A 72,089-nucleotide genomic window follows, 5' to 3' on the forward strand; every position below is an offset into this window, starting at 1 on the left:
TCACTGTTCCTGAAAACTGAGTGGTGATGGGGAAAAAAAAAGAAACATTGTGTGTGTTATCAGTGAGGATTTGCAGACCTGGGGGGATAAGGGATAAGGGATGCTGGAGGGAGAATCTGCTTTGAAGCCTTGTCCCTGCAGTCAATTATGCTTAAATGATGTTCAAGTGTAAACAAAATTTAGTGTCAGAATAATATAATTCAAGAATATAAGATTTAGACTTAGACTTATCACCTGTTTTTCAGTTAACTGAAGTAGTACTCCTTTAGTTTAGTGAAATATTTTATTTATGTATTTAATTTATTTATTTTTGAATTGAAAGGGATACTCCTATGTCTCCTTCATCTGTGTGACATATTAAGCATACTATAGACAAGAAAAAAACAAGCATATACCATAAAATAGACAAAAAAATAGTTAAGCTCAAATGTGGCTAATTATATTGTATTGACATTTGACTAATGTACAGTTAAAAAAGCAAGGATAGAGAAAACAATATTAAATATGTCCAGCTGCTATTCTTTGTCATGAATGAAATCACGCCAAAACTGATGTTGCAGGTGTACATGGGAAGAAGGTGGGTGAGGGACCGGCAGGGAGTTCTTTCATTTTAGCTGAACACATTATATTATTTGTAATTGTCAGACACTTACAACATTTGTAAAAGGTCAGAGTGAGCAGAAGGAAGGAGTCAGAAATCAGCAGGTCTGTTTATGGAAACCTTCTACCAGTGTGCTGTATTCGAAGTGTCTGTATAAATTGCAACTGTTAAAGTCAAAACTTCTTGTAACAACTCCGCTTAACATGCAGATTATAGTTGTGAGCAAATTTTAAAATCAAAATATCAATGTTGCATTTTATCCCAGCAAATGAGGTCTACCCTAGCAATTGCAACAATGTCTAAAACCTTTAGGCTGTTTTTGGCTAAATTAAAGTCTGTAAAAGAAGACAGTTTGCCTTTTCTGCTTGATGACAAGCATGTTGGATGTAAAATTCACTTTCATCATGAGACTCAAAGTTTTAGAGCAAGTAGGTTCATTATGCAAACAGTTTTATCGTCGTCTATGGAGTGTGCAAAAAAAAAAAATGTGAACAAGGGCAAACTGATCACATTGTTTCCCTTCCAAAAAGAGACAAATGGCCACAAAAGTAAAGTGAGCATGGACAATATGGATGATTGCCATTGCACAGGAAGTTAGGATGGAGCCCCAATAGTGAAAATAGATAGTTTGTTTGGAAAAATTGGTGTTTATGCACACAAAAGTAATGGGGATGGATATTTTACTGTGCTAAACGTGCTGCAAAATAACTGTAAACCTGCTTGAAGGTAAAGTCGAAACTCCTAATTTGTATCTGTGATATCCAACTGTGCATTGCGCAAGAGCCCAATGACACCAGGTAATCCAGGTAATTACATTCAGTTTACGCTGTATAATTGCAGTTACAGTCACAACAGCTATATCTATATTGTGAAAGCCAGCAGGTTGTGACAACAGATGCTGCTACTGCAGCAGCATCAAGCTACGTATATTCCTCCCAGTTTCCATTACCACAGCAAGATGGCCAAGCACCAACCTGGGGGATCAGGATGGGTTGAAGCTTTTGCAACTATTGCTGCAACAAATGACCTGAAGTATTAGCTTTTGCTCATCAGGGTTCAGGACCTGTGCCCTGTCAGCAAGCTTTTATTTACAAAGAAGATGTTACAAAGGTATGGAATAAAATATGTCCATGTTAAACAAATAAAGTAACCTTTTTACTAAACTATTTCAATATTTACCCAAACAAACCAATTTACTAAAGCTACTAAAACAACTTCATTTACATGTTTTAGATCCAAAAAGTGTTAACTGTTAGTACAAATAATTAATTTTACAAGGATGTTTTACAGGGGAATTATGTTGTTCTGAATGTAGCATGAGTTCATGGCAGTAGTTCTACTGAACATCAATGACAACAACAATAGATTGTCATTTTCATTTCCCACTTCTCTACACTGGTTTCCAGTGTTTCCACAATCCTTATGAATACTGCCCTGGTGAAAAAAATTCATATATTTAGGTGTATTTTAAATAATCTGTATTTTTCTGAAATATATTTTTATTATGTTATCAAGTGGATATAATTATTAAGATTATATTAAAATGTCAAATGAAAAAGTTTTTAAAACATTCTTCTAATCTTTTTAAAAAAGTATTTTGGCATACTTTCTGAAGGGGTAATTTTTCTAAAATATACTTTACATTTTAATTAAATATATTAGTAAAATTATATTTTGGATAATCGTTTTAAAAATACACCTTGCATGTATTTGTAAAATTGTATATTTTAAATGTACATTTTAAAAATATATTACAAATATATACAAACAATACTTTTCTGAAGTTGTATTTTTGGCAATATTTTCAAAACAGTTCTTGTATATTAAATGAACCTTAGTAAATCTCAAAAATATATTTCAGTAATATTTGTAAATATTTTGTAAAGACTTTCTAATTATTTTTAATTAAACACTTTCAGTGTTTACATGCATGCTTACCATATGCTAATGAAATATGGCTTATTAAGTGCCTTAATAATCTTTTGCTGTTTTGCTAAAATGACAACAAAATAAACAATCCTTATAGGGGAACTTAAGGATTGTACTGTAATATTGTTTTAAACAAAGTAATAAATAATATGTTCATACCTCATAACATCAAACACTGACATTTTATTGACAGGTTCTTCAGCAAAAACATTGTTGGTCCTTAACACTATCTTTTGAAGGTATCGCCAGTTTTACATCTCTCTGAATATGATCTGTTTTTATCAGTTCTTTAACTAAAACACAGAAGCTGTCTTTACTCAATCTACTTTAAGATGTAAATTCTATTAGTGAATGGCATTAGCTTCAGTTCACACACCAGACCAGATAATGCACACTTTCTTTCTTTTTTTGAAAACCACCATAAAAATAACTAGTAGAAGAGGAACAGCATCACCGTGAAGCTGGGAAGGAGAAAAAATGCTCTTTAAATTCATAATTTTTACTCACACAATATTGCCTTAAAAATAAAGAGCAAATTGATTATAGTTATGAGTTTTGGTAAATTCAAGGTGACCTCCTAGTCCGAGATAGATGATAAGACAACAGGACAAGAACTGGATGGAATTGGAATGTGGGTCACGAAAGGGGAGGAAGGCTGCTGGTGCTGGTGGTAAGTTTGCTTAAAATTCTAAAGATCTTAGTTTAATTATAAACAGTGCAATACATATATATACAAGAACGTTTGTTTCAGAAGTAGTCATTTTATCAATTTTATTGTGACTATTATAATTATTATTATAACAATTCTTCAACTTGATGTTATAACTGCATGGAGGCTCTCTGTGTGTTGCGACTTAATATAGTTTTCTTCATAAACTTAACCTGGCTTTAATTACCGTAAGCTCAGTATGCCAAAGAACTTTTGATATTGTGAGGCTTTTGTTATAACTTATTCATCATTGTTTTTATCTTCAACATATTATTGCAGTCTAAGCAAAAAAAGATGAAAGAGGAAGCCAGTGATCAGGTATTAGAAAACCTAAAGACTTTGTCTCAGAAGAGGCTCTGGCTCCACCAGATCACCAACCAATTCTGAGAATGAATCTCTACGTCTTCATGCTTTATTTTTTTTTTCTTTAAAGGTTTTGTTGGCTCCAGTGGCCCCCATTTGAAAGTAGTCCGACAGGAAAGAGGGCAATGAGAGGGGGGGAAGACATACAGCAAGCGTTGCCAGGTCGGGAATCAAACCCGCGACCACTGCCACCAGGACCAAGGCCTCCATATATGGGTATCCACCCCTGCTCCACCACTGCACAAGGCCTTGCTACATTTTAACAGCAAAAACTGGTGTTTCTGACACCACAAAGTGCTTATAAACATGTCTTGATTTGAAAATAACTGAACAAAATTTAAGAAGCAGAAGAAACAAATCTGAGATGATTGGCGCTTTATGACATGGCACATTATCTTGCTGAAGGTCGCCAATAGAAGATGGGTACACTGTGGTCATAAAGGGATTGACATGGTCAGCAACAATACTCAGGTAGGCTGTGGCGTTGACACGATGCTGAATTGGTACTAATGAGCCCAAAGTGTGCCAAGAAAATATCCCCCACAGCATTGCTTCACTACCACAAGCCTGAACTGTTGATACAAGGCAGATGGATCCATGCTTTCATGCTGGTGATGCCAAATTTTGACCCTACTGAATGTCACAGCAGAAATCGAGACTCATCAGACCAGGAAATGTTTTTCCAATCTTCTCTTGTCCAATTTTGGTGAACCTGTGCAAATTGTAGCCTCTGTTTCCTGTTCTTAGCTGATAGGAGCAAAGAACCTGGTGTGGTCTTCTGCTGCTGTAGTCCATCCGTCTCAAGGTTCAATGTTTTGTGCATGCAGAGAAACTCTTCTGCATACCTCAGTTGCAACGAGTTGTTATTTGAGTTACTGTTGATGCTTTATCAGCTGAAACCAGTCTGGCCATTCTTCTCTGACCTCTGATATACTTGTGCCCACAGAACTGCTGCTCACTGGATATTTTCTCTTTTTCGGACCATTCTCCGTAAACCCTTGAGATGCTCGTTTGTGAAAATCCCAGTAGATCGGCAGTTTCTGAAATACTCAGACCAGCCCATCTGGCACCGACAACCATGCCACGTTCAAAGTCTCTTAAATCACCTTTCTTCCCCATTCTGATGCTCGGTTTCAACTGCAGTATATCGTCTTGGCCATGTCTACATGCCTAAATGCATTGAGTTGCAGTCATGTGATTGGCTGATTCAACATTTGCATTAATGAGCAGTTGGACAGGTGTACCTAATAAAGTGGTCAGTGAGTGCATTTAAAATATTAAAAAGTATGGATTTATGCACTGTATTTAGTCAAATTTAATTAGTAGGTTGTGTCAAAGTCTGGTAGTAAGCAAAAGTTGCTGGATGCTTGGCATTTTAGTTAATAAAATATGTAAATGAAAATAAAAAAAACTTTAATGTATACATTGTACATTTTTTATTAGTTCATATTTTGAACTAATAGTAATATGACAAAAAAAAATCAATGCATATCCAATAACTGCTGACCCCTGCCGTTCAAATTGTAACATTCTTGAAATGCACACAAAATAATTCTAAGAGCTTTAAATTGGTCCAAGGCTGCAGCCAAACAGCCCCTCATTTAGAAGCATAGCCAAACATAAATGTGTTTTAGGTTTCCTTACTTTTGCATCATTTTGTGTGTTTTCAACCTCCAAGATCCTCTTCTATCTGATCAGAGTCCAGTGAAATTGTGCTGTGTTTGTTGTTTTTGCCAGATAGTACAACTCACTAATTCCCTATGTGCTGCAGATACTGCTGCCCAAAAAACTGATGTCAAAGAAATAAACTAATTTCCAGGCAATGATGTTGGCAATAATGTGTTTGACTTGTTACCTCCAAAGTTGGAATTAGTCACCAGCATAGTTACAGACCATAGAATGGTCCGCAACCATTCAATTTATCTCAGTGACACCTAGAATTTGCTTCCACAACATGTAAGGGAATATAATGAGCAGTTCTCTGTTCTCTGTCTGCTGGCCACTGCTTACAGACACATGCAAAGCCATCTGAGGACACACATGAACACACACATGCACGCACACACAGCCCCCTGTGGCAATCCTGCTCTGCTGATAAGCCATTCTTTTGTGGCACTCCTCAGTCAGACGAACTGATGGTTTCCTGACAGGAATGAGAATCCAGGCAATTCCAGAAACTCTCAAGCAGTAGTAGAAGCCAAAGCGTTAAACACATTCGAGAACACAATCCACACTATACTTTTGACCTTATGCTGAATAAATTAAAAGCTGTCGAAGTCTAACTCACCTTAAAAGCAAAGTGCTTGACTGAGTTGTTCTTTTATTGCTTTGTTGAACAGTATCTTGTGAACTTTCATGAACTGGAATGTTGAACTAGCTATGTGGAAGATTAAAGTTTGTCAGCACTGAAGAAGGTCAAAATGACTTCCTTGACATTGAAGACTCCTTCTGACTTAGGGTAAGGAACATAAAATGATTCAAAATGTTTGGCCTAGGGCACCTTTAATTTCTTGTGTCTCTACTGTTCTCTTATTATTTTGGGAAAACAGATGTTCTTGTTCTCCAGATGTTTCATCTCACTGGTGAATAAAAGCTTTTCACCATCAGTGATTCTTACTGAGGAAAGCACTTTGCTGTCTTTTCATTTTAATTAATGTCAATCACAGTTCACGTAGTCTAGTGCATATCAGGGTATTTTATATTTAAAAAGGATCAAGTACATTTTTAAGCATTCGTAAAATATCAATTTTCTATCTTGAAAAATAAACATTTTGGATCACAAATATTTATCTTAGTCTCATTTTTAGAGACTAAGATTAATATTAGTCTCTAAATAGCACATTGCATAGACATTGTACTATGCAATGTGGATAATCACTGCTGTCATTCTGCTCTGTCTGCATTCGTCTCAAAAACAAGAACTGTTGTGTTAGAAACATGTTCATGCAGTGCTGTCTCAGTGGAAAACCTAAACCTGGTATTTCATTTTAAACCTGGTATTTGTAAAACTGTAAAACCTAATTAGTTCTCCTTTTTTAAAATGTATATGCAGACTCATTGCTTTGGCACATTTTTGAAACTAGAAACAACTTATAAAAAAAATAAAATTATTTGAAACACTTCCTGGCTCCTGCTTTTTATTTGTTTTTCTGTTCAATAAAATAAACAAACAATTGCATGCAAGGCTACACTCTGGCAGAACAGGGTGTTCATGAAAATGAACATACAACTCACTCATGTTGCAGTTTCATGCAAATGTAAATGTCAAATCTAGTTACTAAGAGCGGCACAACTATGAAAGTCTTAATCAACTGGCTGCATAGAGAAAGATTTGCAGTTGAATGTTATAACTGTATGGAGGTATAGGTATCTTAAAACTATTTTTTGTGACAAAAAGAGTGGTTTAATTAGTTACTACCAATGATGGCCCAATGCATTATGGGATAACTTTGCTGGCCTATCTCGACTGTCACATACACATTCACATTACTTAATTAACCAAGTTTATTTAAAAAATGTTTTTCCCTCAAAATGCCCATGACTTATTTAAATCAAGTGCTGAGTATATACATCCGGGTGGTATATAAGAGAAGTTATCCACTTAATTTATTTGATTGAAGTCAACATTGTAATTCACTATACACCCACAAATTCATTGGATTAAACCCATTAAATCTATTGAGTGTTTACAAAACCTTGATCAAAGTCAAGTCATGTTTACTCATCTTTCTCAATATATATATTTTTTTATATTTTACAGTCATCTCCATTCTGGACAACTCAAATCATCTCTCACACATTTCATAATTTTGAAACATGGCTTCAAAAGACTTTAATCACTTTAAGTTATGATTCATACAAGAACCAGTCAAACTATCCATGGGCAGTGATAACTTATGGTTACATACATGAAGAAGACGGGAAATGCACATAATCAAATTCAAGTGCTTCCTGGAATTCAAGAGGCGTACTGGAGGATTTTCTTTTCTGATTAGGTTGTAATAGGTGGATACTGAAAAGTGAACAAACTTAAATTTATAGGGTTAAAAAACAAGTTAGAAACACTGTCACACAAAATATGATATATTTTTGTCAAAAAGGTAAATGCTATCTAATAGTTCAGTAGATGTGCTGACATTTTTTTCAGAAGCAAATGATTGTTTCATGCTGAAGTAACAGCAAGAAAATGGCTCTGATCAAGAGAAGCAATAAAGGTAACAGATGTGGAACAAAACATTATGGATCCAAGCCTCCATTGTTCATGGAAGACCATGTTGAGGAAGCAAAAGAACAAACAAACAAAACACAATGGTCAATTGCTGGCAGTTTTGTACCAACAGATTTATTCACAAACGTTACATTTGGAATCCCAATGACTGTATACATTTAGCAGCAAAGAATAGCAAGCTCCCTGTAGTTCCTGCACTACTGGCTTTCTCTTCATTTCATCAAATGGCTAAAACCATTTAGCATGTTCTCCTTGAGAACTTTAGATAGAATAGAACATGATAGAATAGATGTGGTTGTTTTCATGCTGTATTGTATACATTTCATTAAACTTTTTGTCTTTTTATTTGAAATAGGCTGCACCATATTCCAGACCAGGACAAAAGTTGCTTACTTAAAAAAAATCCCTTAAGTTAGTGAGGTCCTGGGGAGACTGGAATGGTTGTTACAGTGTGGTGCATTCAGAATAACTGCCTTGGTAACAAAGAGTGACAAACTTTGAAAAAGCATATTCACATATTCTTTGCTGCAAACATACAACATTTTTTGTCATAATTAATACAGATCTAATAAGGATTTTTCCATAATAACTTAACATTTTGTATTTTGACAAAAATACTTTTCACATCAAATTATTTTAGATGACAAAAGCATTTTGAAATATTGAACATCGTTGTTGATGCCAATATTAGTAACATACAGAAGAACTACGGTAACCTGGCAGATAGAATTCACAAAGTTAAATTTGGAAAGCATAATCTTAATTGCAGAGACAGATTAAAAATTGTAGGTTGTATCAGCTGAGCTTGTTGAGCCTTTACAGAGTGGCTGAGAAAAATGCAAAGACAGACTATGCCCACAGTGGTGCCTCTCCTGTTCTGTAAACAAAAGGATCTGGGAAGGTGAAGCCAAGAGCAGGACAAAAAGCGCTGATAACATACCCTAGAGATCTCTCAGGCTCCATGACTCTACTCAGAGCTGAGGGAGAGCTGGAACAAAAGCAGCACTGTACCTGGGCAGGGTGTAGGCAACAATGCTCACCCTCTGGATGAGACCACATTTAGGTTGGATCGGAGATGAGCAAGCTATCTAAAGCTTTTCTCACACATGCATTGCCTCTGGGCTATCTGATGTCTGGCTCCCCAAAGCATCACAGGTAAGGTTCTAGTTGTCTCTCGCAACTTTTAAATGGCAGTTTGAAGCAATAAATGATGATTAATCCTATCAGTAACTTTAGGTTGAGCTGTTAAAGGAAAAAAGAGAAATGTGTTATTCTTTTACTCAAAAGGGTGACAAAGTGAAGTAAGTGGGTACAGAAACTTAAAAAAAGCAAATCATTTAAGCCTGATCTATCAACATGTGGTTGCACAATATGATGGCATGAAAATGAAGATTTGCACAAGAGATGTTTGCTGAAGCTTTTCAGATTTAAAGGGTTTACCTAAGCCTCTTTGAAAAGTGTACCCAGGTTAACCAGGTAAAGTAGCATTTAGGTGCAATTTCAGGCAGGACCTCCCATTTCTTTCATGTAGGTCCTTAAACTAAGCTCACCTAAAATTTAAATTCAAGTTTTGCTACATATCTTTTTTTTTATACATAAAAAAAGAGATCTTGAATCCAAAGGTTATGTTTGCATTTTTAGTGGACTTAACAAAGTGACAGTCAAAAGACTGCGTTATGAAACACAAAAAACAGTGTATCTGAGGTGCCAGATTTCTACAATTAGCAAGTGCTTTCATTCTTTATAAACTAACTAGTTAACAGCCATTCAAAAGGCACAATGGCTTAATAGCTATGTTTATTGGTGCAGAAAGTGGTGGCTTCTGACATGAGCAATATGGAAAACTGCCCAGGGCGTTCTCTTGTTAGGGGCGGCATGAAACCTCAGCAGATTGTGAGAAGCAAAGCTGGAGAAATAATTTTAATTGATAATGATATTGATTACATTTATTTAAACTCTTAAGTATTTAATATCTAGGTATTTTTATGGGAATGTGGATCTACTTGAGAAGCAATTTTGATCATGTTTCACATTTTATTGCATCATGTAGCGCAGAGCGCTGGTCTTGGTCTTGACTTGGTCTCGAGTTAGGTGGTCCTGACTACAACACTGAGTTTTATATAGCATCATGTGCTCACAGCTGTGTATGAGATCTAGCTGTTCGCCGCCTGCTCTAGGTAATGCAACCAGTCTTCTTGACTGTCAGTTTGGTTCTCAATGGCTTGCTCAAAAGCTCTTCTGTAATAAAGGGGGTCCCCTGGCCTGTCAAGTCTCCCATTTTTTACAGCTTTTTTACCCCTCTTTCCCACCGTGCTCCTGTATTATTATTTTCCCGCAAATATCCTCCAACTAAGGTGAGAGCCCCCCTCACTCTCACCTTAGTTGCTCTCTCTCCCAGCTCTAACTGTACAGAGTATACCCTCTCTTACAATTGTCTCCCCACGCTCTTTCATTAGTCTCTGTTCACACCCACACCCCGCTCTTTGACAATAGTAGAGGACATTTTCTGTATTCTCAAGTCCATAGTTTCTCCACACATACTGCTTAGAATTAACACCAAAAAGTTCAATCTTCATTTCATCAGACCAGATAATTGTCTGGTCTCACAGTCTGGGAATCTTTTATGTGTTTTTTGGTGAACTCTATGCGGGCTTTCATACGTATTGCACTGAAGATAGGTTTTCATTGGGCCACTTTGTCATAAAGCCCCAAATGATGGCGGGCTGCAGTAATCGTTGACTTTGTGGAACTTTCTTCCATCTTTCTACTGCATCTCTGGAGCTCAGTCACAGTAATATTTGGGATCTACTTTACCTCTCTCACCAAGGCTCTTCTCCCATGACTGCTCAGTTTGGCTTGACGGCAAGGTCTAGGAAGAGTTCTTGTTGTCCCAAATTATTTCCATTTAATGATTATGGAAGCCACTGTGCTCTTAGGAACCTTGAGTGCTGCAAAAAATATTTTGTAACCTTGGCTAGATCTGTGCCTTGACACATACAGCTCTGGAAAAAATTATGAGACCACTAAAAATGATCAGTTTCTCTGATTTTACGTTTTATAGGTATGTGTTTGAGTAAAATGAACATTGATTTTTTTTTTATTGTTCTACTGACAACATGGATCCGAAATTCCAAGCAAAACTTTAGTATTCATTTGCAGAAAAGGAGGAGTGGTCAAAAGAACAAAAAAGATGCAGTGCTTCTAGACTTCAAATAACGCAAAGAAAACAAGTCCATATTCATGCAGAAACAACAATACTAATGTTTTAATTCAGGAAGAGATCAATATTTGGTGGAACAACCATGATGTTTTCAATGGGGTTCAGTGCAGTGGTTTCCCTTTTAATTTTTTATACACATATACTCACACAATTGGGGATGTTAGGTTTCCCTAAAAATCAAAATGGCAACAACCGAACAATGTAGAGCAATTCAATAGCATAGATCATACTAATACTAATAATTCTGCATGTAGCTAGTGTGAAATATGCCAGAAATTATTCTTTAAGTTAAACTCCATGAGATTAATTTAAAGAGAACTGATAACTAGATGCTGCCATTTTTTACATATTAAAATATCCTGATGATACATCACTGATTTGTTAGTTTAGCCAAAATTGAGGCAAGTGAAAATTTTACTTTTGCATCTGAGTTTTAGAAGTCAAATCAACTAAATTTGACCTGTCAGCAGGGTATGTGCTTTAGCCAACAGAGGAGGAGAGCAGAGAGGATATTACACCCTGCAGACATTTGGGTTTTTGGGGAAATCATTATCTAGTTTGCGATGCATTCAAAGATGGGCTGCTGTGTCACGTTTGCTGTTAGAAAAATTACTTTGTTAAAAAGAACAACCAAGACACATCTCATAAGAGTTAATCTCTTTTAGATCTGCATTTACATGCCAGCAAGGAAAAAATTAACAAGTTACACAATTGATAAGTCAGAGCATTCTCTGACAAAGGAAATAATCTTGCTTAAATCTGCTTTACATCTGTTAATCTGTAAGGTGTATGTTTTTGAAACCCTGCACAAACTACATAAAAACAATGGGGAAGGGCTGTAGAACAGGGAATGTGCATAAATATTCTGAACTCTATAAACATTAATGTGCAAGTTACACTAGTTGTAAAATCTAGACTGTCTGGAAACATAAGGTCAAATGAACATAATGGAATAAGGAAATGATAAATCAAATCAATAAAATCAGCAAAAGCAATTGATTAACTGATAACATAAAATGATTTCAATAAACTTTTTTCCAGCACTTATCTCAAAAAAGCTTCATGAATAATTAAATTGATAAGGAAAAAGATCTGGCCTGCAAATGAGTAAATAATGTAAATGACTTCTCTTCTACATCAAGTCAAAGATGATTCCCTGAAATTTCACAACAAAAACTAAAATTTCTTTGAAAATATTTTTAAATTTCGTTTGTATATTATAAACACCTTACAGTATTTGATACTGCTCTCCATTGACAATTGAATGACAGTATTTTATTTGCCTGTTGTGTTGAAAGCATAAAATAACTACTAGGCAACAGCATACTGCTCAAAATATTTTTTTGGTTGAAAAATGTAAATTGTAGGAAAAGTAAGTTCGAGTTGCAAAAACTAAATCTGACTGATTAAACACAAAAAACCCCACTGCACTGTGTCTTTGTGAATGTGCAAAACAAAGAAAAGGGCTGGTGTTACAAAACAAATCAAGTATGGCTCTAAAGCACTTGATGTGCTGTGCTGTCTGCTAACCTTCATCCTCTGCAACCACCATAGCATTCCTCTGAGTGAAAACGATAACACACTTGGCTTTAAAGCACTCAGAATAGCACAACACCTAAGAGTTTTGACCTTCAGCATTTCATCGTCTGTATTTGAATGCTCAGGGTCACCACCGAAATTGGCACAAACACATATGAAACCAAAACAAGCTTGACTGGAAAATCATTGAAAAGGCTCTTATGCATATCACACATGGAAATTGACTCTGCTCACAACCCCCTTTATACAGAGATTTTTTCTACATCTCTGCTATTATGAACTAAAACTATAAAAAAATTAAGCTTAGAAGTGTCATATGAAAGATAGGATTCAAGTAAGTTTTTCTTGCCGTTATTGTATATGAACAAAAATTAGTTCACTTTGATTTTATAAGGACATTTTTGGTAACACTTTATTTGAAGGGGGTGAATAAGACTGACATGACACTGTCATAAACATGACATAACACCTGACATGAACATTATTAGGCCTTCATGAAGGCCTAATAATGTTAGGAAATGGAAACTGATATAAATTTGTTATAAAAGTATTACTGGTTGCACTTTAAAAATTAGGTATCTTTATTTTATTAAAGGTAAAGTTTAAACAGTAATGATTTCTTGGTTAATGTCAAGTTGTCATAACAAAGACATTTTGAATAATCTCAACTTTGTTTTAAAAGTGTCATAATTTACCGAATGACTCTTTATGACAACAGTCAGATAGTCATGAAGGCTTATTCATGTTCATGACAGGTGTTATGTCATGTTTATGAAAGTGTCATGACAGTCTTATTCACCCCCCTTCAAATAAAGTGTTACCAATTTTTTTTTTAAATATTCAAGATTTATCAAAAAAGAAAATCATGTCCAACATGACTCAAATACAGGGGAATATATCATTTTCTTGTAAAAAAAAAAATTCCTAGGAAATTCATACAGTTAGCATAAAACTATGCCTCACATTAAGGGTTATGTAAGGATTTATGTGGGTTTAAAGAAAACAATAAAACCATGCAACACAGAAGAAAATATTGAACATTTCATAAAAAAATAAAAAACAAACAAAAAAAACCCAAATTTTTGAAGAAAAATCTAAGTTAGGAAAACTATCCTAATGACATGCTAATTAAATATGTGCTGCTCCATCCAACAGATTGCTCTTTAGGATAAAGTCTTGTATTAGTGACAGAATTTTGACGACTTAAGACTTCTGACTGGGCTTTTAGACAAAGAGTACTTCACATTATACTCTGCACTGTAAGGAATAGTGCTCACAGAAAGACCTCATTGGATGATTGTAGAGACGAGGCCAAGGCTCTTGGTGAGCCACTTCCCTCAAGCTCTTGAACGATGAATGGGTTCCTCTATTAGCAGATATGCAATGAGCCATTCGCAGCCATGACAACTCAAATCTGCAAAGGTCAGGAAAGTAAAACAGAGAGGAAAGGCTCTATCGTGCACACACTCTCACACACACACGCACATTGAGATATATTAGAGGACTAACATTAGAACATTGAATCTTTTAGCATATTTGCATTTATCTAAATGTAGCAATGTAGACCCAAATTACAATGACACATAAATTATTAAAAATACTTTTTAAGTCAACAAAATGTATAGCTACGAGATCCTGTTTTCTAAAATGGATTCTGTGGCATTTTTTCTGTCTGGTTTAAAGGCAAGGGAGGACAACAAACAAGAAAGGTATTTTTCTCCTAGTTACGAGTCTGCCCCTTGTGACTGCAGAACGGTGGGTGGTGGTTGCCTGTTTGTCAAAGGCCCACCAGCCTTGTCCATTTTGACAGTCACATGGGAGCAGTAATGATCCTAAAAGCTGCAATTAAGCTGACTGTTGTGTTCCAGGGAAGTGCCTGGTGTCGGCAGTGTGCTGCACCTATTATTTCCAGTGGGAATATTCCCCATAGTACAGCATTTTTCTTTTGCTTCCATTTCAGCAACACATATAACTTTGTCTCTTTTAAAATATTTAAGCCTTTCAATATTGTTTTTTATATTTTTACACAGGTTAAAACCATTTTCAGAAATCAGTGATCTGTCCCGTGTGCTAGTAGTATTTTCCAATAAAGATTTTATTGTCTATATACAGTTAACCAGTATTTTTAATGCCTGCAATGTCAAATCTTGCCTCTATTTTTATCTATAAAAGAATAAGCACTGATCATTTGAACTCCAGTGTTTCATCAGTTAAAAAATATATTGTATATTCAACCTTGTAATGGGTTTACAGAAAATACTTAATTTCCTAACACTATTCTCAAAACTTGGACCCAACTGCTGATCCACATGGAGTTGTTTCTTGAACCTGCTACTTCAAATAAGTCGTTAATTGCTTTCAAACTCATAAAAAAAACAAAACAAAAAAAAAAACACAGTGTGATTTGAATGTAGTATGTAACGCAACATATTATAGAAAGGTAGTGGAGTACAAAGTATTGCCAAACAGTAACCGATAACAGTTTCTGTTTAAATATTTACAACGTACTTGACCATCAGTTATACCTAGAGGTGGTCAGCAAAAAATTTCAAGCAAAAGAAGGGCCCATATTCTCCTGGTCATATAAAGATTAAAACTATAAAGTTATGAAATGATGAAGAGCAAAAAAAAGCAACTCTGTCCATTATGATTCTGTGCTGTAGTACACAGAATAGTGGTCATGATTGAAGAGTAAGGAAAAATAAAACATTTAGATGCTGCACATCTCAACATGACATGAATCCCAAGAGTTTTATGATTTCTTTTTAAGGCCAAATGTGACGCAGACAAACAAACCAGAAATTGGTCAAAACCAGGAGCAACCTACCCTAATGATGATCACCAAAATGGCCAAAAACAAATTGGAGATGAGTGATGTGCGATTTTGCTAATGGCAGTCATCTAAGCACTTGTGAAAAATATTACATTTAAGTACATCTTAATATACTGTATTTTTCTGAAATACATTTTAGTATGTTATCAAGTGGAAATACTTAAGATTATATTAAGGATGTAAAATAAATACATTTTAATAAACATGCTTCCAATGCTCTTTTTAAAAATGTATATTGGTACGCTTTCTACAGGTATACTTTATCTAAAATATACTTTATATTCTAATTAAACACATTACTAAATGTATGTATAATCCTTTTAAAAATACCCTTTGCATTCATTTATAAAATTCTATCTTTTAAATGTACACTTTAAAAACATATTACAAATAATTCAATCTGGAGAGGTTCTCACAGAGAAAGAGCAGCAGTGAGAAAATTTTATCGGACTTTAAGGTATTTGGCAGAAGACATGCATGTTCAGAATTGTCGCAAGTTTGGATGAACAGCTCGAGGCAAGGCTCAGGGTAGTCTTCCCCACCAAAAAATGGTGCCTCGGGTGGGCGGGGAGGACATCGGGCAGGACCAAGAAGACAAACAGGCACTGCAGCACGAAGTGCCAGGAAGCAAAAGAGCTGGGTTCTTGGTAATCTGAGTCAAAGTCTGACACGATTAAAGCACATAACAGGTTTACTTGAAGCACGGCTGGAAAGCAGGTGGATCCATGGTTGTTTGGCCTTATAAAGAGGTTCTTGAGTGATGACTGGCTGAGGCAAAGCAATGACTTGGTGCTGGATGGCTGCGGCAGAAGTATGGCAATTGGACGATGCAGGGCTGGAGAGAATCTCCCGGCTTGAATTTATGTCTAGGCTTCATTAATCTCAAATTGTACTTTCAGATAGGTTCTTTGTATGTTTTTGTAAACGTTAATACATCTCAAAATAAATACTTTTCAATAATATTTGTAATCCAATTATATTTCAATGAAACACTTTCAGCCTTTACATTCATGCTATTATATTCTAACAAAGTTGACCTTAAAAATATTTTACTATTTTGTTAGAATGGCAAAACAAAAAAAAAAAAAAAAAATGAAACAATCCTTATAATGGAACTTAAAGTATAACATTTAACAAATTTAATAATTTGTCCATGCCTCAAAACAAACATTTACAGATTAGTGGAAAGAGGTTCTACAACAAATAGTGTTGGTGTCAATTTTGTCCTCAAAACCTTAGAAGGTGTCAGGATCCCAAATTGTTAGGTTGTTTTGTAGTTTGACTTTTTGTAGTTTCATTATTACTTTGTGTTAGTTTCGTATTTTGATTAGATTTGTCTTATTCCTGTTTTCCTTCAGTTCAGTTCTTTTTAATGTTTCTATTTATGTTTATTTATTGTTTATTCTTTGTTACGCTAGTTTTATTATGGAAGGTTTCTTTAGTCCAGTTATTCTTTAGCGTTAGAAATACTTCTTGTTCCCCTGTGTTCTTTCCCTTGCCCCCCCTGCCACTTTCTTTCTCCCTCTTCTCTGTTTGTCTTCTGCTTCCTTCAGTCACACCTACAGTCAGTTTTCTCATCAGCCCAGGTTTTTTGTTCAGTATTCAACCTCTTCATTTAAACCTCATTGAAGCCTCTCTTTCTCACTCACTACTTGCCAAATCCTTTCATCTACTCTAGTCACTTCCTTGTTCGACCCCATGTTCTCCTCGTGACCCCTCAGTTTCCATCAATAGATTTTTTGGTTTATGTTTTTGCCTTGGCTCCCTGTGATTTTTGTAACTTGTATCTTTTCATTAAACCTCCAAAATCATTGGTTATCTCCATCTCTGCTTTTGGGTCGAACATCAGCCATTTCGTATATCATAACAGAAGGCATCTTCAGTTTTACATTCTTCTAATACAGGGGTCCCCAAACTTTTTTCTGTGAGGGCCACATAACTTTTCCCTTCTCAGGTGGGGGGCCTGAGTCAGGTTGTCACAGAAAAAGTGTGACGATTGCAGGAGTGCCTAAATGTAAAATATATATTGTTTTCCAGAAAGCACAATCAAATAACATTCTCTGGGTTCTTCACATAACAAAAGTCAGGAAATAAATAATAACACTAATAATGAAATAATAACCAAATAACCCTCTCTGGGTTTTTCACAGAATAAATCCAGGAAGGATTATAGTTCGTATTTTACTAACTATGAGCCGCACTGGACTATAAGCCACAACCCCAAAGTTTTTTTTTAAACCAGTAAACATACACATCTAAGCCGCAGATATCTCTGCCGCTCCAGGTTTTCCACACCAATGCAACAGCAGCAGCGGGGGGCGGACACCCAAAATTTGAGTCATAACAGGTCAATTGAATATCACATTTATTAGGGTTGAAAAAGAAAAAGTTGCCATTATTAACAGAACTGATTACGGTAGTTTCCGAACGGTAACTAACGGTAAAAGTGCTGATCCTTCGTGTTGCTACTAGCATGTGCTAAAGCAGTGGTTCCCAACTTTTTTTATTATCGCGGACCGGTCAAGACTTGGAAATTTTGTTGGGACCCGGGGGGTGAGGGGGAACGAGAATACAACCTGTTGAATGGGACAGGTAGCCAAATCAGAAAGTGTGGTGACGTAAGAACAGAGGGGAATCCCAAACAGCTGACATATCGCGCAACTGAGAGTCCTGTAGATATCGGAGATGATATGTGGAAATGTTTATTATTAAATCTAAATGGTCATTATTATGCTTATTCAGTTAAAAATGTTAACTATGAAAAAACACAGTCACCTCCAAATCACAGTGCAGCAAATAGAGCGGCTCCTACCATCGTCTTTCATCCACCGCCTTTTCTTTTTATTACGTCTTTTATCTCTTAAAATGACTCCACAAACTATCACTATTGCTTCTACATCGTCATCCGTGTTTGGTTATTCTAAATTCCCGCTATGTTGGGGGTTTTACTGGATTATCCTCTGGAATCGGGATGTTCTTGAGTGGAATCGGTTCGTGTTGCTCCTGCCTTGGAGACACGAAACGATCGAACCTGTTGTTCTTTTATCAGCTCTGTGGTCACAGAGGTTTGGAGAATCGGCCGACAATTCTTAAATCTTTCTGTCTAAACCAGACTTGAGACTCGCAAGCTCTACTCATCTCCTCTCGACCACTGCCCAAACGCTCTCTTGACTTTCCCAACTAGCATTGAATGTTTGGAGCACGTCCGGTAAATGTTGTATTGAACGTCCGCCGAACGTCCGGTGATTACGTTTGATCAACATCCAAATGAAACTCCAAAGGACGTCCACCGGACGCAAAATAGACCACCATTAGACTTTCAGTGGACTTTCGCATTTTATTCAAAAATCAAAAGCTATATAATGGTTATGCTAGGTCCGTGGAAATGCTGACATAGCAGCAATTTTATTGGAATGCAAGGTTTTCATGAGGAACAGTTGTCTTCCATTACCATAGGATATTAATCAAATGTTTTAACAAAATGTAGAAAAGGAAAGCTGGCCCCACACTTACTGTTTTCACATGGGATGGTTGTCTTCTGTTTCCAAGACATATTAATCTAATGTAATAAATTGTAAAATCGATGACAACCACTTAAAAACACTTGGAAAAGAATTTATTAATTTTATAGTATTAACATTAAAAAACAAAATATGATAATCACATTTATTTATACATATGTACCAAAACAACATGAAACCTTCTTAGAACAAAGTAAAACAGCACAGTATACATTTTAACACAATGGGTTTTTAGAAAAGACATTCACAATAATGAAAAATCAAAGCAAAGTCAGCAAAGTAACCCGGTGCTTAAAATATAATTTTAAAATTTATTTACACCAGAAATTATTTTATGAGCATTGACACATTCACAAAATAATAATAATAAAAAAAAAACAAAACAAAGAAACAAACCAGACAACCTTGAGCCTTAAAACTTTTGGTGTTCTGAATCAGACGCTTAGTTCTTTGGTACAGCCCTTGAAAAACAGACAAAATATATATATTTTAAACTGAGATGTGTATTATTCATGGTTTTATGAAACAAAATGTTTCATTGGCTCCAGAGAAACATGCATAACAAAGTCCAGCTATAGGATAATATACAACAATTCACACAATTTTAGACTGAAAGGCACATGAGATTCGACAGACTGGCGACCTGTCCAGGGTGACCCCGCCTCTTGCCCAGAACGTTAGCTGGAGAGGCACCAGCAACCCTCCTGACCCCAGTAGGGACAAAGGTGTATAGAAAATGGATGGATGGATGGATGAGATTATACTTACTAAATATTTCAGTCATCAAGAGCTGGTGACCAGAAAGACTTCTCTTCTCTTTCCACCCAGTCTGAATAGATCTCTGCTGCTCTGGTTGGTGGTTTAAAACAATCACTCAACTTAATGTTAAGTTAAATGGCTCTGTGGCTCCGTGTTTTGCAACATAATATAGTTTTATTCCTAAATTAACCTGATTTTAATTGAGGTCAGTATGTTAAAGAGACTGATATTGTGTAACTGTTATTGTAACTCGTTTATCATTGTTTTTATCTTCAACATATTTTTGCAGTCTAAGCAAATCAAGCCAGGGATCAGGTCAGGGGCGGAGCTATAGGGGGGCCTGGGGGGGCGGCTGCCCCCCCGAACCGGACCGGATGGGGGCCCGGGTCTGGAGGTGCCAGGGAGGGAGGAATGGTTTCAAGTTGCTTAAATGTCTGATTATATACGGAAAAAGTGCGCCCTCACCTGTTGAGAACGGTGTATTTAATGTTAAGCCCCCCCCCCCCGCCCCCCCTTGACAGTTTCCAGCAGCTGATGCACGTAAGGGGCCCGGTGATTCGTTAGGGGCCCGGTAATTGGCCCGCCCCCCGGCCCGATGCTGACTTGTTCCGCTAGTGGATCAGGTATAACTAAACCTAAATTTTTCACTGTCTCAGAAAACAGCCATGGCTCCACAAGATCACCACACCAGTTTCGAGGATGAATGTCTCCACAACCTTTTCATGGTGTAGTTGTTTTTTTTCCTGGTTACATTTTCAGAGCAGACACTGGTGTGTTAACAGTACAAAGTGCTTATAAACATGTCTTGATTAGAAAATAATTTAACAGAATTTATTCCCTTGTTAATCTATCATTTCTCTTTTGTGCACTAATGGGGTATATGCCACGAGAGGTGGTGACGTATTTCCGTTTGAATTTATGCCACATAGGGCATAAATACTGTTCCGGGTCCTGCTTGCTCCTATAGTTCTTGGCCAAAGCTGCAAAAGCTGTACCATGAACAAGATGCAAACTTAAAATATCTGCGAGCTACTCCAATCTCCAATAATGTGTTGGAGGAAAATAATGCCGGAGGAAATCCACTGCTATGGGAACAAGTTGTGAACAGCACAAGGTAAGTCAATACCTGTGTGTTGATGTATGGGTTTGTGTCATACTGATTATGAAATTATTTTTAGGCAATTCCTTATCTTTTTTTATGTGACAATTATATAAAATACATTTAACATGTAGTCGGAGTGATACCGAGCACGGTAATTTAATTACAGCCGAGAGCAGCAACGCTTCAGCCCGATCCAAACCACACAAGTCAGTCAGATTAACCCTGTTGCGCAGGATTTTCGAGTGTCTGCCTAAATAAATCTTCCTTATTTTAATTGTAAGTAGTTCTTTAAATGTCCTGTGAGATGATATATTTACCCATGTATCCATAACAACCGGAACTTTCAATATCCAGCAAGTTATTTTCGCAATATATCGTCTATTAAACGAGTGCCCCCCCCCAACCCCCCTCGGAATAATTACGCTCTCTGCAGCTGCAGCTGCGAAGTTTCAGTATTAACCCGATACTTGCTGGAAAGTGCAACGTCTGCCCTTTCAGAAACCGTTGGAATTTTTCAGATAGCGCTACGTGTGGCGGAATTACGATACTGCAAATTTAGAGATGTCGGCAACGACACGGTCCAGTCTAGAAGGGTTAAGGTCCAAAACCTTCGCTTTACAGCTGTTTAAGTGTCATCAATCCACATAAAAAACCTTCTGTTCTTGCTTTACACAACGTGATTTCTCTTTTTTTTCCCCCTCAGATTCTGCTTAGAAAATGAGGTTATGAAGTTACATCCTCTCACTGCTTGTTTTTAAAATGGTAAATTTAGGTTTGTCTCCACTTTTATAAACTAATGCCTCATTTTTTGTCTTACTGTTGGTACAGATATCAGGCGAACACTGTGCTTTGTCTGCTAGTAGTTTAAATTAATTTCAGCTGCACACTTTCAAAAGAGTATTCAGATTTTAACATGCATCTTCTAAGTAGTAAATATTTCAGTTCACTCGTACTCAGTAACTTCAGTGTTGTTACACCTCTGAAACATTTTTTGCAGTTTTTTTGATACCAGAACTATTTCACTTAAACATTTAATTTCCTGAGATATTGTCAATTTATTTTCAAGCAAAACTCTCAAAGAGCTGAGGATTTATTAGTTTTAATTTCGTTGTGCAGTTAAATATGAACGCTTATCAGTTTTTTGTTTTTTAATTTTTCAGGTTTGCATCGTAACACCTCGTGATGTGTTTCTGAGCCATGATCGTTATGCCGATTATTTTTCCATTGGATCCAAGCACCTGGACCTGCTGACAGACTTTGTTTGACTTTCTTCTCTACATTTCACAAACCTTTTTTCCCCCATTTCTCAGTGTTTACGTTATATCAAGTATTTGCATGTAGATCAGAAATTCAAGTGAGATGTTAAAATGCAACACATTTAGGTAAGATCAGCAAAGAAATGTGAATATTAAGTAATATGTAGTTAGTCATATAACTTAATATGCTGAATAAGGCTGGATGATATAACTTACAAGATTTTTTTCATACCAGATTTGATTTTAATCGATTCCTCCCGTCCTCAATTTCTATAATGAAATCACAGAAAATAGTTTCAAAAAGTGCCTTTATTTCAATCATCTGTTCTGTGAGTTGTATAAGGGAGCATTACGGTCAGGGTACAAGAATTTTTAATTACAAGAATGCAGTCATCGTTACAGCAGAATAAAGATGCAATTTTATAACAATGTCTTAAAATTACAAGAAGTCGTTTTAATGAGAAATAAAGATTCAGATTGATCTGATGTAACCAGCTCTGTCCATGTGGTTCTGACATTTGTCAGTAATCAAGAGGATGTTCATTTCCACCTCAACTGATCAGGTAAGCATTAAGGTAAAAATAAAAAAATAGAGCAAAATGGAAACAGAGCAACTGATAGAAAGAATTTCTATATAAAGTAAAGCAGAAAAGTTAATAGCAGGAGAAAGGTTGTTGGTAACATTATCTCAGCCGATCCCTCCCTCCAGGAAGCCATCAACAGAACTCCTGTCCAACTCCAACTATAATAAAGATTTAAAAAAAAGAAAGAAAACGGAAAGTTAAAATAAAAAATAATGCCAAATTAATAATTCAGATCTAATGCGTTCTGGAATCCATTATTGACATTTTACAAATTTCACAAATCAATCAGAAGGTTTCACAAATGTTTTATTTATTCTGCTGTTAGTACAGAATAATGTTGTTAGGTTTGAAATGTCTAGGTGTTGTTTTTAAAGTACAACACATTAAAAAAAGCTCAAAATAGTAAAAAATTAGCTATTTTACAAATTAGATGCTACATTCGGAAGCTAACTTCAGCTTCGACTGATAGTTTGGGCACAATATAGACAGATCTATATGTTTATATAGATATATATATAAAGCATAGATATGTAGATTGCACACTGCACAGATAATCAAAACACTTAACGCTTACATAGCACCTTTCTAAGCTTGTCCCCGTTAGCTACGTCAGACATATGAGGCATTATGGTGAATACAAACAATTTATTAACTTCAAAGTTATTGTGAAGTTTGACACATCCAGCTTAAATCCTTTGTTGTTGTTGGAGCGTTTCAGGACGTCTGAATAATTATATAAGCATCATTAATAGTCCTGCAGCTACTGAGGAGCCACTGTTAACATACTGTTGCCTGTGCACCGGAACCATTCTATGTGGCAAAAAAATGCGCAAGTGCTAAAACGGAAGTCCGTGGCATATAGCCCACTGCTGCTATGGTCTGGTGACCTGCCCAGGATGAACCCCACCTCTTATCTGGGGTTGACTGTTGGAGATGGGCACTAGCCCCCCTCAAAACCCTGCAAGGATAAGCGTGTTGGATAATGGGTGTACAACTTTAAATTGGTCCCCCTTAAGTCCACTCTTAAAAGTTAATGCCATCATCAACTGATTTTATGATATTGGTGACTATATATTCTACTTTCACCATACACACATACAGGCAAAGAAGGCACCCAGAAATGTTTTTTCACCCTGCATCGTCATCACACCAGTTCTGATGATGCCACATACAGAGTGAGTCCACATCATCCTAAAATTGTAAGTTGTACTTTTTTCAAAGCTGTTTAGTGCTCTTTAAAATACAAGTATGGTACTTTGTGTTTAATTGCTCTACTGTTTTATTTATTTTTGGAGGTTTCTGTAACGTGTCGTTGCTGAGGTAACTTGAGATCATCCCATTTCCCCATGGCTGAACATTTTGGTTTAGCAGTAACAATGCATAAAATAACCTGTAAAATTGATCATATAAAGTAGCATCTAGACCCAACAGTAGAATCAAACTTCAATAAGATCAATGGGGTTGTGTTTTTGTGTGTGCAGTGAACGGGAATGTTCTGCCATTGATCCTCACTGTTCTTAGGATGAGAAATGTCAGTTTGTCTGGAATAATACTGGAATACAGTTCTGTGTCATTGAATTAAAACTATATTCTGTTCTTGGTGAAATATTTTCCACATTTTCTCAAGTTTTGTTTTTATTGTACTAATTTTTCTATATTATTGTCTATAAACTTAATATATTGATGTTTTGTATAATTCTGTGAAAGTATATTGTATATAAAAATGTGAATATACAAAGTATTTTTTTCACCTTTTAAAGTGTGTTGAGTAGTCCCTTATGTAATTCATCCTTCTGTATACTGAAGGCTGATATGTTTGCAGTACTATAGTGAATCATATAATGTAGAAAGTTGCATAGCAGTGAAGTGTACTTAGCAATTATAATAAGCCAAAACTTTAATTGGTTACTGTGAAGAAAAAAAAATCACAGTACTAATAATTGAAATATATAATGCTTATATTTTTAGAATACATTGTAAAGATATTTTAAAAGTGTACAGAATATACCTGCAGTTGTTCCACTTGACCACATAATACTACACATCTAGCACTTCATATTATGATTTTCTATAATTTAACTACAATTAAAATACTTTAGGCACAATTTTAGTTATTACAAAATAACATGGTTGAAGTTAAATAATTCTTAAAACTTAAGTTTAAGAATGTTTCCTATGTATGTGATAGAGAATATAGCTAAACAGAAATAATGTATGTCAGTCAGAGAATAGCAGAATCACAGTGTGGAGAGGTCAATGGTGGAGAGAGAGTGCAGGAAAATGAGATGTACAGTAAAATAGCAGGTGGGGAAATCTATCAAAGCCCTTTGGCAAACACCGACAAAAAGAAGGGAAAAATCATTTTAATTAGCTGAGTGAATGTGATTTGCTGAATGTGAGGGGAGCCAAGCTCTCTGCTCTGCACATTAAATGGTCTAATTTTCTGTGCAGAATAAGTCCCATCTGAGCAGCCCTGGCTGCAGTCAATCATGTTAAAAGCTGCCGGTGCTTAATTTGATTTACCAATATAAAATGCAAATGAGGTGATCAAGTGGAGTGGAAGCCAGGAGTAGGAGGCTCTTTTAAGCCATCAAGTTAAATGGGAAAAGACAGTAGACTGGCAATGTAAAGAATGTTTCAGAATATTTGTGATTAGCGCCACCAAATGTAAAAAAGGACAGCTAATTGTTTGACAAATTAATCTGTAGCAAGAAAAAAAAACTTCAATTATTTAAATATCCAACCAGAACTACAAAGTGTACATTTTTCTTTCCATATGTCACATTTTCCTCCTAAGCTGCCCACATCCAACATGTGAAAAGACTAATTAAATAAGTGGAAGATGGCACAACAGTCCCTTACAATAGCAAATGAGATAATGTCTGTAATTAGGCCCGCACAAGCCTGGCCATATGCCTCTGCACAGCACTTAGTCAGGACTAAGCTGTGGCTGCAGGAGCAAATCAAATAACTGTGTGCAGTGAATACCCTTGGGACCCAGACTTCTTATGTTAACCCATATAACCACTTACAGCATGTTGATAACTAAGACACATTTTTCTTTTCACAAAGGAAAACAGATGACCAGTAGCTAAGCAGCTTTGCTTTAAAAAATGAGTATAACTAAGGCTGGTGTATGCAGAAAGGTAAAGCTTTTTTGCCCACATCATCCTCAAGCGTCTATCCAGAGACTAAAATAATAGTCTGTTGCCTGGAAACAGATCTTAAACTGACAGTCACTGCAGTGCAGAGTCACACTGAGACTTATTACATTTGACATTTGGTGTTTCCATCCAGTGCCCTACCTTCCTTCATCTTTGCTTTGCCCATCAAAATGTCATGTTGAGTGTTGTTGAGAGGACCCAAATGCAGTGGGCGTGGAGCACTGAGTTTTTTGTGATTTTAATAAAAAAGATGAAGAAACTTACAGAAAAAAGATCCAAAAGGCACACAGCTATGAAATCTGAGGGGTGACGACAGGGAACAGATGGGAGAAGACGAGAAGATCTGACAAGGTACGTCTGAGAATGCTAAGCTTAAATACTGAGGAGGTTGAATGCTGAACAAAAGACCTGGGCTGATGAGCTATCTGGTTGCAGGTGTGAGTGAAGAGAGCAGGAGGCAGACTGAGGAGAGAGAGAGAGAAAGTGGCACAGGGAGCGAGGGAAAGTACACAGGGGAGCAGAAATCTATCGAACACTGAAGAATAACTAGCCTAAAGAAACCTAATAAAACTAGAGTAACCAAAAATAACTAGAAGAAATAAACAGTTAAAAACACTAACTAAATGAAAAACAGGAACAAGACAGTCCTAAACAAAATAAGAAAGAAATGCAAAATAATAATGAAGCAAAAAAGAAATCAAAGTACAAAACAAACAACCCGGGATCCTGAAAGAAAATTAATAACGTTATCATTTAATGTGCATAAATCCCAGGATGCTTAGCTGTTACTGGTCATCTGTTCTCCTTAAAAATTGTTTGGTCCAATGTTTCCAAATTTTTATTTAAAATAAATTGATCAGCCATGACTTCAGCAATGTATATATTAGGCATTACTTCATGTTGGCTTGTAAAATTGTTTGCTCTGATCATAATCATTCAAAAGTTGTGGACATATGACTGCAACTACTCATTTGATCAGTTATAACATTTCACTCATGACTTCAAGAAACTTCATAGCCGATATGTATCCACCAGGCAGTTAACATGAGCCAACCATAGACGTATTTATTCAAAGTTACCTTTTTGTTTAAAACTCAGTTAAGCAGAATACAAGTCCAGAAAAGGCAATTGATTGCACAGAGGATGAAGTCTTGGGAATCAGAATTTATAGGACACAATTTATAACAATATAGTTATTATTGGTGGTATATTTAGATGCACAATTTTAACTGGACTTTAAAATTTTAAGTGTTTTTACTATGTGAAAAACACTTAAAGACCCAATAGCATGAATAACATGATTTCTACAGCAAAGGGTGTTGTGACTTCTTCACAGCATACATAAGTGACTTATTTACAACTATATGTTAAGCATAACTTACATGATAATTTATATTCGCTGAATTTAACATGATTGTATGTAATTACAAAAGGTGAATTGAAACATATTTAAGTGTGAAGCATTATTTATTTGGAGATAGGAAGTCTTTTATTTTGAACAATGCTTAACAGGATATAGTTCTTTCTTTTGTCACTATCTTGAATTTTGTTGATTTCGGTTGCTAGGTTGCGAACAGCTGTTGCCTTTATCACCTGTTGTCATTTTCTGCTCAATAAAAACTGAACAGAAATGTTCAGCAAAAGATATCTCCATCCACTGGACGAAAAGTGGGATTTTTGACCCTGTATTCTGACGCGAACGCAGCTACTCAGCAGCAGATATCGACAGCAATCGACAGTCTACATTTTCACTCATGGGAGTTGAAATCTGTCGATTGTGGAATCCTTGGAGGGGGGAGTGATGTATCTTCCTGTAATGTAGTCCTGATGTCACTGAGCTCCTGGTTGGAGGAACTTGGGGTCCATCCTGACACCACCTCATAGCTGCCATACTCCCAGAATGCCACCTCCTCTGCTGCCAGTACTCTCTGCCTTCCTCCATCAGCTGTTAACACAGAACAGACAATCATTATGAGCTACAGGCATCTTTTAGTCATTATGAAACTACAGTGAAATTGTTTGGCAATTTCCAGCTTAGTATGCACACATAAGACATTAAAACAAACAAACAAAAAAACACATTAATACATTCTTACAAAAAATAAAAACTTTAATTAAAAAGAGAAAACACTTGGAAACAATTGGAAGAAAAAAAGAATTAAAAGCAGTTGGTAATAAATAGTAAAACATAGTTCAACAAACTCTGAGGCAGATAATTTGCTTTGATGGATTTGAATAAATCACAGTACTTTAATCATTCAAGGAATTGTGACATCTCTAGATTAGTAATACATCTTATCTGCTTCTTTCTTTAGCTACATCCGGATGACTGGCAGTAGGTCCTGGATGCAGCTGGAAACCATTTTTATGACTTGTCAATACATAGCATAATTACATTATGTACATAAACAATATTGAAGCATAAAATACAATCAACATTCTAAAATAGTAGATACTCACACAGAACTGTGTGTGATGCAACTGCATCACTGATGCAACTGCATCTCTGTCCTCATCACGGACATCAGAACGTTCCTGAAGAGTCTGATTGACACAAATGTGACTCCCATTCTGTGGAGTCTGTGGAAATAAATGTAAAATTAAAAAAATATTGTAGCAAATACACTGCTCAAAAAAATAAAGGGAACACTCAAATAACACATCCTAGATCTGAATGAATGAAATATTCTCATTGAATACTTTGTTCTGTACAAAGTTGAATGTGCTGACAACAAAATCACACAAAAATCATCAATGGGAATCAAATTTATTAACCAATGGAGGCCTGGATTTGGAGCCACACACAAAATTAAAGTGAAAAAACACACTACAGGCTGTGTAGTGTGTTTCATGTAATGTCCTTAAAACAAGTCAAAATGAGGTTCAGTATTGTCTGTGGCCTCCACGTGCCTGTATGACCTCCCTACAATGCCTGGGCATGCTCCTGATGAGGTCCTGATGGTCTCCTGAGGGATCTCCTCCCAGACCTGGACTAAAGCATCCACCAACTCCTGGACAGTCTGTGGTGCAACGTGACGTTGGTGGATGGAGCGAGACATGATGTCCCAGATGTGCTCAATCGGATTCAGGTCTTCATCTTGCAGGAACTGCTGACACACTCCAGCCAGATGAGGTCTAGCATTGTCCTGCATTAGGAGGAACCCAGGGCCAACCGCACCAGCGTATGGTCTCACAAGGGGTCTGACGATCTCATCTCGGTACCTAATGGCTGTCAGGCTACCTCTGGTGAGCACATGGAGGGCTGTGCGGCCCTCCAAAGAAATGCCACCCCACACTATTACTGACCCACTGCCAAACCGGTCATGCTGAAGGATGTTGCAGGCAGCAGACAGCTCTCCACGGCGTCTCCAGACTCTGTCACGTCTGTCACATGTGCTCAGTGTGAACCTGCTTTCATCTGTGAAGAGCACAAGGCGCCAGTGGCGAATTTGCCAATCCTGGTGTTCTCTGGCAAATGCCAAGTGTCCTGCACGGTGTTGGGCTATGAGCACAACCCCATCTGTGGACGTCGGGCCCTCATACCATCCTCATGGAGTCGGTTTCTAACCGTTTGTGCAGACACATGTACATTTGTGGCCTGCTGGAGGTCATTTTGCAGGGCTCTGGCAGTGCTCCTCCTGTTCCTTCTTGCACAAAGGCGGAGGTAGCGGTCCTGCTGCTGGGTTGTTGCCATTCCTACGGCCTCCTCCACGTCTCCTGGTGTGCTGGCCTGTCTCCTGATAGCGCCTCCAGCCTCTGGACACTACGCTGACAGACACAGCAAACCTTCTTGCCACAGCTCGCATTGATGTGCCATCTTGGATGAGCTGCACTACCTGAGCCACTTGTGTGGGTTGTAGAGTCCGTCTCATGCTACCACGAGTGTGAATGCACCACCAACATTCAAAACTGACCAAAACATCAGCCAGACAGCATAGGTACTGAGAAGTGGTCTGTGGTCCCCACCTGCAGAACCACTCCTTTATTGAGTGTATCTTGCTAATTGCCAATAATTTCCATCTGTTGTCTATTCCATTTGCACAACAGCAGGGAAAATTGATTGTCAATCAGTGTTGCTTCCTAAGTGGACAGTTTTATTTCACAGAAGTTTGATTTACTTGAAGTTATATTGTGTTGTTTAAGTGTTCCCTTTATTTTTTTGAGCAGTGTATATCGCTTTCTCAAAAACGCATAAGTAAATAAGTTAAAATTATTCTCAACCAACCATTATACAGTCGGGAATCAACACAGTGATCATACATAACGGCTTCATGACTTCGTCCTCAGATCTGTCCTCCGTCCGCCATTTTGTAGATCTCTACTGCTTTCCACACTCTGCCTTGCTGTACTGCGTTATAACAAAATAAATAAAATAACGGGAAGATCAGTTTTCCTTACAAATATGTGAGTGTTCACTATTCACTAAATGTGAAATCATAACTTACTGAATTTCTGTTCGTCCTGGTGGACTCCGTAAGAGCTCCTCGGCACCGTGGTCTGAGGTCTGGCTGGTACGGCTTGGCCATGTTTCAGGTCTGAAAAAAATCAAAGATGCGAGTATTTTTAAGAGTTCAGAACATCACATGTAATAGAAATTACAATACAAAATCTCACCCTACACTTGTTTCGGCATTAAGAAAATGACAGACCGCTTTCTGTAAGAAACAAAGCAACTCAGCAACTCGCCTCGCTCCACGTGCTCGCTACTCATAAAAGCTTTCTTACCGTGAGTTCAGTCTTGTTGAACCGCCGCGGTGTCATCTGTTGTTTTCCGCCAGAACATTGCTTAATATCAAAACGATACTGAAAAGGTAACTGCGTGAAATAGGACTTTTTCCACCATTTCACACAACACACTGGTATTTTCGTTCACCCTTTCGTAAACCCTTCCTCTGGAGTTTAATGGCGGCTGCCGACTATGAAAGCGCATTACTGCCACCAACTGGACTGGAGTGTTAAATGAAAGTTGACAGAAAAAAATTACATTCTAAAAGTTATTTTTTCAAAAGTTATGTGACAGTATATTTTATTTTTATTATAATTTAATGGATAAGATAAATTGTTTTAATATTCTTTCTTCAAACATACTTCTTTATGGTGAACAGAAGGTAAAAAGGGTTAGCTACAAAATGAATAAGAGTCAAAAGGCGGTGCTCAACAGTTGATTTGCATTTGCATGGCACTCAGCAACTTCATTTAAATACGAAAACCTCTGCTAAGCACACGGGGAGAGGGGAACACGGACACACAGCGTTTTTGACCATTTTTGGCAGTGTTCGACTCTGACAAAAACCTCTTGCCGAAAGCCTTCAATCTCCATACACACGGCAGGACAAGGTGTCAATAGCTGTCGAAAATCCCATTTTTTGTCCTGTGATCGTGATTAAAGAAGCTTTCACTCCATAATAAAGAGTATTAATTGAATAGTTCAACTCTCTAATTTTAAAAATATTACAAAGGTAGGACAGATTGTTTTACAACAAATGAGTTTCTAGCTTGAGTATAGGTCAGGGCAAAATTGTTTTTAGGGGGGTTTCACACCAGCCCTGTTTAGTCCACTTTAATCAAACTCTTGTTCATTTGTCTAGAATGCTTGGTTAATTTGTGAAGATGTGAATGCAAAATCAAACTCTGATTCGGACCAAAAAAAAAGCAACCTCTGTTTTGTCTAGGTCTCAGTTCAGTTGAAGTGAACTCTACTGTGGTTCAAATGCATATGTGAAGGCCAACTGGACTGGAGAATACTTCAAAAGGAGGAAGCTAATTATAGTGCAAAGCATTCTGGGTAACTCTAACCACAACAAACATGCGAGACTGGCACTAACAGGGGAAATGATTTGTGGTCTTTTGCCAAAGACAAAAGAGAAATCCGACAACCACTAAAATCTGATGCCACTATTTTTGTTCGAAGAAGGAAGTTGTGCTCATCTTCTCCTGAAGTTTTGTGTTGTTTCCTCAGTGGTTCCTGGTGCAGCACCACCAAAGGTGAGGGGGGAACAGGTTTCTCAAATGGTTTGAATTGTTTGACAGCGTGAAAGCAAACCACGAGGGTTGTTTCACAAAACTAGGATAGCAGATTAAGCCAGGATTTTCCAGATATCCTTGCCCAATTAAGCGTCAATTCGGATACACAAAAGCAGCAACCAGGCCAACAGCCATGCTTAGTTAAGCCTAGAGAATCATCTGTTCAGTCAACACTCGCGTCGATCAGAAACATGATTGTCCATGATTGTGTTTTCTTATTTGTCTGTTTTGGTATTTTTTTAATCACTCTGCATGTACTATTATAATAACATTATAATGTTTGAAAATACCAGAACTAATTTTAAAATTACCCATATGAACTCTGTTAGAAAAAAGACAAAGAAAAAATGTATTGTAATTAAGATAAGCCATATTAGTTGTAGCATACTTTACTGATTAATTTTAACTTAACATGATGTTTAAAATGTAAATTAACTTTATTTTTGGCATGTAATTAAACAAATGCCCAGTTTAAATTGCACTATTTAAAATAAGTAGATATTTACTTCATATATGCACCTTTTGTCTCTATCTAGAAGGCTACTTTTGCGCTAACAGTTAAACAAGAAATGGTCCCTTCAAAACAATAGCATCACAACTAAAACATGAAGTTAACCATAAGTAAAACTAATTAAAGACAATATAAGTATTGTACCTTCTAAGTTATTAGTAAGTCATTTGCATTTGTGGTCAACATTTTATCCACATACTTCCCAGATACCACAAAATGTTCGTATATTAAATCTTGATCAGTTGTCATGTTTGCTCTGTATAAATATCAATAAGATGTGGAACAAAAAAGAGTAACATGAATGAATCCATTGTCAGATTCACATGTTATAATACTGACTTACACTAGATTTAACAGGAATAACCAGCAAAGACTGAGAGGAGTAGAAGTGTTTAAATACTAGGAGACTGAATGTGGAACAATGGACATGGGCTGATTGGCTAACTGACTGCACTGCAGGTGTGAGAGCAGACGGCAGGCTGAGAAGAGGGGAAAGTACACAGGGGACTAGAAAATAAATCTAACAAAAGAATGAGTAGAGATAAGGAACATAGTTAAACTAGTTACAAAGATTAACTAGACACAAGAGAATCTGGAGTTAATAAGAAAGAGCTCAACTAAAGAAAAAACAGAAACAAAACTGATCTAATTAAAGAAAGAGACAAAGGAACACAGAATAATAATGAAACTAGAATTAATAAATCAAACCTCCAAACAACTCAAAACAACCCAGGACATAACACTAAGATGACAAAACAACCACTAAAATCTTATGTTAAGGAATATTGAGCTATTTTTATAGATGCCTTAGTGATAGCATGTTTAAATACTTGCTGTGGTGTTAATATCTCAATATCTTTTTAAATTTGACAGTCCATAAAAGAGTGGATTGTGCAAATTTCCATCTCACATGTTGCCCTCTCATTCCCTTTTTAAAACTGTTCTCTAAAACAAGACAGTGCTGAAAGACAAAAGCATTGTGACATGTCCAGTGGCTTATGCATTCATAGAAGACTAGATATGTTGAGGTAGAAACTGAGACCTGTGCATAATTTTAGATGTCATCAAGGCATTCACTGTTTACTGGTAAAATGTATAAAAGGGCCTGCAATCTGTTAGCTTTTAGTGAGCCTCTGTACAATTAATGCAATGTTCTTGATGTGCAAATAGAGGAGAGCTGTCATCTCTTGCATAGATGTCTGAGCACTGCTTAGCTGCTGAATAGGAGATAGGCTCTCATGATTGCCATGAAAGCTGAGCTCAGTTTTCCTCTTGAAAAGACAAATGCAGAGAAATGGAGAGGATTTGCCCCTGGAGAACAAAAGAAATGACAAAATCTCTTCTGTTTTTTCTTTTTTTCTTTTGATGAGAACACCCAAGCAAGAAACTTAAAATAGAAAGTTAACAGCTCACGTCATTTAGCTGCTGACAAACGGATGATAACAGACCTTGCTATAATCTCTTTCTGTTGTATCAGAATCCCTAAACACAGCGACACCATTTATCGAAGAAGGAGGTCCTAGAAGTTACTAAGTGGTTCCTATCTGTTTTGGAGAGCAGGCTCTCTGTGCACTCTGACACATGCTGATACATGCACTTCAAAGACAATGCCCAGATGTTCAGTTGCTGAAATGAAATACTGAGAACTAAAAGTCTGCATGTAAAGTCCAGTGTTCATTATTAATTTACCAGTTCAATTGACTACAATGCTGAGCTGCTTAAACCAAACCAAACCAAACCAAACCAAACCAAACCAAACCAAACCAACTTTATTTATAAAGCACTTTAAAACAACCACAGCTGATACAAAGTGCTGTACATTAAAACACAACATAATAATAAAAAAATAAAAACTTACAGTTTAAAAACAAAAACATACAATTTAAAACTAGATCCCACTGGAGTTGAAAGCCAAGTAAAATAGATGGGTTTTAAGACAAACTTTAAAAGTGGACAGTGAAGGGGCCTCTCTGACCTGCAAAGGCAAGTCATTCCATAACTTAGGGTCAATGACAGAGAAAGCCCTGTTCCCTCTGAGCTTCCTCCTGGATCTTGGTACCTCCAAGAGCAGCTGATCTGCGGACCTGAGAGACCGATAGGGTATGTAGGGGTGAAGAAGCTCAGAGAGGTAGGCGGGGGCAAGATTATGTAGTGATTTAAAAACAAACATAAGAATTTTAAGATTAATCCTAAAATATACAGGCAGCCAGTGAAGTGAGGCCAGGACAGGGGTCACATGTTCCCTCTTTCGAGTTCCCGTCAAAAGTCGTGCAGCAGCATTCTGAACCAGCTGCAGACGTGAGAGCAGCGACTGACTGACTCCCAGATAAAGTGAGTTGCAGTAATCCAATCGAGTCGAAATAAAAGCGTGGATAACTGTTTCAAAATGCTGCCTGGAAAGAAAATATTTCACTGACGCCAATCGCTTTAAATAATAAAAGCTGGACTTAACCACGGCTCTGATTTGGCTGTCCAATTTAAAATCACTGTCCACCTTAAAACCAAGATCTGTAATAACAGGTTTAAAATGTACCTCCAAAGGTCCCAGGTCAACAGAGGAGGATTCACAGGAGCCACTGGGTCCAAACACCATCAACTCTGTTTTGTTTTCATTAAAATTTAAAAAGCTCAAGGCCAACCAAGCTTTAATATCATCTAGACCAGGGGTGCTCAAACTTTTTGAGAGCAAGATCTACTTTTTCTCTCACCAGCCGCCTGAGATCTACCTCATGACACAAAGACATAGAAATTGCAAATTAAACTCTATTGACTTATTTTATATGCAAATATACATCAATTATAGCAGAAATAATAAAGTGACAGAAAACCTAATCCAGTTTCTTCCTCAGTGAGATTCTGACACTGGGAGCAGGTTACTGGTTTCTCAGTCAGAACCTGTTTGCAAACCTGAGGCCAGCAGGTGTCAGTCAGTCATGGTAGATCTGAAATTTGGTTTGATGACCTCAGTATGAGAAACTACAGAATGATAGGAGGAACCAAAGAGCCCAACAAAAGTAAAGCCAAATCTTCTGAAGTCGGGATATAATTAATTTAATTTCACATAATTATCGCGGTAGAATTTGTTAAAACTTAATGAAATATATTTGTCCTATTTGATGTTTGTTGTGACGTGTGCTCACAAACGAACGAGGTAATTAGTCCAATTTTGTCGTTTATTGAATATTCAGGAACTACAGCAGGTGTAATGAGCCACAGCAAAGGAAAAAAAAAAGTCTGTTCGGGTTGTTTTACCTATCAACTGAAAACATCTCCTACCTTTTTATTCTCGGTCTCTTTGACGTTTAAGCACACCCGTTGCCATGGCAACCGCCTGCACCCCGCAAGCCGAGCAAAGATTAGGCTACATTAAAAACACAACATTCAGTCCGTTACGATATCAGGTTTCCAGGCTTGATATTTATTTTTCGATTATTAATAAGCCTCTCATGAACACAGCGGTGGTTGAGTAGCTAATTTAAACTCCTACTCTGTTCGTCAGTCGGTCTTTGAGTCGTTTTTTGTTTGTTTGTTAATGGAACCGAAACGCACAGAATTGCGCAACACCTTGTTGAAACAATAATTACTGAGATTATTAATTTTAACACGTTTCGTTGATTTTTTATAATTATTCGTTTTTAATGAAGCTACAAACATTTAGGATCTTAGTGAATATTTTTGATAAGCCTATCAGAAGAGGAAGTGCTGGCCTCAGCGTCCTAGTGGCGTTCAGTTTGTCACCTGCCGAGATCGACTCAAAACCGGTCGATCGCGATCGACGTATTGAGCACCCCTGACCTAGACAATGCCAGGAGATGTTTGATAGAATGTACATCCTTCTTCTTCAGGGGCAAATAAACCTGACAGTCATCAGCATAACAATAAAATGAAATCCCATGTTTCCTGAGAATAGAACCCAGAGGCAGTAAATGAAGAGAGAAAAGCAGTGGGCCCAGAAATGAGCCCTGTGGGACACCATAAGGCATTGAAGCAGCAGATGATTCAGAGTCACTAATTTTCACTGAAAATGTTCTCTCCTCCAGGTAGGACCGGAACCATTTAAGAACAGTGCCATCAATACCAACAATGTGGTGTAATCGCGATATTAAAATGTTGTGGTCTACTGTATCAAAGGCAGCAGTTAAGTCAAGTAAAATCAGAACAACATGGTTACCAGAATCACATGCAAAGAAGGATGTCATTAAAAACTCTTATTAAAGCAGATTCTGTACTATGAAGAGTTTTAAAACCTGACTGAAAAACCTCCAGAATGCCATTGTCATCTAAAAACTGTTTCAGCTGACAGTACACAATTATTTCTAAAACCTTTAGCCTCTTTAACCGTGCTCTGGTAGAGACGCCAACAGTCTTTTAAAATCTGAAAAGTAACCTGCAGTTTATCCTTTTTCCATCTGTGTTCAACACAACAACATTCCTTCCTTACAGCACAAGTTCTGCCATTAAACCAAGGCTCAGGTTTAATCCTTGGCTGCCTATTTTTTAATGGAGCAACCGAGTCCAGGATGGTTTGTCAGCAGTGGTTGAGAAAGTACTCAAAAAATTTACTTAAGTAAAAGTACAAATACACAGACAAAAATGTACTCAAGTAAAAGTAAAACTACCACATTAACATTTTACTTAAGTAAAAGTAAAAAAGTACTGGCTTTTAAAAATACTTAAGTATTAAAAGTAAAAGTACTTGCTGAATAATACCTAATCGCTAATATCATTAAGTGAACCGATCGCATTTAATTTTAGTACATCAGAAATGTGCCATTTTAATGAACAATGCCACAGATAAAGCATGTTTTTATTGTGTTTATTCTCTGTAACAGTTTAGACTTAGATATGTGATTCTATGCATCATAATTTCAGGGATGGAAACATCTTGTCTCCTGTCCTAACATAACATGAACTTCACTTTTTTGCCACTAGTGGCATTTATTTTTAAAGAAATCCAACTGAAAGGGTGGGAAGGGGAGGACATGGAACCAAGGAGCCATGTAGCAGAGCTGTAGTCTAGACCACTGAACCCGAGACCAAATCAAGACCAAGACCAGCACCTCACGCTACATGACACAACAAAATTAAGTGCACATATCAAAATTGCTTCTCAAATTGATCTGATAGATCCACATTCCCATAAAAATACCCAGATATTAAATACTTAGAACTGAAATAAATTTAACTGGTATCAATTCAAACTCTTCATTCTGTTTAGCTTTCATCTCTGTGCCACAATCCGCAGAGGTCTCCTGCCGTCCCTAAAGAAATAACACCCTGGGTGGTTGCCCATATATCCAATCTCAGAAACCACAGCTGTCTGCACCATTAAACATAGCAATTAATGGTAAACAACACTCAACTATGAACACTGTCCAAGGCACAACACGCAATAAGTAACCAAGCAGAAGGAGGTGACTGTTCTCACCCTCCCGCTGCAATGTCTGCCACCATGACAGGTGACGAAAACAAAGAGCAATGAGCATGCTCTGTGTTCTTATGTTCATGATTTATTTATTCGCCAGTTATGTATATATATTTTTTATGAAACAAAATAGCTACTGCAGTGTATGCAGAGCATTACAAGGACACAGAACGGCTCTCAGTGAGGCTTCAGTCCTATCGACCTTAGTAAAGATCCGTCCAGAAGAATCGGATTGTTCCTGATTGACATATTACTACTATATTGCACTTTGGTCACAGCATTGTCCCATATTTGCGACACCTCAGTCAACACATCCACACAATAATTCAGCGCATGAGTGACAACTTTTTTCATTACAGATGCAACATGTGTCTCTGTGTAGCTAAGCTAGCTAGCATCATGTCCACTGATGATTAGTTAGACATCTTCTCCCGCTCAGAGGAAACCACTGCCCATGTCTGAAGCTTCGCATGCGAGTAAAGGGGGAGGCGATGGGTGACAACAGACACGTAAGTCACGTTATTGCTCGGATTTTACGGCGCCACCTTAAGTCCCTGAACTTCACATTTTAACGGAAAAAAAGCAATGTGAATTGGATGTAACGAGTAACGCGACACTTTTGTAGAAATGTAGTGAAGTAGAAAGTACAGATACTTACTGTAAAATGTAGTGGAGTAAAAGTAGAAAGTACCCATTATTAAATCTACTTAAGTAAAGTACAGATACATGAAAATTGTACTTAAGTACAGTAACAAAGTACTTGTACTTTGTTACTTCCCACCACTGTTTATCAGGAAGAATAGAACCAGGACCAGAGCTCTTCTGTATCAGAGGAGGAAGTCAGATGATCCACAGAGCTGAAGATAAGCGGTAGAGAACTGAGTGGCAGTGGAAGGGTTAATAATCCGACAGCAGTGCAAGTTTTAACTGCAGTAGGTGTCAAACTAGCAGTGAAAAAAACAGGCAGGTGATCCGAGAACACAGAGTCACAGATTTCCAGGTTAGTCACAGGCAGACCACAGAAAATGACCAGGTCCAGTGTGTGTCCGTGCTCATGTGTAGAGCCGGATACGGCCTGTACCAGGTTAAAAGAGTCCAGAAGGCTTAAAAAGTCCTTTACCAGTGGCTTATCAGGACAACACACATGTATATTGAAGTCTCCAACAATAAGAACATGTTCATAGTTAGTTAAAATCCCAGATAAAATGTCAGCGAAGTCGCTTATAAAATCCTTATTATATTTGGGGGGCCGGTAGACGACAGCACAGAAAACTGGGTTTACGTTTCTCATCTCAAATGACGTAAACTCAAAGCTGGGGAATGACGTCTTTAGAAAACACTGCTTACATTTGTAGTCCTGTTTGTAAACAGTCGCTGTGCCTCCCCCTCTCCCCGAAGCCCGTGGTGAATTAAAATAAGAACAATCCGCTGGTAAAAGCTCAGATAGAGCACTGGACTCACCAACACTCAGAGACGTCTCAGTCACAGACAAAAAATCCAGGTTTTGTTAACTAAAAAAGTGCCGAAGAAAAAAAGTTTTATTCGCAAGTGACCTGGCGTTTACCAGGCCAATCCTGACAGGAACTGGAACTGGCTTTGACAGGTCAGGAAACCCGGCACAGCGGTCTCAGGTTTTGGAGACAGTGTTGGTGCATGTTGATCCGGGAAGGGTAAGGGTAGAGGGGCTTCAACGCCAACCACGAGCACCAAGCAGACATCAATGGGCTCCAAGAAATGCATAGGCACCCGAGATCCCAGAAACGATCCAGGCGATGATCGGATAAAAGCAGAACAGTGCGTCATACAAAACTTCAGCTTAACCAGCCGGCCGCTTCGTCTACCGCGACGACGATGACGTCTCCGCCGTGAAAGCAGCGAAGGAACCCGGAACAGGTGACTTGGAATATCCGACAGAAGCGGGGGCAAGGATTGTTGGCCAGCAACATCGAATAACTCCATATCCTGGACCAAAAATTGTTCGCTGCTGACGAGAGTTCCCCATGCCCGCTGCTGACAAGAGTTCCCCATGCCTGCTGCTGATGAGAGTTCCCTGTGTACGCTGCTGATGAGAGTTCCCAGTGCCCGCTGCTGACGAGAGTTCCCTGTGTCCACTTCTGACGAGCAGCCACCAGAGTTCCCTGTGTCTGCTGCTGACGAGCAGCCGCCAGAGCTCACCATGACCGCTACTGAAGAGTTCCCCGTGCCCGCTGCTGACGAGAGTTCCTCATGCCCACTGCTGACGAGAGTTCCCTGTGTCCGCTGCTGACAAACAGCCGCCAGAATTCCCCATGTCCGCTGCTGACGAGAGTTCCCCGTGCCCGCTGCCGACGAGAGTTTGCTGTCCCTGCTGCTGACGAGAGTTCCTCGTGCCCGCTGCTGACGAGAGTTCCCTGTGTCCGCTGCTGACGAACAGCCGCCAGAATTCCCCGGGTCCGCTGCTGACGAGCAGCCGCCAGAACTCACCGTGTCCGCTGCTGACAAGAGTTCCCCGTGCCCGCTGCCGACGAGAGTTCCCCGTGCCCGCTGCCGACGAGAGTTCCCTGTGTCCGCTGCTGACGAGAGTTCCCCATGCCCGCTGCCGACGACAGTTCCCTGTCCCTGCTGCAGACGAGAGTTCCCCATGCCCGCTGCCAATGAGTGTTCCCTGTGTCCGCTTCTGACGAGAGTTTCCCATGCCCGCTGCTGACGAGAGTTTCCCGCGCCCGCTGCTGACAAGAGTTTGCTGTATCCGCTGCTGACGGGCAGCCGCCAGAGTTCCCCTTGTCCGCTGCTGGAACCGAGTTTCCCTGCCCACTGCTGACAATAGTTCCCCGTGCCCGCTGCTGATGAGAGTTCCCCACGCCCGCTGTTGAGAGTTCCCTGCGCCCGCTGCTGACGAGCAGCCGCCAGAGTTCACCGTGCCTGCTGCTGACGAGAGTTCCCTGTCCCCGCTGCTGATGAGAGTTCCCTGTGCCCGCTGCTGATGGGAGTTCCCCATGCCCGCTGCTGACGAGAGTTCCCTGTGTCCGCTTCTGACGAGCAGCCGCCAGAGTTCCCCATGCCTGCTGCTGACGAGAGTTCCCCATGCCCGCTGATGAGAGTTCGCTGTGTCCGCTGCTGACGGACAGCCGCCAGAGTTCACCGTGCCTGCTGCTGACGAGAGTTCCCTGTCCCCGCTGCTGATGAGAGTTCCCTGTGCCCGCTGCTGGCGGGAGTTCCCCGTGCCCGCTGCTGACAAGAGTTCCCTGTCCCCGCTGCTGATGAGAGTTCCCCGTGCCCGCTGCTGACGAGAGTTCCCTGTGTCTGCTTCTGACGAGCAGCCGCCAGAGTTCTCCATGCTTGCTGCTGACGAGAGTTTCCCGTGCCCACTGATGACAAGAGTTTCTCTGCCCACTGCTGATGAGAGTTTCCTGTGCCCCCTGCTGATGAGAGTTTCCTGTGCCCCCTGCTGATGAGAGTTCCACGTGCCCACTGCTGATGAGAGTTCCCTGTTTCCGCTGCTGACGAACAGCCGCCAGAATTCCCTGTGTCCGCTGCTGACGAGCAGCCGCCAGAGCTCACACTGTCCGCTGCTGATGAGAGTTCCCCGTGCCTGCTGCCGACGAGAGTTCCCCGTCCCTGCTGCTGACGAGACTTCCCCATGCCCGCTGCCGACTAGAGTTCCCCTTGCCCGCTGCTGACGAAAGTTCCCCGTGTCCGCTGCTGACGAGCAGCCGCCCATCTATACAGCCCAGCCTCCACCCGAGCTTCCTGAGTCCGCTGCCGGTGAGCAGCCACCCACTCCGTCCAAGCGTCCCTGTGCTCCATCCAAGCGTCGAGCCAGCTGGACCTTCTGCCGACCTTCCAATAGCGCCTGTCGGCGTCAACCGCTGGACCCGCATCCACGTCTTTGCTTCCTGCAGTGGCGGTGACTTCCGGACCTGCCTCCGGGACTCCGCTTCCTGCGGCGACCGCCGGATCCCCTACGAGGGGTTCGCCTCCTTCGCCGGCGATGCCCGCCGGTCCTCTTTCGAGGGGTCTGCCTCCTGGTTCTCCACCCAGTATGATGGGTAGTTTTTCGTTCTAGAATCTGGCACTCCTCCTGTCGCCCCTCCACCCGCCCTGGTTGGGTTGTTTTTTGTTTTTCTTTTGGACTTCTGTGTCGGCATTAGCTCGTCTTGTCAGTCTTTGTTGAATTCAGTTGCTAACGGTGCTGAGCCTCGGTGTTTCCGCTCTGCCATGCTGCCTGAGATCTGGACTGTTTTGAGCTATTTTCATCAATAAATCACCATTTTTCATCTACATCCTGGATCTACCTGCATCTCTCCTCACCACCTCTAACCCACTCCTGACAGGAGGTACATTTTCATTCATCAGATTTTCTGATCATTCCTTCGCAAAGATCAAATAACAATGGATGAATGATGGAGATATTATTATGCTTTCTGTTAAGTAATATTTTAGTATTGGTGTTGACCCATTGCAACGTCACTTAATCACTCAAGGCGCCATAAAGCATCAGAAGTGAGAGATAGGAGTATTAAACAGGGTGACTGAAATTGTTTCCCCAAGTTGCTTTTGATTTGTTGTTTTGTTAGTATTTCCTTCTAATTCATGTAAAGCATTTTGAAGTGAATTGTTGCTGAGAATGTGCTACACAAATAAAATTACCTGACATTACTTTACCTCATAGATGGCAGAATTTACAAGAGTTATAAATAGCTACATAAAAAGTGACCTCCTACCTCAAATTGATCAAATTTCTGACTTTGCCAGAATTCACACCACATGATTTATATAAGGAGGACCAAAACTGACATAAGAAATAAAAGCATAAATATATATTTAATTTTCCTTGTCCTTATACATGAGTTTCCATCAAGAAATACATATATATTGTTGTATATATTTGTTGTATATATTAAATATTGTTTTTCCTTGTCCTTACACATGTGTTGTCATCAAAAAAGTATATTCATTTTACTTTTCCTTACACGTGTTTTCATCAAGAAATGTATATATTTTCTTTTTTCATTTCCCCTAAACGTGTTCTTGTCAAGAAAAGTAGATTTTGTTTTGTCTTTTCCTTTAACAAGCCTCCTTCTTTTGCCATTGCCTCCACTCCTTTCTCTACATCTCCTTTTTCTATTCTCCTTTTTCTACTTCTCCGTGTGCATCTTTATGTTAATGAGGAGATCTACCTTCTATGCCCAGCTCCTCTACTATTGGCCAATAGAGCTTTGGAACCAACGTCACTGCGTAAGACGTTGTGGGGCTTTTAGGTCTCGCGCGGTTGCTCAGTGCCATCTTTACAGACCAAAGTAAACTTTATCCCGGTGTTTTTATGGCGTTACCGTCCACAGTGAAGTTAGTTTCAAGTTGAATATTGGATATTCCAATATCCGCGGAGAAAGCAAGCCTGGTCTGATACACCCCCACTGTCGCACTCCATGGTTAAGCAGTATTTACACTTTATATAGTGCTTTCTTTCTCTGATTAGAAATCACAGATCTCCTCCTAAAAATACTCCACCAACTTTTTCATTTAAGTCAGAAATGAGTTACACATAGAAGCACAATTTTAGAAATTAACAAAATTGATCACATTACCTGCAGATTCTTGTATATATAAAAATATGAGCAGCATTCGGGTTCAAGCTTTTATATTTGAAGTGAATGCTATTGGAGTGGCATTCAGTTTTATTTGTCTTATATTATAGGACACAAAGATGATGAAGAAATAAAATTCTTAGGCAGCACATCAAATCTGTCTACATCAGGGGTCCCCAAACTTTTTTCTGTGAGGGCCATATAACTTTTCCCTTCTCAGGTGGGGGGTCTGAGTCAGTTTGTAACAGAAAAAGTGTGACGATTGCAGGAGTGCCTAAAGGTAAAATATATATTGTTTTCCAGAAAGCACAACCAAATAACCCTCTCTGGGTTCTTCACAGAATAAATCCAGGAAGGATTATAGTCCGTATTTTACGAACTATGAGCCGCACTGGACTATAAGCCACAACCCCAAAGTTTTCTTTTAAACCAGTAAACATACAAATCTAAGCCGCAGAAATCTCTGCCGCTCCAGGTTTTCCACACCGATGCAACAGCAGCAGCGGGGGGCAGGGGGTTGGACACCCAAAATTTGAGTCATAACAAGTCAATTGAATATCACATTTATTAGGGTTGAAAAAGAAAAAATTCTACCAAACAGCTCTACCATATGCGCCACTGTGCAGCCCCTCCATAAAATATGTGAAATGTAATGCTTTCTTTACAAAACCGTTTTGTAGAACACAGTAGTTTTTTAAGTTGTTATATTCACAGATTGCCAACTAGTATGTCCTCCAGGCAATAAGACAGTTTGGTCTAGATGTAGTCTAATTTACTGTGAAAGAATCAAGCTTTTGTATCCATCATTTTCTGACATACAGTCCTAATACAAATTCAAAATGATCTTTGTTCACCTTGTTAAAATTAGTTTTATTGTCTGGACTACATCCACAGTTCTGCAGGTTCTTAGGTCAATACTTGTTATATATGTTCATGTTTGCATTTTATAAAGCCTATTTCCATCATTTAGTATGTTGAAATGGAAATATTGGTACCATCACTGTTTCAGGCTGAAAGAATGACAAGTAAATTCAGAGAAGTCACAGACAATAGATCACGTTGACTATTTTCTGCTACTTCAAATATATTTGAGAGGAATATTGATGTAGATATCAAGTACTTTGCACCATAAGCCTTTATACGAGCTTGTCCACACCATGCAACTTAATGGCTGTAATTTGAATACAGTTTGTGCAGTTATCTGCCATAGTCCCCTAGCAATAAAGATTAACTTTCAGGTCTGAGAACAGACAATTGATACAACTGAATAATTTCAACAATTAGATAACAAACAATTGCTATGTATAAAAAAAACAGACTTCACATGTTTTGAATTGCAGTGTGTGAGCAGGAGTGCCTGCAGGATGTTATCGGAGGTTATGCATAACACTACACTGCACTATACCTGCAAGAGCATATCCATATCTCCAACACGTATAATGCGCAGGCCCACTAAAACAGCTGACTTTTTTATTTTAAATTTGATGCTAAATAATAAAGATAGGAAAGCAAAGCCTACTGGTGTGATCCACGGGAGGAGGATGGAGATTCCCAGGTTCAGGTGATGTGTCTGAGACGTTCAAAGAAGGAGAAGGTGAAGCAATGTGTGTTTGATTAATTTCTACTCTTTTGGCAAATGTTTCAACTGGATTTAACCGTTTAACCAGGGGTGAAAGGCAGGTACGGTAGGGTACTGCGTACCCCTAAATTATGGAGTGAAAATAGTCTCAAAATATCTGTGCGTGTGTAAAAAGATTTGTGTGTGTGTAAAATGATTTGTGCGTGTGTAAAATGATTTGTGCGTGTGTAAAATGTTTGGTGCGTGCGTAACAGGATTTGTGCGTGCGTAAGAGGATTTGTGCGTGTGTAAAAATATCTATGCGTGTGTAATACTCGATTTGTAAAACTTAAAAATAAAATAAACATTCTCCTATGCCTATACATGTTGAAAAAGTACACACAAATCACCTGGTACACACACAGAAAACTGCATTTACACACAAATCCGGTTACTCCATGTCTCATTATAATCGGAGAGCAAAGCCTGCAGATTTAGCTCCTACTTACTTCAGAGGACAGACCACCGGGACGCTCTGTCTTGCTTCTGGGTTTGCCTGGCTATTTTTTTGGCCAGCGAATCATTCTGCCACCCAGTGGTCCTTTTTCAGACCACTTGGTCTCCTGTACCGCTCAAAAACGCACAAAAATGTCTATAAATAATTTTAGGATATTCTAAGGAAGTGCTGAGATATACCGTTTTCCAGCGAACTAACGTATTTGCCACTTCAGTGCAAGCACACTGAGAAACGTTCAGAGGATATAAACACTACACTCCGAGTAAAACTCAGATGTCCCAGCTTTTACTAGCATGTAAACGCACCATCTACATACAAATCTGGGAGCTTCCCCGAAGCGTGAAATGAGTCTCAAAAATAGTTGTGCACTTGTAACCGGATTTGTGTGTAAATGCAGTTTTGTGTGTGTGTACCAGGTGATTTGTGTGTACTTTTTCAACATGTATAGGCATAGGAGAATGTTTTTTTTTTAAGTTTTACAAATTGAGTATTACACACACATAGATATTTTTACATACACACAAATCTTTTTACACACACACAAATCTTTTTACACACGCACAAATCCTCTTATGTACGCATAAATCCTGTTACGCACACACAAAACATTTTACACACACACAAATCTTTTTACACACGCACAGATATTTTGAGACTATTTTCACTCCATACTAAATGATTTAGCAGGGGTACGCTGTACCTGCAAGAGAGGGGAGCGGCTGTCTGCTGTAAAAAATCAATGGGTTCACTGTGCAGCTGTGAGTGCAGCCACTAATCAGTCGTGACAGATTAGTTTTTCAAGAACAATCTAAAACACGACTTAATCAGTTAATAAATACCTCCCCTACCCCCCCATTTCATATTGTTTCTGAACTCTCAGTGCTTTGCTAGAGCAGGGCTGCAATATGTCGATCGCGGAAGGTTTTGAGTAGATTAGGTGACAAACTGAACGCCGCCAGGACGCTCAGTGGCTTTCTCCTCTCACTGGTTTATCAAAACATTCATAACTTTTTTAAAGAACTCAAACAACAAAAAGAAAGTCAACAAAACGTTTTCAAATTAATGACCCAACAAAAATAATAATCTCAGTTATTATTTTTTTATTTATTTATTATTATTATTGTTCAACAAGGTGTTGCACAATTATGTGCGTTTCGGTTCCATTATCAAAATAACTAGCAGAGCAGGAGTTTAAAATGAACTAATCAATCACCGCTGTGTTCGGGGAGCGCTTATTAATAATTGTAAAATAAATATCAAGCCTGAAAACCTAATATCGCAACGGACTAAATGTTTTAAACGTAATATGTGCTCGGCTCGAGGAACGAGCGGTTGCCACGGCAACGGGTGTGCTTAAACCGAGACTTCCAATGATTCACTTCCTGCTAAAGACAATCAAAGAAAAATCCACATATAAATGGCTTATAGTCCGGAAAATACGGTAAATGAAAAAAAAAAAATCTGAATGCTCTCTGGCATTGTTCAGGGGGCTGGACCAAATGTAGAGGCATAAAACATAAAACATCCATCCATCCATTTTCTTTACACCCTTGTCCCTTGGTGGGGTCAGGAGGGTTGCTGGTGCACATCTCCAGCTAACGTTCCGGGCGAGAGGTGGGGTCACCCTGGACAGGTCACCAGTCTGTTGCAGGTCAACACAGAGACACACAGGACAAACAACCATGCACACACACACTCACACCTAGGGGCAATTTAGACAGACCAATTAACCTAACAGTCATGTTTTTTTACTGTGGGAGGAAACTGGAGAACCTGGAGAAAACCCACGTATTCACAGGGAGAACATGCAAACTCCATGCAGAAAGACCTGGGCTGGGAATCGAACCCAGAACCTTCTTGCTGCAAGGCAACAGCTCTACCAACTGTGCCACTGTGCAGCCCATAATTATGTGAAATTAAATTGTCTAATTTAAAAATAATAGTTTTATTGCTCTCTGGCATCTCGCTTTGAGCTCAGAGTCTGAGACATTTTTGATGAGACTTTCTCCAAAATGATAACCTTTTTCAACCTTTATAGCTCCACTGTTGAAAATGAGGCTCTAATATTCACAAATGACATTGAAATATCATCCAGTCCAACATCTGGTTTGAGGCGATTCCTCTGGATCCTGTTGGAGGAAAAATATCCCAACTTCAGAACATGTGCTTTTAACCTAGAGCTCTGTGGTTCCTCCTATCAGTATGAGAGTCAGGGTGAGGAGGCACCATGTTAGGAAGATGAAGTGGAAGCTGCAGGATCTTCAGAACAAACAGGTCAAGATGCTGGGCTACTGATTATCCCTCTGTCTGGACACAGGATCAATAGAGCCAGTTTAAAAGCTAAAATGAATGGTTATATGCAAGACATGGAAAACTGGGATGCACTCCATGCCATGATGTTCAGAATTTAGGTCTCATGGCATCTCAAGGTGTCAACATTGCAGCCAGTGGCCTGAGGGAAATACTGCTTTATTTTGTAACAGTGCAAGAGCTACCAGCTTTTATTGCTTCGCAAAAGAATTCATCAGCACAGAAACTCCAAAATATACTTTTGTTATATTACCCCCAAGAATTTAAAACTACTTTCACCCCTGCATTTAACCCACAGTCAGGAAGAGCATGGAGGATATGAGGGTTAGAAAATAAAAAAAATCAACAAAAAAAAGTTTAAACAATTATTTAAAATGTTAAATAATTCCAATTGGGGAATTACCAAATGTGGGTAGTAATTGATTAGTTTTACTCAGTTATGTTTAATTGGGTAATTTGTAGGGGGAAAAAAAGTACTTTTACGAGCAGCTTCACTGCACAGTAGTTTTTACTTTTACTTGACAAATATTACTGTATGAAGTGTCGCTACTATTACTTGAGCAAAATTTCTGCTACAATTTGCCAAAGTGAGGATTCTAGTTTGAACACACGCTAAGTTGTCCTGATGTTATTAGTTTCTGGAGGTCACAAAGATGCAGTAAACACTAAATTTTGGGTAACACTTTATGTGACAGGGTGTGCATAAGACTGACATGATACTGTCATAAACATGACATAACACCTATCATGAACATTAATAAGTCTTCATGAATATTTATGACTGTTATCATAAAGTGTCATTTGGTAAATAATGGCACTTTTAATGCAAAGTCGACCTTATTAAGAATGTCTTTATGACAACTTGACTTTAACCTAGACAAAAATGTCTTCGTTATGACAACTTGTTATTAACCTAGACAAAAATTGTCCAAACAGTAAGAGCGCAACGGAGAGCGTGGGAAAACCCTTCATGGACTATAATGGTATGATCCATTACATTTGTATTTTTTAAACCAAGAACTGACAATCAAAACAACAATCCATGAACTCAATGTGTTCAACAATAATAATTCACATTTACATTCACAATACACTAAATTCGAATAAAAATCACAATTTCCAAACAAGAAGTTACCCGCTGTTTTGCAATGGATCTGTCATCTTTTCAAAATAAAAGCTGCCGGTGCTCATATAATTTCTTACCGGAATAGCTTCCCATTTTACAATCTAGTGTAGCGGTTCTCAACGTGGGCGGTACCGCCCCCCGGGGGACGTTCAGAGGACGGCAGGGGGCACTGGCGGCAATTTTTACAAAATGGGGCACTAGGATTACTTTGGGGGGCGTTTGGTCGAAGGTAAACTTTGCACCTTATATGCACAACAATACCAGTTTAGACTTTGAGCAACTTGGTAAAACTGTATTGTGTTACATTAAAACATGCTTGGCTGCAACTGTATCGATGGCAGCTCTTATTCTGTTCAGTGTTTCTAGCTTCTTGGCTCAGCTGCGCGCTCCTGCTACTAGTAGCTTCACCGCATCGGATCAGCGTTACACTGGCTGATAACGTTGCTGTGATTCACTTTGTCTGGTATTTTTGTACATATGTTTTGGCAGTTCTGTGATCATGTTAAAGCATCATCTTATATTAAAAAGTGTTTTATTTCCATTTGAAGGCTTCACGCTTCCATGGAAGGACAACAGAAAATTGCTCTTATAAACATGTAATTACTAAAATCACAATACCCTCACTTTGTATCCCTCTGAAAAATGAACCCATTTAAATAAAGAAATCCCTCAATGGGTGATACCACGATAGAGTGCGTTCATTTTATAGCGGTAAGTGGTCTGGTATCAAACGGGTGTGATAGAACAACGGTACCACAGCACTTTTAAATTTCAATAATCAGAATACCGAAATTGTTTCCGTTGTTTTAAAAGGTTTATGTCAGTCTGCCTTTCCCCCATTGATACGTTTCCCAAACGCTGTGCACCAACGGGATAAAAAAAAAAAAAAAACGACGTGCACATTGCGCAAAACTCTGAAACAGGAGAAGCGGGACATTAAACAGAGCGACAAACTAGATGGCATAAAAACAGAGAGTCTGACACAAAACAGTGAAAAATCAACACATGATGTAAAACACATGACGATTAGGCGGCGCAGCAGGTGATGAGTGAAGATTACTGGTGGTGAGCGTCAATAAACGCTAAAATAAATCTAGCAGCAGGAAAGAAACTAAAGTGGACATAGCAATAAACCAAGAGAGGATAATACTAATTAAATTAAGCTAAAAGGAAATGAATGAAGAACAAAATGCAAGAATAAACTAAGAAACTAAAGAAAATACAGAGGAATAAACTGGTATGGTAAGACCTTTTGAGCAATAATTAATAGAGACTGTATGGCAAGAATAAACAGACACTATTTCCAGATAAAAGGTAAAATAATATTGTTGAAGTGCCGTGGGGTTTGTTGAGACCATATCTAATACTGAGAATAAATATATCTTACAGACCATAACAGTAAAGAACTTATCACTTATTTATGTTTGTAATTAGATTTGGTGTATTTATTTCTTCAATATTATTTTTCATGTCAGTGTTAATGTCATGAGGCTGTTAAGTGACTCCATGACACTTTCAATTTGACTCATTAGGATTTGATTAAGAACCAGATTTGTTCTTTGTAATTTCTGTCCATTAAAACTATTAATCTATAAATCAATAGACAGGTCTATATAAAGATATAATCCATGTTTCTGTCTCATATTTGTATGGCATTAAAAGGACCTGGAACTTAAGTTTTCCACTGAAAGCTCTGGTTTGCACAATAAATGTCATGTGGGTGAAATTTTATAGATGATACTCTGATGTCCCATTCTCCTGAAGGCAGCACAGAGCTGCACCACCAGAAACCCACAGAAACACTGAAGAGAAGAAGAGCTGTGATTAATCTAGTTACAGTTCTATCCATGTTTTAATGTTGCAGAGCTCAGTCATTTTGCAAATAGATCAAAGTTTAAAATGACATGTACATCTTTTATCTGGTCATTTTGTGTAATATTTAACAACTAGAAAATGGCACAAAATAAGAATATTTTTCCACTCTGATTGGCTGCTGTTAGGCCTACCAATTTTAACTTGAATGTTCATTGCATTTTTTGTAGACCCCTGTGAAAATAATTTCTATTCCCATGGCTTTTTTGTTCTCTGGGAAATTATTTTTTGATGATAAATACAGAAACAAGCATAAAAATCAAAACATCTATAATAGTGATAGTAATATTAATAATAAAATAATAGTCAGTGCAAAGTAGAATACAAATTCTTTGGTGGGGGGCGGTGAGGAACCTGGATAAAGGCTAGGGGGGCGCTGGCCCAAAAAATGTTGAGAAAGACTGTAATAACATCACACTGTTACACGAGCATCCACTGTGTTTGCAAACAAATAATTCCTCTATAAATAAACTGAATGGAATTTAATTGAATTTACAGTTAAGTCCAAACTTATTCATTGCCCTGGAGATTTAGGTTTAAAATACTGTTTTGATCATGGGGCTGTACTGAGGAAAAGTTACTATCTGTGTATTTAATGTTACCTGTGTTCTTTGTTCCTTGTCGGGTCCTTGTCGTATCTGTCTTGTCAAGCTGTCCAGTCTTATGCCAGTTGCTATCAGTTGTGGAGCTTTAGCTTTCCGCTGGATTTTGGACTTTGTTTGGATTTATTATTAAAATCATAAATTTCTTCACACCAACCTGGGTCCTCTGCATCTGCCTCACCACCTCTAACCGCATCTCATGACAGAACTTTTCTGGATTATGATTTTTAAAGAATTTGTCCATATATTACAAACAAAATTCCCATTTTATTTTACTACATTTGAGGTTATGATGACTAAACTGCACTGTGGAAGTTAAATCTGTCTGCTTTACAAGTACCATTGCACAATAAATTCCAATGTATTAAAAAGAACAAAACGGTAACAAACACAATGCCATTGAAATAAATGAAAAATAACTAAACACCAGAACTAAACACGTAAACAACCTATGCTTGACAGCAACTGTAGAGTTACAGAATTGTTTTACATTTCAGTTCAGCCGATGAAATAAATCCTGTGTTTCATACCTTCAACTTATTTGTGGACGTAATAAAGGCTTGCAGGATTCTCTGTAAACTGTTACAAATCTTGGGAGAATACAAACCATTGATGGGTATGAGAGGATAACCCCTCCACTCATCACTCCCCCCTCCCAGTTTTAATCTGAGAATCTTTCATAAATACTGCAGAGACAAATCAGCCACCTGCTTGATGTGCTCCCCTCCTGCTCTGCTTTTCATTTTTCAAGCCAGTGGAGAGGTTGTTCCTTCTTTATTTAAAACAGGCAAGCCTTTCTCTCCCCTCACACTAAATGCAATGCAGCAGGGGCCAGCTTTGTTTTTCTCCATGGGGAAAAAACTTGAGCAGGGGACAACAGAAAGTGGCTTTAGAATAGAGGTCCTAAAGAGGGCAGCTGTAGTTTGAATGAAACTCTATTTGCTTTGTGTTTTAAATGAGCATTGTCTGCAAGTCAGTCGAGGGTAAAGACTCTAGGGATACCATGGCCAGAAGAACCTGAACTTGTTCATTTTAAACGAGCTAAATGTATAAATGCAACAACTGACTAAAAAAGTTTTTTTAATCAACATGTACACATATTGTTTTCATAAATAAACATTCAAAAAGTATTTTATGAAGATGAGAGGGAGAGAGGTAGGGGCTAGGGAGCACCATGACACAGCACCACAGCACAGTGTACTGTAAAACAGAACGTAATCCATTCACGCAGTGTGAATGGGTCACTGCGTGAATGGCGCCGTGTGCTGCAAATCATGATGTGATCTGTTCAAGCTGTACCGCAGTGCCACAGAACAGTACGTGAGTCACTTACTGCATGAATCAGGATGTCTAATGGCTTCCATGGCAGTCATTCAGTTGTGCAGAATGCTTGGTGGAAGTCAGCACCACCGTCGACGATGAAACACCTTGTCGGTGCTGCAGTTTTCCAGCTTCAGAGCTTCCACCTCAGCAGACTAATCCGAGGTCCTAAGAACCCATTCAGTGAGCATTGGACTGACTGTAAATATGTTAAAGATATTAAATAAATGCATTTAACCTAATGGAGGTTGTTAGCTTGTAGTGATTTGTCACATACAAAGTGGCCATGCTGATGACACAATAATCTTTAGATATCTTGTAAAACTGATCAAAAGAAGCTGGTCTAGTTCACCTGCCTGGTAAAAAAACTTTTGGTAACACTTTATTTGAAGGGGTGTGCATAAGACTGACATGACACTGTCATATACATGACATAACATCTATCATGAACATAAAGAAGTCTTTATGAATGTTTATGACAGTTGTCATGAAGTATCATTTGGTAAATAATGACACTTTTAATACAAAGTTGCTCTAAAAGTTGCATTGAAAGTCCATTAAAAATGCCATTTGCATGATTTTGTAAATTATGATAATTTAATGCAAAGTTGGCATTTTTAATGGACTTTCAATGCAACTTTTAGAGCAACTATGCATTAAAAGTGTCATTATTTACCGAATGACACTTCATGACAACTGTCATAAACATTTACAAAGACTTCTTTATGTTCATGATAGATGTTATGTCATGTATATGACAGTGTCATGTCAGTCTTATGCACACCCCTTCAAATAAAGTGTTACCAAACTTTTGATAGCAGTCGAATGGCATGGGAAGCAAGAACAAACTATACATATCTAACCCCAAACCTACATAACCAAATGTCCAATGGGTTGTTTGTTCTAATTATTTATTTGCAAGTTTATGTAAACCATGTGATCTAAATAAGCTTATACTTATTTTAACATGACTTTTATGTCAACCTCAAGGTGCCACTAACATTTTATATGTTGATCAGGGTTCCTTTATCCTCAAAACCTGTGTATTGTGTTCTTCTCAGAGTATAAATACACCAGCAGAGGCTTTGTCTTCAAGGCTAATTATGAGTAGAACCCCCAGGGTCTCCCTGTACTACTCTCAATCATCACATGGCCTGACTGTGACTGAAAGATGCCTCAGACTTTAGTCACCAGCAGGTTATTATATTTCTAATGAAGCAAGGTTAATCTGCCAAGCTTTGTGTGATATGCAAAGTGATATGGGTACACCACAATTGGAAAAAGAAAGATATTGTTTTATTTTCCATTCAAAATACACATGTGAACATTTAACAAAGAGTCACACTTGAAGTAACCCTCTAAGTCTCATTTAACCTATGAGAACCATTAAATAAAACATAAATTGACCTAATCTTCAATACAAAACCTCTTTTTCTAATGATCAGTGCCTGAATTTAATATGAACAATGTGTCCTATGAACTGTAATCCTATCATTATAGTAAATTTGAGAATATTTTGTGGAAATTGGTGACCTAGCAACCTCATAACAGAAAATTAGGAATTAAATAAGCAAGTAAACGTTTAACAATCCCCTCAACTTGCAAAGTTTGGCAAAAGTTATTTTGCTATTTGCTTATGCTTTCTGTGTTTCCCACACATTCAATAATTTCAAGGATTCCAGGATTGTTATTGTCATACCACCTTTGCTTGTTTGTGATACGAAATTCGGACTAAGGTCTCAGATTAAGAAATTGAATACAGAAATAAAGAAATAAACAAATAAATGATAAAGTAATTTATGTGATATGTATATTAAAATGCGTGTGGGTGTTAGTGTAAATAATTTATGAGATGAAACTGAATTAGGTGCAGCTTGAGTTCATGAAGTGTTTCTGCCTTTTGATCCCATTTTATTTTGGTGATTTGAGCTATATACCATTTACCAAGAAACGAAAATGACTTGTTATTAAATGATTCATGTTTGGTGTCTTCAATTTTATCTTAGATTTTAAAATTAATTTCATTTCAGCAGTGCATAACACATAAAACAATCAGTGTTTAATTGCAATCGCAAAACAAAAGAAACAGTAATCTCTTAAAGAAATTAATTATTTTGACTTGCATACATGGGGGACTTAATAACTGTCTATATTTATATACATTCTGATGCATGTGTTTAAAAAGGATATACCATGATTTTAAATCTTCCCTATTAGCATAAAAATCATTCACTTATAGTTTATATAAGGTGGAACTGCAATGCTTTGGTCTGAGTTTCTGAGTTTTGTAGAGCTGGTTATTGTAGCTCTACAAACCTGTCTATCCCGTAGACAGTTTTAGAGCAACACCTTTTGCTGTGGTTATGTAAATGAGGAGACATTTCACGTCCACCACCCTCCAGAAGGCACACGGCATTCAACTCCACCACATTTGGCCATTTTTGTAGCTTGATAGCAGCGATGCTATTCTGCCCTCACAGTATAACTTAATTAAAAGCACAAAGAAAGAAGAACTCCAGAAGTTGTGTTGAGGATTGATGCCTTTTCCTTTTCCTCAGTTTTCTTTCTTGAATCTCTTTTCAACAAGTTTTCCTCATCCTCCTTTTCTAATTTCTGTAAGACTGAACAATAAATAGAAACACAACATTCAGTCAGTTCTTTTGAAAAATAAAATATGAAATTACAATATATATATATATATATATATATATATATATATATATATATATATATATATATATATATAAAACTTACAAAGATAGGGTTTGTAATGAAACCGTCTCATGTCTGATCTCTGTGCTGTTGCTCTAACTGGTCCATCTCTTAAACACGTCCGTCTAGGAACTATTACTAAGAAATTATTACCATCAATACTAGGTGGCACACTCCTCGCTTGGTATATTTTTGCACCATTAATAAGATTTTAATTATCCAAACAAATTAACTAGATCACAGGATTTTTAACTAAACCACACCTATGAACACTAATTTACTCATCAAAATGTTTCGTGTGTTAAGAGTCTTTAGACATAAGAAAAATAAGTTTCGAGATTGATCTGATGAAAGTTTTTGGAGTACCTCCCCTCAAAACCTTGACTTTGACCTTGTGAACCTTGCTGTCTTTGCTCGGCATTGTGTTTGTGACCAGACCAAGTGGCTAATCATTCCCCTTATGTTGAGTGTCCTTCATCAGGACTACATCACCCACTTGGATGTTTGGCTTGTCAGCAGTCTACTTGTCATTCTGAAATGACGCCAGATACTTGATACAGATACACCTGCTGCGCCGCCTAATCATTTTGTGTTTCACATCATGTGTTGATTCGCCACTCATATTGATTTTTCATTGGTCACCATCGGATTCTCTCTTTATATGATTCACATCTAGTTTGTCACACCGTTCTATGTCCCGGTTTTCCGGTTTCTGAGTTTTGCAATGTGCGCTTCATTTTTTATTTATTTTTTCCCCATACGGTGTGGAGCGGTCGGGAAGCGTATTGATAAAAAACAGCAGACTGACGTAAGCTTTTTAAAACAACGGAAAAATCTCGGTATTCCGATGATTGAAATTCAAAAGCGCTGTGGATGTTTCTTACCGGATCACTTACAACACCAATGTTAAAGGTATAACGCTGTCTATCGTGGTATCACCCATGGAAGGATTTTTTAAAATTATTTAAATGGGTTCATTTTTCAGAGGGACACACAGTCAGTAATCACATGTTTATAAGACCGATATTCTGTTGTCCTTCCATGGAAGCGGGCAGCATCCAGACGGACAATAAAACACTTTTTAATATAAGTTGCTGCTTTGACATGATCACAGCACTACCAAAACATGTGTACAAAAATCCTCAATAAAACATAAAATATTTGAAAATGAGACACCAGACAAGTAAATCACAGCAATGTCATCAGCCGGTGTCAGTGGCGCAACTACACATTATTCTTGTGGATGCGAAAAACGTAGATCGCTCACTCGCTCTTTTCCGCCCCCCTCTCCGAGGCGACGATACGTGAAGGGTAAAACTTTACCTCGTTATGTGCGCGCGGTGAAGGAGCGTAATGATGTGTTTGGGATGATGATGCGTTTGGGAATGATGTGTTTGGGAAAACATCATCGGCGCGCCGCCCCCTCCAGACGGGGTTTTGGCGCCCCCTCTGGTGCTGCACCCCTATGCGTTGCATACCCTGCATACCCACTTTTTGCGCCACATACCCACTTTTTGCGCCACTGGCCGGTGTAACGCTGAACTAATGTGGTGAAGCTAGCAGGACTGCGGAGCTGCACCAAAAAGCTAACAAACACTGAGAATCCAGGAATCGTGGGGCCCCTGACAAAAAATGTGTTGCCCCCCCCTCCTGCATAGCTGCTGTTACGATTTTTTGAGTCTACTTGACCCATAAAAAGCGTCACAATTTTAAAGGCTTGCAAATGCCTTGCTTTCTTTGGTTCAATACTGATAATTAGCACAATATTTACTGCTCATGAATTTAACATCCAGCAGACCACATCCAGTATGCAAGTAAGTTGCTTAAATTATTTTCTATTAGTTTTCGATTACTGAAATGTCTCTCCCCATGAACAACAGTCAAAAGCAACGTGCAACTATATATAAAGCAATCCAGACTTATCAAAAATGCTATGTAGTTGCATTTTATTTAAGATGCAGTACATAACTTTAATAAAAAATATGTTTTTTCCATATTTGTTAAAGCTGTCACAATGTCGCAACAGTTATGAGACAGATAATATGTGAAAACAATCAATCTCCTCCATCTCCTTCCCGAATTACTGGTTAAAGTAATGCACCGTTTTGACCAAAACAACGAATCAGAACTAGTAGGACGCTTTTAGCGCTGTCAATTAGCCTCATTCACTCACTGCTAAATGTGCTAATAAAGGGTATTCATTACAGAAAACCCTTTATCTGCTGTCATTGGTAGCTATGCTAACTAAACTGAGCATTCACAGTTTGAATCTGCACAGCTTTGTGCTAGCTGCAGCACAGCGCAAATTGAGGGGGAGGAAGGATGAGCAGCACCACATGAGATTGTGATTGACAGCACTAAAACTCTCCTAACACTGAGTGGTTGTTTCTATCACTGGGAGAAGGCAGAGGAAATAGATTTTTCACAGATTACCTTTCGTACCATACTGTCACAACATAATGACATATGTTTTTACATATGGCATGTAAAAACATATGTGGAAAAAAATATTTATATAAAAGTTACTTACTGCAGCTTTAATTTCACTTAGGAGAGGACGGGTCAGGAGGGACCTGGACTAGCTTTGTTACTGACTGACTCATCTGTTAAGTGGTAAAAGGTACAAGGGACAAGTTAAATATGTTGGTAAATTTTCCTTAATTCATTAAATGCTAGTGAAAAGGAGGCAAACAGTAGTTTGTAGCTACGCTAACTATGCTAAATGGTTGATAATCTCACACAGTCTACTCACCTCTCTTGGAGAAAAACTGGGTTATAAATCAACACTCTTGCCTTTTTCTCTCTCTCCCTCTCTTTTTTTCTTTAGGAAAACCTGATTTTATAACCTTTCTTAGCAGCATAGTAACAGCCACAGTCATTCGTGTCTTCCACTGACTGCTGCTGAACAGCGTCACTCTCAAGCGCTCCAAGCAGGAACGAACCATGACCTGTTGGTCAGGGCCCCTAGAATTGTCATCACTTTTCCCTCTTATACCGCGCCCCTGGTCGTAGCCAAGCATATTTTAATGTTACACAATACAATTTTACAAAGTACCACAGGACGAAAAATTTGATTTTCGTCAGCTATTGACACCTTGTTCTGCCGTGCGCATGGAGATTGAGGGCTTTCGGCAAGAGGTTTTAGTCAGAGTCGAGCACTGCCAAAAATGGTCAAAAACGCTGTGTGTCCGTGTTCCCCTATCACCCCCCTCCCCTTGTGCCTAGCAGAGGTTTTCGTATTTAAATGAAGTTGCTGAGTGCCATGCAAATGCAAATCAACTGTTGAGCACCGACTTCTGACTCTTATTCATTTTGTAGCTATCCCTTTTTACCTTCTGTTCACCATAAAGAAGTATGTTTGGAGAAAACAATCTATCTTATCCATTAAAATATATAATGCATGTGTGTTAGGAGCACTGAAAAACTTAGTTTTGGTCGAATTGAAGATATAAAAGAAGAATATGCATGATTACATACAATAGACTTTTGTGAAATGGGATCTTACTTTGACATTCCTCTATCTGAAGATTTATCTTGTGATGGGAGGAATTGCACAACTTAATCAAAAATAATAATAAAAACCATGTTCCAGAGTGGTAGATTGTACATAAAGTATTTTTGTGAATAATATTCAAACTAATGTTCAATGTTCACTTTAAAGACCCAGAGTCATGCTATATTGGAGTGGTAGTGGTCATTCCACATCACAATACAGGACTTAAGAAACTACAGATTTTTCAGTATTCAGTTGCTTAACTCTCAAGTTTAAATTGAAGAACAAAGTGGTTGAAAGTTTGTGATACCTTCTGATAGAGTATAAACATTTGTATTCTTTTTTTTAAGTTTTGTTAGTTAAGCATTAAATATAACTCACGGATTATGAATCATATTCTGTATAAACTAAAAAGAAGACAGCTCAAAGTAGAATTGAGTAAATAAACATATAATTAATTGCTAAAAACATTTTAGCAATTAATTATAATAAAAATAAAATATACTGTCACGTAACATTTGAAAAAATAACTTTTAGAATGTATTTTTTTCTGTCAACTTTCATTTAACACTCCAGCCCAGTTGGTGGCAGTAATGCGCTTTCATAGTCGGTCAAGCAGCCGCCATTAAACTCCAGAGGAAGATTTGCACTGGTGGTAACGAGTGCTAACTGCCTCACCCAACATGAACGAAAATACCCGTGCGTTGTGTGAAATGGTGGAAAGAGTCCTATTTCACTGAGTTACCTTTTCGGGATCGTTTTGACATTAAGCAATGTTCTGGCAGAAAACAACAGATGACACCGCGGCGGTCCAACAAGACTCTTAACTTACGGTAAGAAAGCTTTTATGAATAACACGTGAGGCGAGTTGCTTTGTTTGTTTCTTACAGAAAGCGGTCTGTCGTTTTCTTAATGTCGAAACAAGTGTAGGGTGAGATTTTGTATTGTAATTTCTATTACATGTGATGTTCTGAACTCTTAAAAATACTTGCATCTTTGATTTTTTTCATACCTGAAACATGGCCAAGCCGTACCAGCCAGACCTCAGACCACGGTGCCGAGGAGCTCTGAGTCCACCAGGACGAACAGAAATTCAGTAAGTTATGATTTCACATTTAGTGAATAGTGAACACTCACATATTTGTAAGGAAAACTGATCTTCCCGTTATTTTATTTATTTTGTTGTAACGCAGTACAGCAAGGCAGAGTGTGGAAAGCAGTAGAGATCTACAAAATGGCGGACGGAGGACGGATCTGAGGACGAAGTCGTGAAGCCGGTATGTATAATCACTGCGTTGATTCCTGACTGTACAATGCTGGTTGAGAATAATTTTTACTTATTTACTTACTTATTTTTGAGAAAGCGATATATTCGCTACAATATTTTTTTAATTTTACATTTATTTCCACAGACTCCACAGAATGAGAGTAACATTTGTGTCAATCAGACTCTTCAGGAACGTTCTGATGTCCGTGATGAGGACAGAGATGCAACTGTGTGTGAGTATCTACTATTTTAGAATGTTGATATTTTATGCTTCAACATTGTGTATGTATATAATGTAATTATGCTATGTATTGACAATGCACAAAAATGTTTTCCAGCTGCATCCAGGACCTACTGCCAGTCATCCAGATGTAGCTAAAGAATGAAGCAGGTAAGATTTATTACTAGAGATGTCACAATTGCATCACATGCATCAGTTTTGCATGCATGTTTGTATATATGTGTGTATGAATGCAATCAGCAGTGAAAAGAAAAATAACATAACATTTTCTTAAGAAGCTGTAACATTTTGGGACAAGATGGTGTGCAATAATTTTCATGTAGCCTCAATGGTTAATGACAAATCACTTAAGTACTTTTATCAATGTTTTGTTAAATATTATGTTTATTCCCATGATATTCAGGAGTTGATACTTAACCACATAGCCATAGTATTCAATGACAAATGGATTACACTTCCCCATATTTGGTGTTTCTAAACCAAGACACTTAAAATGTCAGTATAGTTTCAACAATATGTTTTCATAAAGATTCTTTATGACTTAATGTCTGTTCTGTGTCAACAGCTGCTGGAGGCGAGGGAGAGCGTCCTGGCAGCAGAGGAGATATCCTTTTGGGAAGGTGTCACCATTGACCTCATGTATGATGAAGAGGATGGCGTCTTCGAGGGTGTATCAGGCTGGATTGTGAGAACACCAAGTTTCTGCAGCCAGAAGCTCGGCAACCTCTGCTCCAAACTACAAGAGAGACTTGAAGCTAACCCTAAATACAGCATGTTGCGTCATAAGCGTTTTTATGTTGGATCATGCTCAGAAAGAAAGCCACCACCACACGGCCCAGACGTAGACAAGCATTTTGTGCTGTAATCTTTTTTTTTTTTTTTACTAAATTTTTTATTTATTTATATATGTGTTATTTTATGTGTGGTTTCTTTATTTGTAGATGTGTTTTTTATATATATGTGTAGTTTCTTGTAGATGTGTTTTATTTTATATATGTGTGGTTTCTTTATTTGTAGGTGTGTGTTATATGCATGTATGTACATATTTCTTTTTCAATAAAAATTAAAAATATAAACTTATGCCTTGTGCTTGGTGTATTTTTATTTCTGGGTTATTTTTTATAATTTATTAGGGAGGGGCTTAACCAGGCCTGTAATTACAAAGGTCTAGTGTGTCTAATAGGGAGATATCTACTAACCAATCACATGTCAGTAATGAATTGTGATGTCATTTTTTTTTCATCCAATGACTGACAATTCACATGGGTGTCCTGTTGCTATTCACATGTTAAGTAGAGTCGTTAAGCTGTTAACACCGTCCCCGCACCTCTCCACCCCTCCTCCACCCTTTGTAGGATTCCGCATTCGACTGCGGCCGGCAAAACTGCGCTGCCCCGCCAACTGTCGATTGCTGTCGATATCTGTCGCTGACTAGCTGCATTTGCGTCAGAATACAGGGTCAAAAATACCACTTTTCGTCCAGTGTACAATTTTAACAAGTTGCTCAAAGTCTAAACTGGTATAGTTGTGCAAAGGTGTAAAGTTTACCTTTGAACAAACGCCCCCCACAGGTATCCCAGCGCCCCCCTTTTTGTAAAAATTTCACCCCCTGCTGTCCTCTGAACACCTCCCGGGGGACGGTACTGCCCCTGTTGAGAAATACTAGTTTAAACTAATAACAATATAAATGTGCATCACATCTGCAGTTTTTAGTCCTTCAGTGTTTGTAGCTTGATTGTTGTTCAGGAGGCTCCAATTATTTTGCCTCAGAATTGGCAGATAAATGGTTGTACCACCGTGCATCTGCTTATAGTCATTTTTACGTATCTGAGGCTCTATTGTAAACACTGAGTTAGGAAGGTGTTGCCAGCAGCAGCTCATCTGCATCATTGTGTCGTAGCCTGGCGCATTCTTTAATGAGCTCAAAACAGGCAGAACTCATCAGGTGAAATCTCAAAATTGGAGAATGATTTTCTGTATTAAATGTAATGAACATGTTTTGTATAGCCCACAGACCTATCCCAGCTTAAATCTATCCAAACATAATAGTGGACTTTTAATGTACTTTGTAAAACCTTCAAGATTCCATATGTCTGGTATCCAGACTCAAAGAGAACCTAGAAACTGGAGCACTTGCCCTTGTCCAAAGGTTTTAACATTTTTCCAATGCATTTATTTTACACACACTCATGCACATACATCATAGCACTATCTATCTGTCTGTCTGTCACAGCACCCTCCAACATTTCATATTGTACCATTGCTTCTTCCCCATTAACCTGTCTATTTGTGATGTTTGAGTAAGTGGAAGAATGGAGAAGGAAATCTCTATCATACCAGCAGTTGTGATGCTCAACTTCACTATTCTCACACACTGCTTGACTCATGTGCATCAGGGTTCTTAAAGAAAAGTCTTTTATTACCCTGTCCCTTCTACCCCACCCCCACATCACCGTCCACGGATAGCTGCTGCAGTGCCAGTTCAAAGCTCCTGTAACAAGTCAGATGGTATCCAGCCAAGTGTCATAAGAAACAGACAGGTAATGAAACTTGACTTACCCCCTATACAGGAATCACTTCTTCCACAATGCACCTGTCACCAAGCCTCCAGTAAGCCGAAGCCCTTTCTTCCTACTGTCTGACATAATAATTGCTTGTTAATTCTTTTTATATTTTAGTTTTCACAGTGCTTTTGGAGGACTTGTAATAAGTCGTGCAGCAAACCTTTTTTTCACAAATGGATTGGGATTCACTGGAGTATTCAGTTTTTCAACTGCTGCTGTAAATCCTGAAGTACTGATGCAATTGTTCATGTGTTGTATACAATATCACCAAAACAATGCAACACATCTATCTATAAACTCTTTTGTAGCCTTATATCATTGGGAAAGTGGGAGTTGTAATTAATAATAAAGGTTAATGTCATGCTTGGTGCTAATTTTGTGACTCCCATGCAGAAGGCACTTATGAGATGGAGAGAAACTGTTAATAAAGCTTATTTGAACAACTGATAATTGAATGTGCATCTTTGTCCGGGAGCCGGGAAATCAGGGTTAGCAGGAACACTGAAGACAGAGGAGATGAGAGGTGAGTAACGATTAGACTGATGATGAATGAGATTATGATTTAGCGAGGCTAAATCTTAATGGTGAGATGGAGATGAATCCACCAGAGGGGAAAGAAGAGACATAGGTCGCAGGAGTGTAGGTTCTTGCGGGTTTGTTCATCCAAGGAGGTGTAGTACAGGCCGGGGATTCCAAGGAGAAAATGGTGGAGGCTGTAACTTGGTGATTGTTTTGGAGGGCGGACAGGTAAGCAGCACAGACTTAGAGAAAGTGGAGCAATAAGTCGCCAGTTGTGGAAACTTGAAGATCTTTATAGAGAATCTTGATGTTGTTATGAGAAGAAACCCAGATACAAAGAGTGACATCCAGAGCACCGCAGGGAGATGTATGCACACTGGGGAAGGTGGTTACTGGAAAGAGCACCACGTGGATGCTAAAGCATCTGAGAAAGACTGATTGAGGAAAAAAATAACAAAATGGAGAACTGAAATGAACAAAACCAAGCACAAGAGTAAGAAGAAACACAGAAACAATGAATTAAAGCTGCAAGCAGCCTCGCAGCTCAGCGCGGCTCCGACGTTGTGGTGACCGTGGGAGGTCCACCAACGCCACCCGCCTGCCACTGTCAACGCTTTCGCGAAGTACCTGCACCGGTCTGGTAGGTGTTACAGATTGATGCATTCAACAGTGCTCCCTGATGATGCACAAAAATTCTGGTGCAGATCGGCTGATGTAGTGAGGAGACATAGCTGATGGAATAGCCTAGGAGCGCAGTGGAGGTAAATTACAATTTAATGCTAGTAGGCTCTTTACAGGTTCAAAAAAGTCAATCATGTAAACTTTGGTGCAAATCAGATGATGCATGTATGATTTAGAGACAACCATATTCAAACGGCGAGGGATTGACATTCGCCATTTGACCATGCCCATATGGTTCAGCCAGCAGCCAGTGTTAATAGAATTCAACATCATGCCATTGGATGTCACTTGGCACAGGTTTAAACCTTCATGAATCAAAGAGTAAAAGTAAGACATCCAGCAGAAAAAAAACAGGTGACTTCCTGTTGGAAGTGGGAGAGGCTATGGTGATGTTATCAATTGACCATGTGAATGTGATGGGGGTTGGTCTGTAGAGACAGAAAGTCTGATGAAGCTCTGACATTGTGTGGAAGTTATTCCACCTTGATGTTTCATGGTAAATAGTAAGATTTTGACACTTAGCCATGCCCACATGTTTTGATAAATGAAAAATCCTTTGATAACTTTTGATCTTCAATGCCTCAAGACCATGCTGAGTGATTCTGAAGTCTGTATCTCAAGAGCTGTAGGACGAGTTTGCTCAGATACGACGTTTATAAAAAAAGAGAAAACCGTGGTTTTGATCCAAAATGACTGACTTCCTGTTGAGTTTGGACCATGACCTCAAGAGGCTTTTAGACTTTTAATGCACTTCCTGACAAGATACACTTGTGTACCAAGTTTCATAATTCTGGGTTAAAGTGTGGCTTGGGGCTGATTATGGGGGAATTTTTCTGCCATAATCCAAGAGCTCACTTGTTCAGTCTGAAAGCAGAATTTCATGTCTTTTGTTCTCAAAACTTGCAATACTTTTGCTTATATTTTTATTTTGAATTAGGACTTCATGTTGTTCTTCTCAAAACTTGTAATGATTGTACTCAAAACTTCTCCTCGCACTCACACTTAGTCTCTGCTCGGAGCAAATCTTCACTTGCAAATCTCTCTGCTTGCTAGGTGAAATTTTCCTACCATTATCCAAGAACACACATTTTCAGTCTGTAAACATGATTTCATGTCTTTTGTTCTCAAAACTTGTAATACTTTTACTTACATTTTCATTTTGAAATGTCTTCATGTCTTTCTTCTCAAAAGTTGTAACATGTGTACTCAAAACGTCCACTCAAAACAGAAGTTCTCAAAACTTTATTTGTGTATAAATTATTGATAAATTTCCTGCATCACTTCTAAATTTTTAATTATACTGATTTACAGTTGGATGTAATTGCTATCATTGAGAACATTATGGTTAATAGTACTATAAAATTCTGATAAAATGTGAAAATTCTTTTGAATTCTTAAGAAAATGATTACATAAATAAAAACAATACAAGCAGCTTTGAAAAAAGTCAGGATAAAGGTAACATTTCTATTAATGGTATGAAGAATATTTTATTAGTTTTCTTTTTGACCTAAATTATGAAGGAAATAGAACTGGTTGTCTTAAAGCATGGCATTATCACAAAGATACTTTTGTGTAAAATTGAACACTATTAAATTCATTAATTATTTTACATATGCATTTGAATGACCAACTTCTGAAAAATTTACATAGATGGAAATACTAAATTTTGTTTAAATTTTGAATGATTTTTTTGTAGGTGACAGTTTAATTTTGTGAGAGGTGTGGATTCCATAATCAGTTAATTCTGAAACATTTGAGGGTGAATAATCTTAACCATTTCTATTTTTTCTTTTTCTTTGGAGCTCAGGGACTGAGGCAGTGGACCTTATCTGATCTGCTCCAGTGACCCTGAGCCTGGCTGAAACAAAAAAACAACAACAAAAAAACAGAGACAACTCTACATCACAAGCTACAGAAAATAAATTTCATTTATAATTATGTGAGCAAAAGGTGGCATACACTTCTTTTTTCTTAATTTACTTTGTGTTCTTTTACTCTAGCAGTGCTGCTTCCTGTGGTCTGATGGGGACCGTGGGGGCCTGGTTTTGTGGGTTCAGGTCAGTGTGAGGAGGTGATGAGATGGGGGATCGCGTGGCCTCGGCTTCAGGCCTCCGCTGTTCTTAGCCGCGCAGACATGGACATTTGCACTTTCTACACATATGAATTGTGCCATCTTCTGCTGGACTGCTGTTTGAGGGCCAAGACCTAGTGGACAATTCTTAAAGCTTCTACAGAGGTCAGTGAGGTTGGGTTGCTTATTCCTGTTGTCACGTGAGGACGGATTGCAGCTTGCAGGATCTCACATTGGATGTTTGACTGTGATCTCTGAGGAAACACCTGGCTAAAGAATGAGACCCAGGCATGATTTCTGAGAGTCTCCTATGGCAGAAAAGATCAACGGATTCTGCCCAACGTGAGATGGAGGTCTGAAAACAATGACTCATCTGCTGTATCTCTCCATCTCTCCCACAGGCTCTGTCAAGGGGCCCCACAAACTTTGTCCAGATTTTTCTGCACAGCGGGAATGAATGCTGCCCTGAACAGCTTCTAATGGGGCAAATGGAACATCACATGTAAAGTCATCCTGAGACTCAGAGGCGGTCCTGTTTGTCTGTTGCCATGGTTGGTCCTGGTTTCTTCGCCTCTGGTCATGTGGCCTGGGCCCCGGGGCCCCTGGATTCACCCCGGGCCCCTGGATTCACTTAGTCTACAGGTTGGAGACAAAATGGCTGCCAACAAAACTTGGTAGTTTTTAATGGTTTTTCTTGAATTATCGAATTGTGTGATGCCACTTGCATGGATTTAATCTATTCAAGCCAATTGTGAGTTAATCCATTGAGAAATGTTCAGTATTGAGCTAACTATTAGTTTTCAGCAAAATATAAAAGGAGGTTAAATCAAAATTCACTAATATTTTCATGTGTATTAGCACCCATTAAACATGAGCTAACTATTCGAATGAGTTTCTAAAGTAACACTGAATATACTGAATTGAGTACATTAAAATTAACAATGATGTCATGTGTCAAATAAATTTTACAAAATAGTGTTTCTTAAAACATGGAAGGATGTTGATGCTGCATCTCTCTGCTATAATGAAATAAAAGTGGTTAACCAAGTCATACAGAAGGTTAACCTGAACATTATATAATTAATACATTTAGTTGTATCACATTCTCCCCAAAACGCCAAAAACATATTGATAAATAGATAAACACTGCAAAAGAGGGTAATTCAGTTAAATAAATATTTTATAGAAGGGTTTCAAAAGAACAAATTTTTCAAAGGTTAAAATTGTTGAACTTTTGGGATTTAAAACCATGATGAGAATAAAATAAGTCAGTTAAATATGTAGTGACAGGGTTAACTTTATTCTTGTAAAACAGGCTAATCATTCTATGAGGTTTTAAAATGGAAAGCAAATATGAGAATTCAAATTAAAATTGGTCTAAATTGGGAATTTATAAATTAGCAATTATGGAACTGCTTAAAGGGGGTCAAAAAAGATTGACAGAATAGTAATAAAAAAATCATGTTCTATGTGTAATTGTTGATCCAAGGTATTAATGTCTAAACATTTCTTATAATCATAATTTACAGTTTTTGGTTTGAGACAAAATAATGTTCTTTTTTTTTAAAGAACACTATGTTTACTAATCAGAGGATGCACAATCTCAAATAAACTTCCTTGCTCTCCCCATCACCTGTGGATGCTGCTGTGTTCCCTGCCTGAGGTCCTTGGCTGATTGCATCACTTCCAACATAGAGAAAGGCAATGGTACTGACAGAACCCCACCTGCCTATCAGATGATTTCCTGGAACCGAAAGACGATCATGGAACTCCGGCTTTCTAGAGTATAAGGGCAGTACTAGTATCTAGTATAAAAAAGAATATTTTTCCTTTACTTTAGTATTCATTATATAATCCATTAATTGTGCTTTGTTGTTTTTGTGTTGCAGAATGAAGTCCAATCCTTTCTGGGTGTGCCGGGATGTTAGACTGTGGGCGCCTTCCACGAATGGTGGACCAATTTACAGATAAAATGCCACACTGAGGTCTCACAGGCACTGTCGGGGTTTTCCATCGGGCTGCACCGGCTTTACATCTGGACACACGCAGAAACTGATTTGATGTTGATAGGTCTTGCTATAACAAAGACTGATCTGATTTGATTTTATTAATCTCATTACATTTCAACTATACTGCTTTTTATACTCATTTACTCATTTTAGCTTATTAATCTCATTATATTTCTATCGGACTGCATGTAATGCTTATTTACTCCATTGGTTTGCAATTTTATCATTGTGCTCGTTTTATATCCTGTTACCCTTAAATACTCATTACCTCTAAGATTTTCTTAAAATTTCATTTCATTTCTTAACATTGTATACTTTCTATGGTTTATTAATTTTTAAATATTATCTTAAAATTGTATTCATTTTTGGTTTAACTTTTAAATATTATCTTGACATTTTCTTCATTTTACATTTTAACTTTTTAAATATTACCTTAACATTTGATCCATTTTACATTTTATTAACTTTTAAATAGTCTTTTAACATTTTACTCTTTTATAGTTCATTAACTTTCACATATTATCTTAACATTTTATTCATTTTAATATTTAACTATTTTTTAACACTAACATCTTTTAACATTTTATTTCTTTACATATTCTTCATTAGATTGTAAGGGGAACATTGTGACTTCGATCCACCGCCTCGGAGGCGTGGGGTGCCCTATCTGTTTTTACCTCCACCAAATGCAAGTGAAATGAAATGAAAGACAACATGAATGATCAAATACATGTGAACATCAGTAAAAGCCTCGGGGGATGTTTCCAGATAGGGACAGTGTCTACTCAAGGGTTTGTCTCCCCCTGCCCCTGTTTTGGGCTCTTCGGAGCCCAACTGGGGGAATGTTGAGACGCTTTTCCCAGGTCGAGAAAGAGTTACATGTTGTTAGACAAAGGGCCCATAGTAACGAGTTACATTTTTGATTCTGTTAGACGCTAAGACCCATTCCTCAGAAAAACAGAAACTTATCAGGCCACCGAGTCATGGTGTGATTTCAGGGAGTGTCTTCAAGTCCATATAATCAGCTTAACCTCCTCCTTCTCCTCAGATGCTGCACAGACTTTTTTTAGAAACTCTTCTTGAATGTAATGGTAAAAGCGTCTCCTTTCAACACTGAAAGTGAGTAAAATAAGTAAAGTCTGAATCTTTTGTTGGCTGATTTTATGCTGCATGTGTCAATACAAATTATGATTCGATTAGGATTTTCCATTCTTAACAATAGATAGATAGATAGATAGATAGATAGATAGATAGATAGATAGATAGATAGATAGATAGATAGATAGATAGATAGATAGATAGATAGATAGATAGATAGATAGATAGATAGATAGATAGATAGATAGATAGATAGATAGATAGATAGATAGATAGATAGATAGATAGATAGATAGATAGATAGATAGATTGATTGATTAACCCAAATGATCGAAATCCCTGGGAGGAATTCAATCAAATGTGGAGGCTGTAAATGACCAAAAGGCGTACACCATGACATTAAAAGACTTTTTGTGCGTCTTGGGGAGTTCTACAAGTGTACCAAATTTCATGTCTCTACGATGAAGAAAGGTCAATGTGGAGGGTATTTTGAAAGTTGCTAGGTGGTGCAGTGGAAGCGTTTCTTTTGTGATTTTTGTGACAACCTTAAAATATGTAATTTTCACGTAGCCTTGACACGTCCGCCAACTTAGGTGAGTTTGTGAATATGTTAAGGCCCCCAAAAAGCCAATTCATTTGCTGGAAGGAAAATAAAAATAAACAGTACCATTACAATAGCCCTTTGCAGCTGCTCTGGCTTAAGTAGAAAATCAGAATGAACATTGTTTACTTCATGACGCAATTTGTCTGTGTATGAATTCATTTAGCTACTACCTTTTATAATTCGTAATTTAATGTATAAAATGCAAGATATGCGGTGCTGTGATGGCACAGGGGTTAAGCACAACCCACATATGGAAGCCTTAGTCCTCTATGTGGCTGTTGCAGGTTCTACTCCCGACCTGGTGACCTTTGACGCATGTTTTCCCCCTTCTTTCATTAGGGGGAGAGGGAAGTCTGGGCCTCCCTTCTGAAGCTGATGCCCCCGCGAGCCGACCCCGGATAAAGCGGAAGAGGATGGATGGATGGATGGATGGATGGATGGATGGATGGATGGATGGATGGATGGATGGATGGATGGATGGATGGATGGATGGATGGATGGATGGATGGATGGATGGATGGATGGTGTTTAATATTTTGGATTGTATTCAATGCAAAATACTCAGTATATAAGCTTTATGTGATATGTTCAAAATTGTAATAGTACATCATCAATAATATCAGAAACATACGGAATAAAATATTACAACTTGTGGTTTACAGTTCACTATATGCTTAATTCTCAAGGCATTACGTTTCTTATGCTTGAATGTGTTTAACATTTGCCAAAAGGTTCCCTGCATTTGAGAAAATTGACATATTTGTATTTTCTGTAAAATTATGCATGTTTGGCTTTGCATCTGTTCTGTATGTGGCTTTTTATTAAAGTTTTTTTGATCATTTTATCCTGTGCTAGGATTAATATTGAAATAATATTTCAGTTAATCTATCCCAGATAGGTTTCATTGTGATCGAGAATTCTTGACCTCAGTTATCACTTGAGTAAGATCAAAGAGCAAAATTAGTCCCACTTATTCCAGTCTCTGCGACATAAGTGCTGACCTGAGAGATTCCCATCCAATCATCAATAATGTACATGCCAGTCATTGTATTCTACTGGGCCAAATCAGAGCAGAGGGTTCAGAGATAAGTTGAATCCATGTCACTTTAGGATCACTGTCTTAAAAGCACTGACCTCTTACTCAGATTAATACAATGAAACTCCTTCAATATCATAACCAGGGGCGGAGCCAGACGGGGGACGGGGGGGGGCAGTGCCCCCTGTCATCTGATTGGCCCCCTAGTGGCCCCCCCTGATGATTGACATGTAACAGCACCAGGTTATTCCTGTACATTATTTGGAATCATTCTAAGCCAATCTAATATCTAAAGAAGAAAAACAATAATAAATATATGAAAAGAAAATGTATAAAATTTTATATAAGTCCATGTGATAAATAAATAGATTTAGATCAGGCGCGATACCAACCTCCTTTAAACTTGTACTCATAACAACAATCTGATATTCTTCTCCTGGATGTTTCAGTTGTGCTGCGCTGTGGTGCAACTCAAAGGCTAAAGCACTTCATACCTGGTGGTTGTAAAACACCAATTAGTTATTTACTAATCCTCCGCAAAAAGAAAAAAAAAACGAAGAGGGGCCAACAATGTTCATAGTTTGGAGCAGAGGTGGCGCTAGAGTTTTTTCGTTGCCCGTCAAAGACAAAAAACATTTTATTTCCAATTTGTAGTCATCCAACGAAACATTTAGTATTTCTCTGCGAGAACGTTTTTGAAATCAGGTAACATTTCACGAAATTACGTGATTAGAAGGCGGCAGAACTCTGATCGTTTCCTGATCTCGCACTGACTTCCCTCAGTGGGAGAAAAACCCCACAGAAGCGGATCAGCTGCACTAGGCGCTCCAAAGTCTCTGGTTCGTTAAAGCGTCCAGATCAGAGCTGATTCTCTGACAGATATTGTTCTTAAAATGATTAATAATGAGCTCCACGATGTTCTCTGTGCGTAAAGTTGAAACTGTCTGCGCACCAAGTGGTCAGCTGCGCTTGATCACAGTCTGGAGAGAAGACGAGGGTGAGGAGGGAATCTGACATATTAACTAGGTTAAGTTTTTACTGGTTTTGTTTTTAAAACACCATTAACTAAGCAGTGTAACTATATATTATATATTTGGCGTTTGTCATCTGATGTGTGATTAATTGGAGCGTAACCGTGGAGCATTTATGCGCA

General features: G+C 38.2%; 1 protein-coding gene and 4 long non-coding RNA genes across 7 annotated transcripts in view; 4 read left to right on the forward strand and 1 right to left on the reverse strand.

Annotated features, from left to right (window-relative positions):
* isl1a (ISL LIM homeobox 1a) overlaps positions 1 to 6,722 on the forward strand; it is a 13,253-nt gene extending 6,531 nt beyond the window's left edge. For both annotated transcript variants that reach the window (XM_008417422.3, XM_008417421.3), the window contains exon 6: positions 1 to 6,722. This exon is cut by the window's left edge and continues 2,335 nt beyond it. The gene's annotated coding sequence lies outside the window, so the exon portion shown is untranslated.
* Positions 6,723 to 9,009: 2,287 nt separating this feature from the next.
* On the forward strand, positions 9,010 to 22,416 carry LOC145552983 (uncharacterized). Its single transcript, XR_014089146.1, has 2 exons — positions 9,010 to 21,566; positions 21,965 to 22,416. It is a non-coding gene; the product is annotated as an uncharacterized LOC145552983 (long non-coding RNA).
* A 4,840-nt stretch (positions 22,417 to 27,256) lies between these two features.
* LOC108166564 (uncharacterized) lies at positions 27,257 to 28,416 on the reverse strand. Its single transcript, XR_001776911.2, has 2 exons — positions 28,269 to 28,416; positions 27,257 to 27,753 (listed from the first exon to the last, which is right to left on the reverse strand). It is a non-coding gene; the product is annotated as an uncharacterized LOC108166564 (long non-coding RNA).
* Positions 28,417 to 55,448: 27,032 nt separating this feature from the next.
* Positions 55,449 to 66,789, forward strand: LOC145552982 (uncharacterized). Its single transcript, XR_014089145.1, has 6 exons — positions 55,449 to 59,941; positions 60,039 to 60,122; positions 60,258 to 60,345; positions 60,451 to 60,503; positions 60,919 to 66,354; positions 66,591 to 66,789. It is a non-coding gene; the product is annotated as an uncharacterized LOC145552982 (long non-coding RNA).
* Positions 66,790 to 66,815: 26 nt separating this feature from the next.
* LOC145552984 (uncharacterized) lies at positions 66,816 to 70,744 on the forward strand. 2 transcript variants are annotated; one of them, XR_014089148.1, is made up of 3 exons: positions 66,816 to 66,863; positions 67,853 to 69,317; positions 70,240 to 70,744. It is a non-coding gene; the product is annotated as an uncharacterized LOC145552984 (long non-coding RNA). The 2 variants fall into 2 exon arrangements; XR_014089147.1 differs by lacking the exon at positions 66,816 to 66,863 and having other exon boundaries at positions 67,332 to 69,317.
* Positions 70,745 to 72,089: the final 1,345 nt, after the last annotated feature.

This window comes from Poecilia reticulata, chromosome 9 (genome assembly GCF_904066995.2).
Source record: "Poecilia reticulata chromosome 9, P_reticulata-male-v2, whole genome shotgun sequence".
Classification (NCBI taxonomy): Eukaryota; Metazoa; Chordata; class Actinopteri; order Cyprinodontiformes; family Poeciliidae; genus Poecilia; species Poecilia reticulata.